Here is a 52,219-nt window from a genome sequence, read left to right as displayed (position 1 = left end):
TAGTCTAAAACGCCCTACCAATGATTAACACACGGAATGGGGGCCCAGAAAAACGGTTGCTTTCAATTCTAAACCCCTTTTTGAATTTAAACCAACCCCCCGACTGGCGCCGCTCCAGCTTTAGAACCCCATGGAGACACATATGAAAGTCTACCTATGTATACTCCGATAGAGTAGAAACAGAAAGACAAAGGCGGAAAAGAGCCAAGGGGTTCTTTAAGAAGCGGAAAGTGTTTATTATATACCATTTTTTTTTAAACCAAGATAAGCTAATGGCTAAATTTCTAAATACATCTTGGTACCCAACAGAGGACATAAAGGGTACTTTAGCTAAATAGAAGGGGTCAATAGTGGGAAAATAAACACCTGGGGGAGAAGGGTCTGGCAGATAAAAGTTTTAGGAGAAATTGCTCAGCTAGGGCTTTTTTTTATGTGTTATGTGTTTGAGTTTATGTTTTTTATGTGAAACGGATTAACATACATGAACCATATGGCCTAAAATACACCCTTTTTGCTTTATGTTGAACCATTAAAAAAAAATAAAAAAAGTAACTGTACATTCTATATCTAATGTTATCAATAATTTTTTTTTTAGGACAAACCAAAATAAAGAACCCCGTAGCAATCAGCTTTTATCTCTAGGGGGAATTTGCGCCAGCCATACATCAGCGGGCCAGATCCTAGAGTCGCCAGTTCTTTGCAGCCCTCTGCCTTGGCTCATGGGGCGGTGAGGGGGTCCTGAGTGCCCCCCTCTATGACAATTATATGCTCCAATAGGGTGTTTAATGTGAATGTACATGCCAATGAAGAAGAAGAATTGCAGACCAAGATCATTTTTTATGTACAGTTTTAGCCAAAGTCAAGTTCTCAGCATCCCAAGACTTGCTGACTGTTATACAATATATTTCACTGGACTTGTAAGAACTGCAGAAAAGGTCGAAAATCCCATGAGATATATTTTTTGCAAAATAACGAAGTTACATAGTTACATAGTTACATAGTTACATAGTTAGTACGGCTGAAAAAAGACACATGTCCATCAAGTTCAACCAAGGGAAGGGAAAAGGGAAGGAAAAATTTCTACACATAGGAGCTAATATTTTTTTGTTCTAGGAAATTATCTAACCCTTTTTTAAAGCCATCTACTGTCCCTGCTGTGACCAGCTCCTGCGGTAGGCTATTCCATAAATTCACAGTTCTCACTGTAAAGAAGCCTTGTCGCCTCTGCAGCTTGAACCTTTTTTTCTCCAGACGGAGGGAGTGCCCCCTTGTTTTTTGAGGGGGTTTTACAAGGAACAGGATTTCACCATATTTTTTGTATGTGCCATTAATATATTTATATAAGTTAATCATGTCCCCCCTTAGTCTTCTTTTTTCAAGGCTAAATAGGTTTAATTCTTTCAATCTTTCCTCATAACTTAAATTCTCCATGCCCCTTATTAGCTTCGTTGCTCTTCTTTGTATTTTTTCCAACTCCAGGGCATCCTTTCTATGAACTGGAGCCCAGAACTGAACTGCATATTCTAGATGAGGCCTCACTAATGCTTTGTAAAGTGGCATTATTACATCCCTGTCCCGCGAGTCCATGCCTCTTTTAATACACGACAATATCCTGCTGGCCTTTGAAGCAGCTGATTGACACTGCATGCTGTTATTGAGTTTATGATTTACAAGTACACCCAGATCCTTCTCAACAAGTGAATCCGCCAGTGTAGCGCCCCCTAGGACATATGATGCATGCAGGTTGTTGGTACCAAGATGCATAACTTTACATTTATCTACATTAAACTTCATTTGCCAAGTGGACGCCCAAACACTTAGTTTGTTTAAATCTGCCTGTAATTCATGAACATCTTCCATAGTCTGAACTATATTACATAGCTTGGTGTCATCTGCAAAAATAGAAATAGTGCTATTAATCCCTTCCTCTATATCATTAATAAATAAGTTGAATAATAGTGGTCCCAGCACTGAACCCTGGGGTACACCACTTATAACCGGGGACCATTCAGAGAAGGAATCATTGACCACAACCCTCTGGATACGGTCCTTGAGCCAATTCTCAATCCAATTACAAACTATATTTTCTAAACCTATAGTCCTTAATTTACCCATTAGGCGTCTATGGGGGACAGTGTCAAATGCCTTTGCAAAGTCTAAAAACACTAAATCCACAGCGGCCCCTCTGTCTAGACTTCTGCTCACCTCTTCATAAAAACAGATTAGGTTAGTTTGACAACTTCTGTCCTTCGTAAAACCGTGCTGGCTGTCACTTATAATGCTATTTATTGTCACATAATCCTGTATATAGTCCCTCAATAGCCCCTCAAACATTTTCCCCACGATGGATGTTAAGCTTACTGGTCTATAATTACCCGGGGAAGACCTAGAGCCCTTTTTGAAAATAGGCACCACATTTGCCCTGCGCCAGTCCCTTGGCACTATACCAGTCACTAGAGATTCTCTGAATATTATGAAAAGGGGGACAGAAATAACTGAACTAAGCTCTTTAAGAATTCTAGGGTGTAACCCATCTGGTCCCGGGGCCTTGTGCACATTTATTTTATTTAATTTAGCTTGGACCATCTCTACATTCATCCAATTCAGTATATCAACTGATATATTAACAGCACTGGCACCGGCTACATCAGCTGCTCTTTCTTCTGTTGTATATACAGAGCTAAAGAACCCATTTAGTAACTCTGCCTTCTCTTGATCCCCTGTGATCAACTCCCCATTACCATTATCTAGGGGTCCTACATGTTCAGACCTGGGCTTTTTTGCATTTATATACTTGAAGAATTTTTTAGGATTTGTTTTACTATCCCTGGCCACCTGCCTTTCATTTTGTATTTTTGCTAATTTTATTACATTTTTACAGATTTTATTAAGCTCTTTATATTTTACAAAGGCTACAGCTGTACCCTCAGATTTGTATTTTTTAAATGCCCTTTTTTTGTCATGTATTGCCCCTTTCACAGAAGGTGTAAGCCATGTGGGGTTTAATTTGAGTCGTTTATACTTATTACCTGTAGGAATAAATTTTGCACTATAATAACTCAAAGTAGATTTGAAAATCTCCCATTTATCATTTGTTCCATTATTTGACATTAGTTCTTCCCAGTCTATATCCTGAATTGCAGCCCTCATCCTGGGGAAATTGGCTTTCTTAAAATTAAATGTTTTTGCCCTCCCAGCCTGCGTTTGTTTTTTACAGTATAGGTAAAATGTAACTATATTATGATCACTGTTACCGAGGTTTTCACGAACATTGACATTCCCAACAAGATCTGCATTATTAGAAATGACCAGATCCAACAGAGCTTCACCTCTAGTCGGGTCTTCCACAAACTGGCCCATAAAATTTTCCTGCAACAGGTTGAGGAAATGTCTCCCCTTTGCAGTTGAAGCCGAACCATGACACCAATTAATATCCCGGAAATTAAAATCTCCCATTATCACTACAGTACCCGCCTGTGCAGCCCGCTCCATCTGTTTATATATCTGACCTTCCATCTCCTCAGTTATATTGGGGGGTCTATAGATTACACCAAAAGTAATTTTTTCAGTGTTTACCTCCCTTTCTAGTTCCACCCACAAGGTTTCAACCTCCTCACAGTCTTCACCCACTATTGTCTCTTTCACACTCGCCTTCATATCACTTTTCACATACAGACATACACCACCACCTTTCCTATTTGTCCTGTCTTTACGAAAAAGTGTAAAACCCTGTAGATTTACAGCCCAGTCATGTGAAGAGTCTAGCCATGTTTCAGCAACACCAACTATATCTATATTTTCTTCCAGTATCAAGGCCTCCAGCTCCCCCATTTTGCTTGCTAGACTTCTGGCATTTGCGAACATACACTTTAACTTGCCTGTCAGTTTTTCACTTTTATTATCAGAAATGTGATTTGACATTAATCGGTCCTTTTTATTTACACTGATGTTTTGCATCGAAAGGATCTCCTTATCTTGTTGTCTAGTCCTCTCCCCACATTCTGTTTCTCCCCCCACCAATATAGTCTGACCCCTCTCTAACCTGGCTACCCCTTTTTTTTTTCTACATTGACCTCCCTCCTCAGCCCTAGTTTAAATACTCCGCCACCCCAGCTAGAATTCTCTCCCCCAGCACAGCGGACCCCCTTCCATTTAGGTGCAAATCATCTGCAGAATACAGTTTGTACCCCAATGAAAAGTCAGCCCAGTGCTCTAGGAACCCAAATCCTTCTCCTCTACACCAAGACTTCAGCCATGCATTTAACTCCCTAAGCTCCCGCTGTCTTTCCTGTGATGCGCATGGCACAGGCAGTATTCCTGAGAATACAACCTTGGAGGTCCTTCCCTTCAGCTTGTAGCCTAGTTCTTTAAAATTATTCTTAAGGCTCCTCCACCTACCATTTATTCTGTCGTTGGTACCGACATGGACCACGACAGCTGGATCATCACCAGCCCCTCCCAGCAATTTGTCCACCCGTTCCACCACATGCCGAACCCTGGCACCAGGGAGACAGCAAACCATTCGGTTGAGGCGGTCTTGGCGACAAATTATTCTATCCGTCTTCCTGATTATAGAATCCCCTACAACTATCAATTGTCTTGGCTTGCCTGCATTACCATCCCGCCGACTACTAGCTGGGCTGTTCTCCCGGCTGTTAGGGAGATCAGTATCCACTAGGGCTGCCTTTTCTGAGACTGACACCCTCGCATCATCACCCAACCTGGCAATTTTGCTTGGAATGCCAGAAACCGGATCGGCCTTCCTTGTCTTTGACCCCTTTCTACTGCCCCTAACTACATTAACCCAGCTACTTACCTGATCCTGCTCACCCATGTCTTCACCCTCCAGTTCTAACCCACTAACTGCATGCTCTGTGAGCAGCAAGCTCCGCTCAAAATTGTCTATCCTCCTCAGTGTTGCATTCTGCTCCTCCAGATCTCTAATACGAGCTTCCAGGTGAACAACATGCTCACATCTGCCACAGAGATATTCACCCTGGAACTCCGGCTCCAGTCGTGTATACATATGACAAACTGTGCACTGAAGAAAACCTCCAATCTTGCTATCCATTATCCAAGTTACACCAAAGCAGCGAACAATTGTCAAAGAAAAAGAAAAGAAGTTATTCTTCATATTCAGAATGGAAAAGTTAAAATCTGTTGTATAACGTGAAAATAAATTGGGGCACAGAAACTGCTGTAATTATGCCAGGTAACTGGTATAATTGCATTAGAAACAATGGTGTTCATTAGAAATGCCATGTTTATAAATGCACCTACACTGGCAATGTTAATTCGTCTTGGCAAAAAGAGGCATGGCCACATTTAATAAGATTTTCCACTAGTTTTCTGCGCAGAAATTTGGCTATTAGCAACTCCAGGTACAATGATGTAGAAATATTGATTCCAGCAATAACATGTTGCCCCTAAATGTAAAAGTACACAGCATATCCTCCCTGGTCGCCACAGGGTATTCTGGTAAAAAAGGTTAAAAAAAAAGCAAAGTTTTTCGATCGGAAGGTCCGCTGCGGAAAACTGCACGTTAAAAAAAAAAGTTTCATACTTACCCGAAGCTATGGCGACGCGTCCCTCTGCCATCCTGCAGCCCAGCCCCCTGGGATTACGTTTGATCCCATGTGACCGCAGCAGCCTGTGATTGGCTGTAGAGGTCACATGGGATAACATCATCCCAGGAGGCCAGCCTGGACGTAGAAGCACAGAATTCTAGAGAAGTATAAGATTTATTTATTTTTGGATTTTTTTTTGTCAGAGTTGCAATTTTTGCGGCGGAATTGCGGCTTTTCTGTCGCAAAAATCACAATATCTATTTGTTGCGGGTTTTAATTCAATGGGGAAAACTTGCAACAAAGAAGGAAATTGACATGTGGATTAAAAAAAAAGGCACCGCAGGTCAATTTGAGCGTTTTTTCCCGCTTATCATTTACGCAGCGTGTGGATGACATTTATTCAAATCTTATCCACTCTGCTGCAGATTTTCCGCAATAAAATACGTTGTAGAAAATCCGCAGTATTTAAGCTACGTGTGAACCCGGCCTAATATTGACAGAAGAGCATAGATTGCTCACTTCTTTCATGTAGGTATGTCACAATATCATCCTCTAAGAGGCCTAAGGAGAACTCATTATGTCAGTGAAAATGCTATAAACCCTGCAGCACCATAATCTGAATAGTGAGTAATCCTGAGCTTTTATTAACCAATTCCTGCTGTAAAGATCACATCTTAAGTCCTCTCGGAAACCCATATCCACGCTGCACCTCCATGGCGGGCCTTTTACTTTCATTGCAACATGTGTTCAACATATGGGCAACATCTTCTGAGCCATCTCTAGGTCAGAGAAGAACAGTTAACATCATAAATTAATGTGATCAGACACTACATCCTCTCCATTCACACTGAATTACACAGCAACACACAGAAGGGAAGACTTTTTACCCGGTGAAGATAAAACAGGACGTCTTTGTAAGGTAGAGATCTGAAGTGTTCACGGTTCTTAACACTTGTCTGATGCCGACACCAAAATGGAAGTAAAATGTGATGGTTTTGTGTTGACAGTTTGGCCTGGATTGGTGGAATATTTAGTTGTCAGAGGTGTATGAGACGCTGCGTTAAATATTCTGTATATTAGGGAGCAACATAAATAAGTAATTCCACAATAGAACTTGAACATTTATTTCGAAATTGCAGGCACTCCTATATGCTATTTTTGGAATTCTCCTGCTTTTAAAGAGTATTTTCAAAACTAACATCAAATTCCAAAATTGCTATTTATAGCATTTTCGAATATGTTCTGCAATGTGGATGTTCACTTTTTAAGGCCCCATGCACACGGGTACCTTCCCGTTTGAATACGGGAAGGTGCTGTAAAGGATCTGCCAGGCACAACTTCTGTGCATACGCCCATTGGTAATCCGTCTGCACCTGAGTATATGTCTCTGAGACTGACTCCATCTTCCACCACTCAGGATGGCAGGCTTAGGAGTGGGAGAGCCTAACGCAGCCTGGCCAGACGGAGCTAGCTCCCGCCCTCTGTCTATTTATACCTGCCTTTCCTGTTCCTCCTTTGCTTGTGATTCTTCTCGTGTGGTTTCCTGGCCTTGCTACAGCTCCTGACTATTTGATCCTGCTCCATACTGACCCTGGCTTACTGACTACTCTCCTGCTCTGCGTTTGGTACCTCGTACACTCCTGGTTTGACTCGGCTCGTTCACCACTCTGTTGCTCACGGTGTTGCCGTGGGCAACTGCCCCAATTCTCTTAGCTTTGTGTACCCTTGTCTGTTTGTCTCGTGCACGTACTGAGCGTAGGGACCGTCGCCCAGTTGTACCCTGTCGCCTAGGGCGGGTCGTTGCAAGTAGGCAAGGACAGAGTGGCGGGTAGATTAGGGCTCACTTGTCCGTTTCCCTACCCCCATCATTACATAATCACAAGCCCATATACCTAGTCTACCCTGGTCCCTGACACTACTATGGACCCCCTTGAGACCCTGGCTCAGCAAATGCAGGGTCTCTCCCTACAGGTCCAGGCCCTGGCTCAGAGGGTCAACCAGCCTGACGCTACCATGGTAGTGCCCCTCACCTCACCTCTTGAACCCCACCTCAAGTTGCCTGACCGGTTCTCAGGGGACCGGAGGACTTTTCTCTCCTTTTGGGAGAGTTGTAGGCTCTAATTTTGCTTAAAGCCTCACTCCTCAGGTTCTGAGAGCCAGCGGGTGGGTATAATTATGTCCCGGCTCCAGGAAGGGCCCCAAGAGTGGGCCTTCTCCTTGGCTCCTGACGCCCCTGAACTTTCCTCCGTTGATCTTTTCTTTTCTGCTCTCGGACTCATTTATGACGAGACTGACAGGACTGCCTTTGCCGAGAGTCAGCTGGTGACCTTACGTCAGGGTAAGAGACCTGTTGAGGAGTATTGTTCTGACTTTAGGAAGTGGTGCGTAGCTTCTCGGTGGAATGACCCTGCCTTAAGGTGCCAGTTTAGGTTGGGTCTGTCGAACGCCCTGAAAGACCTGCTAGTTAGCTATCCCTCTTCGGACTCCCTAGACCAGGTTATGGCTTTAGCGGTACGACTTGACCGACATCTCAGGGAACGACAACTTGAACGTTTTTGTGTTTTCCCCTCTGACTCCCCCATGATGCCTCCCGAGGTCCCGTTGCTTCGCTCTTCCACGGAAGACTCGGAGGTACCTATGCAACTCGGGGCCTCCGTGTCCCCCCGACAACGTAGAGAGTTCTGCAGGAAGAATGGTCTCTGCTTCTATTGTGGGGATGACAAGCATCAAGTGAACACCTGTCCTAGGCGTAAGAATAAGCAGCCGGAAAACTTCCGCGCCTAAGTGATCATCGGGGAGGTCACTTGGGCGCACAGGTATTTCCCGTAAATATGAAACGTAATAAAATCTTGCTTCCCTTTCAGGTCTCTTTTGGTGGTAGGTCTGCTACCGGCAGCGCCTTCGTGGATTCAGGGTCTTCTGCTAATATCATGTCTGTGGAATTTGCTATGTCTCTAGCTATGCCTTTGATTGATTTGCCTAAACCTGTCCCGGTAGTGGGTATCGACTCCACTCCTCTTGCTAATGGTTATTTTACACAGCATACCCCTGTTTTTGAACTCCTTGTTGGCTCCATGCATTTGGAGCAGTGCTCTGTACTGTTGATGCAGGGATTATCGTCCGATTTGGTTTTAGGCCTTCCCTGGTTGCAGTTGTATAATCCCACGTTTGACTGGAATACTGGGGAGCTTACCAAATGGGGTAATGAATACTTGACGTCATGTTTTTCTGTTAATTCTATTTCTCCCCCTGAGGAGGTGAACACGCTACCTGAGTTTGTTCAGGACTTCGCTGATGTTTTCTCTAAGGAGGCCTCCGAAGTGTTACCTCCTCATAGAGAATACGATTGCGCTATCGAATTGGTACCATGAGCTAAGCTCCCTAAGGGTAGGATATTTAATCTTTCTTGTCCAGAACGTGAAGCCATGAGAGAGTATATCCAGGAATGCCTGGCCAAGGGTTACATTAGCCCCTCTACTTCTCCGGTAGGTGCTGGCTTCTTCTTCGTAGGGAAGAAGGATGGTGGTCTTAGGCCATGCATTGACTACCGTAACTTGAATAAGGTCACTGCAAGGAACCAGTATCCCCTTCCTTTGATTCCTGATCTCTTTAATCAGGTTCAGGGGGCCCAATGGTTCTCTAAGTTTTATCTACGGGGGGCGTATAACCTTATCCGCATCAAAGAGGGGGATGAGTGGAAGACTGCGTTCAACACTCCCGAAGGTCATTTCGAATACCTCGTCATGCCCTTTGGGTTGTGTAATGCTCCCGCGGTCTTCCAGAATTTCATAAATGAGATTTTAAGAGATTACCTGGGGGTATTTCTTGTAGTGTACCTTGATGACATACTGGTGTTTTCCAAGGACCTGTCCTCCCACATTGAGCATGTCAGGAAGGTACTCCAGGTCCTTCGGGAAAACAAACTGTTTGCGAAAACCGAAAAATGTGTGTTTGGGGTCCAGGAGATACCGTTTTTGGGTCAAATCCTCACTCCTCATGAATTCCGCATGGACCCCGCCAAGGTCCAGGCTGTGGCGGAATGGGTCCAACCTGCCTCCCTGAAGGCGTTACAGTGTTTCTTGGGGTTCGCTAATTATTACAGGAGATTTATTGCTAACTTCTCGGTCATCGCTAAGCCTCTTACGGACCTCACTCGCAAAGGTGCTGATCTCCTCCACTGGCCTCCTGAGGCTGTCCAGGCTTTTGAGGTCCTTAAGAAGTGCTTTATCTCGGCCCCGATGCTGGTTCAGCCCAACCAAATGGAGCCATTTATCGTGGAGGTTGACGCATCCGAGGTGGGAGTGGGGGCTGTCTTGTCCCAGGATACCAGGTCCCTCACCCATCTCCGTCCCTGTGCCTACTTCTCCAGGAAGTTTTCGCCCACTGAGAGTAACTATGATATTGGCAACCGCGAACTCTTAGCCATTAAATGGGCATTTGAAGAGTGGCGCCACTTCCTGGAGGGGGCTAGGCACCAGGTAACGGTCCTTACCGACCACAAGAATCTGGTTTTCCTAGAATCTTCCCGGAGGCTAAACCCGAGACAAGCTCGATGGGCGCTATTTTTTACCAGATTCAACTTTTTGGTTACCTATAGGGCTGGGTCTAAAAATATTAAGGCCGATGCACTGTCGCGTAGCTTCATGGCCTGCCCTCCTTCGGAGGAAGATCCTGCTTGTATTTTGCCTCCTGGTATAATCGTTTCATCTATTGATTCTGATTTAGTCTCTGAAATTGCGGCTGATCAAGGTTCAGCTCCCGGGAACCTTCCTGAGGACAAGCTGTTTGTTCCCCTGCAATTCCGGCTAAGGGTACTTAGGGAAAATCATGACTCCACACTATCTGGTCATCCAGGCGTCCTGGGTACCAAACACCTCATTGACAGAAACTATTGGTGGCCTGGGTTACCTAAAGACGTTAAGGCCTACGTCGCCGCTTGTGAGGTTTGTGCTAGGTCCAAGACTCCCAGGTCCCGACCAGCGGGCTTGCTGCGTTCTTTGCCCATTCCCCAGAGACCTTGGACCCATATCTCCATGGATTTGATCACCGATTTGCCGCCATCTCAGGGCAAGTCGGTGGTGTGGGTTGTAGTAGACCGCTTCAGTAAGATGTGCCACTTTGTGCCCCTCAAGAAACTACCCAATGCCAAGACGTTAGCTACCTTGTTTGTCAAACACATCCTGCGTCTCCATGGGGTCCCTGTCAATATTGTTTCGGACAGAGGGGTACAATTTGTTTCATTGTTTTGGAGAGCCTTCTGTAAAATGTTGGAGATTGATCTGTCCTTCTCCTCTGCCTTCCATCCTGAAACTAATGGCCAAACTGAGAGGACTAATCAATCTCTAGAACAATATTTAAGGTGTTTTATCTCGGACTGTCAATATGATTGGGTCTCATTCATTCCCCTCGCCGAATTTTCCCTTAATAACCGGGTCAGTAACTCGTCAGGGGTCTCCCCCTTTTTCTGTAATTTTGGGTTTAATCCACGGTTCTCCTCCGTTTCACCTGGTAGTTCCAACAATCCCGAGGTAGAGGTCGTTCATCGGGAACTGTGCACAGTCTGGGCCCAGGTTCAGAAGAACCTAGAGGCATCCCAGAGTGTACAAAAAACTCAGGCTGATAGAAGACGTTCTGCTAATCCCTTGTTTATGGTCGGGGATCTGGTGTGGTTATCGTCTAGGAACTTGCGCCTTAAGGTCCCGTCCAAGAAGTTTGCTCCCCGGTTTATAGGGCCGTATAAGGTCATTGAAGTCCTCAATCCTGTCTCCTTCCGACTGGAGTTGCCCCCATCTTTTCGAATACACGACGTGTTTCATGCCTCCCTCCTTAAACGCTGCTCCCCGTCCTTGGCTCCCTCGAGGAAACCTCCTGTTCCCGTTCTCACCCCTGAGGGGGTGGAATTCGAGGTGGCCAAGATTGTGGACAGCAAGATGGTCCAAGGCTCCCTCCAGTACCTGGTCCATTGGAGAGGATACGGGCCTGAGGAGAGGACTTGGGTACCCGCCCGGGATGTTCACGCTGGGGTATTGGTCAGGAAGTTCCACCTTCGGTTCCCCAATAAACCAGGTCCACTTAGAAAGGGTCCGGTGGCCCCTCATAAAAGGGGGGGTACTGTAAAGGATCTGCCAGGCACAACTTCTGTGCATACGCCCATTGGTAATCAGTCTGCACCTGAGTCTATGTCTCTGAGACTGACTCCATCTTCCACCACTCAGGATGGCAGGCTTAGGAGTGGGAGAGCCTATCGCAGCCTGGCCAGACGGAGCTAGCTCCCGCCCTCTGTCTATTTATACCTGCCTTTCCTGTTCCTCCTTTGCTTGTGATTCTTCTCGTGTGGTTTCCTGGCCTTGCTACAGCTCCTGACTATTTGATCCTGCTCCATACTGACCCTGGCTTACTGACTACTCTCCTGCTCTGCGTATGGTACCTCGTACACTCCTGGTTTGACTCGGCTCGTTCACCACTCTGTTGCTCACGGTGTTGCCGTGGGCAACTGCCCCAATTCCCTTAGCTTTGTGTACCCTTGTCCGTTTGTCTCGTGCACCTACTGAGCGTAGGGACCGTCGCCCAGTTGTTCCCCGTCGCCTAGGGCGGGTCGTTGCAAGTAGGCAGGGACAGAGTGGCGGGTAGATTAGGGCTCACTTGTCCGTTTCCCTACCCCCATCATTACAGGTGCAGGGGCCGTTGAAAAATATAGAACATGTCCTATTTTAGGCCGTAATTATGGCACGGGCAGGCCCATAGAAGTTGATGGGGCTCCCGTAATTACGGGTGGCTACGTGTGTGCACCCATAATTACGGGAGCGTGACGCCAGGGGAGTCCAATTTTTGAATAAAGAGAAGCAGAGAAAATTGTATCTGAGCGATCATGTGACATTTCCAGCCCCATATTTTTATGGGTCCGTAAATACGGGTGGAATACAGGTGACAACGGACCCGTATTTACAGGAGGGAAAAAATACTGTAGTGTGCCTGGGGCCTAACACCTTTCATCAAGTATTAATCTAAGGCCAGGTTCACATTTGTCTGGTGATCGACCGTAGTCTCTGCGACGTGGTAAAAAATGAGTAGAGGGAAACGGATCCCATGCTTTCTTATGGGAGCAGTTCTGGCGTCCGTTGCAATGCTGGATGTCTACCTTCGCCATGACAGAAAAACATTGCATAGTGTTTTACGGTTTGGCTATAGTCCGGCTACGGACGCCGGACTGATGAGGAAAGTACCCCAAAATGTCATCAGTTGTGTCCGACTCACGCTAAAACAACTGGCCGGACGCAACGGATATATGTGAAACCAGCCTAAGAGGACCCGTCACCTCTCCTGACTTGTCTGTTTTAGTCAATACTTGCTTTACCCATTAAATAATTCTGGAACAATTCTTAGAACTCTGTATTGTACTGTTCCCCTGTTATTCCCCTGGTCAATGGGGACTTGTCCCTACACACTGACGCTATCCAATCAGTGCTGACAGTGTATATTTCGCAGAGGAATAACAGAAGAACAGATGTTCTCAGAAAAGAGATATCAAGAGAACCGACATGCCCTCTTTAAATGGTGCCTTTAGAAACTACAACTAAAAAAAGTTATGGCTCTTGGAAAGATGGGGAGTGAAAATCAAAAATGAAAAATAAAAAAATGACAGTCCTTAAGAGGTTAAAACAAGCTGTGTCAGACTCAATGTTGGCTAAAGAATGCAAATTGAGTGGATGTCGGAAGTCTGCAGAATTGTGAATGCAGCTCTGGACTAGAATACAGGCTGTTCCTCAGGATGTGTACAAGATAACTCACCCCTAAATGTTCACATATCAATCAGTGGTGGCATTTTGTCCAATAGAGGCTCATTATTATTATTATTAAACTTCCCATTAATAAGCAGTAGAAGACATGTAGAGTCTCTGTAAGATCATTTATGCAATATGTTTACAAAGTTACTTTTTATATAGTCAACTTTTTATAATTCTATGTATACGGCTATACACTGAAAACGCAGTCACACTACTATTTTATTTATTTTTGTTTTAATTCTCCAGACATTGAAAAAAAATAAAAAATCTCTCATAAGATTAAACATTACAGAGGGTTTGTTTAAACTAATCTTACTTGCTAAATGTCAAATGCCCAAAATACTCTGAAATACTAACATTATATTGATGCTTGATTGCTCGGGGAGATTTTAGCGCTGTCCATTTCCACTCCTGTATGCTTTAATGTAACCATTTTTGATGCCTGAATATAACAGGATTTAAGGCCTTCGCAAAACCTGCCTAAAAAGTTGCTGTTAAACATAACAAATGTCTCCAGATCGGTGTATGGACGGCTGTAATCAATGCAATGACTGGTTACCTCTTTAAAGTGCTGCTTGGATTTGTAATCAAAGCGGTTTGTTTAGTGGATCAATTTACCAAATTTTTGTAACACAAAAGTGACATACAAAATGTTTTTTTGAATATAAACTTTTTGTATATTAAGGTAAAAATCGAGAGTATTTTCCCCTTCTTTTCTTTAAGCCGAGGATCACACACAGAGTTTTGATGCAGTTTTCGGCTCAGTTTTTTTTTAGCCAAAAAAAGAAGTGTACATAAAAGAAAGGAGATCCATCAGTCTTTTCTTTATACGTTTCCTTCTTCTTGAATCAATTTCTGGATTTGGCAGAAAGAAACAGAGCCAAAAACTGCACTCAAAAAGGTGTGCCTGGCCTCAAGGGTTTGTATCATAACGAAGTTTTGTAACCAAAACTATGTGTAATATAAGTGCCCTGATGAGACTTCCAAATAAAAATATGATTCTTACCTTTTTATTTTAGTCCGTATGGTCCACACAAGAGGCCGGAGAACCAATTGTGCTGTAGATTTGAGACAAAATTTGCATCATTTTCAGGCTTTATACTTAAAAAATTTGAATGAAACGACATCTCCCTGGGGACCACGACTACTTTTCTTGTCGAAAAGACGAGAATTTTACTGCAACGTTGACGCACATTGAATTTGCGACATTGTCACAGTTTACTCCAATACCTAGTGTAAACTACATGATAAATGTGAGCCATTGACTCCATAATCCGATACCGCTTAACATCTTTTATAAGGTCACACACAACCAATGCGGAGGACAACCAAAATACCCCTTGAAGGTCATACAAAGTAAATTACTTCAAATAATATATAATATATGGGGGGAAAAGGGCATATAACACAGTGAATACCCATGACTGCTGGTAACATTAGCAATGACTCATATAATGTATAAGAACAACAACCTAAAAGAATTGAGTCAAAGACCAAATTTAAATAAAGAATTATAATTTTTATTATTACACAATACAAGAAATAAATATATTTACTCACAAGTTTAAAAAGACAAGGATGACTACTACAGTGTGGAAAAAGAAGCCAGACACATGTGTATAATGGGGCTACTGTAATAGCATATGCATAACAAGGATATATATGAGAGACCAGACGAAGGCATTCCTCGCCGAAACGTGTGTCGGGTGTGATGCCAGACAACAGTGTGCTATAATATGGGTAAGCTGCTCTCACTCAACTGCATGTGCACTTTATACTAATGATTTATGCATTATCAAATGTTAGGCTACATTAATGAGTATAACCATATACCATCATTTGGGACCTTACACAAGCCTTTTTTTGATAAGTATACCCAGGTGTTAGTAATTAATTAATTTATTAATCTATTTATGTACCTTGGTCTCTCATATATATCCTTGTTATGCATATGCTATTACAGTAGCCCCATTATACACGTGTCTGGCTTCTTTTTCCACACTGTGGTAGTCATCCTTGTCTTTTTAAACTTGTGAGTAAATATATTTATTTCTTGTATTGTGTAATAATAAAAATTATAATTCTTTATTTAAATTTGGTCTTTGACTCAATTCTTTTAGGTTGTTGATCTTTTATAAGTTTTTAGTTTTAGGCTGTTTTTACTCTGTGATGTGTAATAAAATCCTGTTGTTGCCTAGAAAAAAAAAAAAGATGCTGTTGACAGATCTAGTATTTTTAATATGTCTCTATTTAGGTGCATACTGGTTTCAATAGGGTGTGATGGGCATGCCATGAGGACCTGCTCAGAACACATGAATATTCAATGAGTGTTAGGGTATGTACACACACAAAATAAAAAAACGTCTCCTGATTTTCAGACGTTTTGTTAATCAAAGTCGCGTTTTTAACGGCCGTTTTTGGAGCTGTTTTTCTATAGAGTCTATGAAAAACGGCTCCAAAAACGGCTGAAGAAGTGATATGCACTTTTTTCACATACGTTTTCTTACCTCGCCGTTTTGAAAAACGGCCACGTAAAAAACGTCCAGTCTGAAGAGAACGCGGTTTTTCCCTTTGAAATCAATGGGCAGACGTTTGGAGGCGTTCTGTTTCCGACTTTCCAGACGTTTTTCGGGACGTTTACGGCCCGAAAAACGGCTTAAAACACTCTGTGTGAACATACCCTAACGCATTCAGAGTGTTTGGATGCTTGTGATTAAGGCATAATAAGATCTGTCAGCAGCAGTTGATCTTTCTAGGAAGCAACATTTCCTACACATTAATGTAAAGGTAAAGCAAGAAAATGTGAAAACAGCTAAAAGGTAATAAAAATAAAATTACAATACGCTACATTTTAGCTTTACCCAACATTGAGATTTCAGTCTCTTATTGATTCTCCCAAAATTAGGAAAACGAAGGCCCATTTTACATCCATATGGGAGACACGTTCTCCTGTACATCTTTTTATATCAAAAGGAGGATGATAGCGCGGCTTAAATGGAGAAGGGAAACCCTCGGCAGTTTGCAGTTTTCTCTATGTTACATAAGTCCCATGTTATTTCGGCACTGAATTACGGTTTTGAATAAAAGTTACCTTGCACAGATCATTTCTATATGGTGCTCTATATGGGTACCGTATGCACTCCAAAGTATTTTCTACTTCATAACCAGTCCTACTCTGTGTAATCGATAGTTCAGTCTCCATTGATTTCTATAAGGGAAGATAGGCAGCCATGTGGCATGTGACGGACCACGGCATAATCTTCTGTCATATGGCAGCACCTGGAGCGTGTATAGAAGACACCTCCGTGCAAACAAACATTACTCTGAGGTATAGAAGTCCGTATATAACATTATGACACTGGTACAGAGCTGTAACACGGTTGCGTGCATGAGCCCTTAGTCCTCACAAATCACCAGGCTGCATTCAGAAACGTTGTTAGGATTTACCATGGGAAAAAAGACGAACAAGCTATTTATTAACTAAATGTTAGTATATGGATCTTTTTGTGCTGAACCTAAGTTAGTCCCCATGCACACGACCGTAATTTTGGTCTGCAGTTACGGACCGTAATTGCAACTAAAAATACAGTTCCATTCAATTCTATGGCCCACGGACAACTTCCCGTATACGGGAAAGCGTCCGGGCTGTAGAAAGCTTCTGTAAAAAAATAGGACATGTCATATTTTTGGATTTTACGGACTGTGCTTTGTAATACTTTATGATGGGAGCACAGCCCGCAAATGCGGGTGACTGATTACGGGCACGGTAGTGTGCATGGGGCCTTACAGGCACGGCTGGCCACAGACAGTCACCCTCATTTGCGGGCCATGGTCACATCATAAAGTATGGGAGCACAGGCCGTAAAATTAAAAAAATAGGACGTGTCCGTGCACCATAGAAATGTATGGAACTGTATTTTGATCCGCAATTATTGACCGTAATTGCGGACCAAAATTACGGTTGTGTGCATCGGGCCTTAGAGAAAGACCTTCCACAATGTAAAAAAACACGTCCTTGTGTATAGCGAGTTGACCACGATGAGTGGAGACCCATTAATACTGGACTACCATTATGCCATTACAGGTCCTACTGGGGTTGTCATCCAGTTTTCCAAGAAACACACACAACCAAGGCAGGTGATGTCACAAATAGAAAACGTACACTGTGGATTTGTTCTGTTGTATAGTCATGTGCAATGCAATGGTTTCCACGCCGCTGATGGGAGACATGGCAATGCGGTTTCCAAACTCTCCTCCATTTATTAAGGATCTATGTACCCAGACATGTCTAAGATACTCGAAAATTGTAAACTAGGACCACATTTCTTACACAATTTACAAAAAGGAAGGAACATATTTCAAACTTGAAACCACCAAAATAATTCATCTTAGTATTTTCAATTTATACTAACCCAACAAAGTGTTTTTGCTCCAGGCACTTAGGTTGAATGCCTAACAATATTTGTCACATTTTCCTTCTGTTTAGCTTTTGCAGAACAACATTTTTTTAAATTCGGTTTATACAAGTAATACACTGAACATATCTTCTGTCCTTTTCTTTCTTAAGCAAAATTACTGAATGCTGTAAAACGCGGTTACCAAAAACATTTCCAAAATAACCAACATAGATCTATATATCCAACCTGTAAAGAGTAATTCGGCTGGACGTCCGTCCAGGCATAAATACAGCATTAGGGCAATTTTAGTAACTTATTTTTTTTTTAGATGAATTTGATGCTTTCTGGCATGACATAAAATGTACATTTCCCTCAAGACTAGAAGAGTGCTAAGAATGTCAACTGAGGCCCGTGACCCTCACTACTGGTAAGAGACATCACAGGTATAGACCACCATACACAATAGGCCTCCTTTTGATGACAATCTAATGCATTTGGTGGGCTGCCTAGTACCCCAGGGCATCTGGAAATGGTTTGGGTCAAAAATCTTGAGGATTTACGAAAAAAAGCATTTTATATTATGTTTTTTTTAAATGATTGCACATAAGAAAAAATGATTGAGGAATGTTAAATATAAAAATCTGTTCTGCTTATGCAGTTAATTATTACACTGATGTGTACTAGGTCTTTAGGTTAGGGCTATATAACATTTTGGAACAGGGAGGGACTTTGGCTGAATTTATATGGGTAATTGTTTTTCAAATGCCCTCAACTTGGTTCATGGGCACGTTCTTTACCTTTCTTTTACACTAGTTTTAAAAAACCTTTTCCATATTTTTTTTCTATTGAAGCTAATGGGGAAAAATGACAACAAAAACATTACTGCAACAACGAACCCTAAATGGGAGCCGCCCGCAAATCGCGGGACATGCATATGGCCGTGGCCATTATTTTCAATGAGCCAGGACCGCAGAACACGGCTGTAATAAGACTTGCCCGTTCTTTCTGGAGTCCAGGCTCCCGGGCCATGCACGGACCGTGAAAACCACGGTCGTGTGCATGGCCCCATAGAAATGAATGGGGCCGCAATTCTCCCGTGGATTTTCGGGGGAATTGCTGCCGCAAAAGCACGTTCGTGTGCATGGGGCCTTACATAAATGCCAGCTAGCATTTTGCATGCACTTCTGATGCATTATTTTTATGAAAGAATTCAACGCAGACAACTCGCCATATCGTAACTATGGTTTTCTGATGGAGATTTCTGCATTTGTGGCTGACAGACAGCTTTTGCAGTGACTATAGTAGAGAATGGTATTATCACATGTGACTCATTATTTCCTGCAGAAAATGGTGTTTGCGTTTATGAAAACTTGTCAAAATGTGATAACCGGTGACCGGCACAATCTGTTTATCTATATGAACAGATGAATTAGGCAAATGTGTTTATAAAAAGAACGTATACGACTTCTACTACTTCCCCTCAACTCCTATCTATAAACTGGTGTCCCGCAGGGTTTAATCACATACTGTACGTTCTACTAATGCAATGTATTATTAAGCAATAGTCTCTAGTGCCCATTATGCTCTGTGTACGTTACAATGATTTGCTTTCCGTCCCAGTATTTTTTTTTTTACAAGAAATGGATCATATCCAATGTTATTCTTGCCGGCAAGAATACAGGAAACCCGAAGGAAACCTTATGAAGACAAATTTTAAGTCAATGGGATCCATCAATAAATGAACGGAAGTCACGACCCAAAGTATTTTTTAAATCCAATGGGTTTTCTGTATTAAATCCGTGCCCAAGCCTCAGTACACAGATTAAATATATATCTTTTCATGGTCGCTCACCTTTTCCTTTGGTTTTGGTTGATCTTGAAGCTGCAATATTTCCGGTGCGATCTTACGCTTCCTGCTGCATGAGTGAGAGGGTCCTACATAAGAGCGTACCATAGAGCTGCAATGTATAGCTATAGCATATAGACCATCATTCAATCATGTATTTACATCTAGCTACATGTACTGAAGTGGTGGTCACCCAGACAGAAACTCAAATGTCTATCCAACTACTTTAGAGATTTGACTTTACTAAAACATTCCGTCATATACTACCAATATTTTACTATAAACCGAAAAAGAACGATGTCCATTATCAAAAACTACTTAAAGGGATCCTGTCATCAACATCTTACCTGTTAAACTAGCCTGACCCCTCAATGGCCGCAGCTGTCCAGAGTTCGTTCCTGTTCTCTTCTTTCCTGAAGTCCTCCTCTGTCTGTAAATATCGTCATTTAAACTCTTCCCGCCTTTTATGGTAATTATTTTTCCCTCTGGGATGCAGCTTCTTAACCCCGCCCACCGTTGCCACCTGTCTGGCACTGACTGGCCCTGACTGGCTAAGGAGCTGTCAATCAAAAAGAAGGAGGTGGAGTCCACTCTAAGATGCTGGAGGAATGAAAATCTGACTCTTTTCTGCTCATTTGCATATGGCGTGGGACCACTGAAAAACGGAATACTAAAGCTACAGAGCTTACTTAGAACATATTTATAGCTTAGATGACCATGATTTTTCACCCACTTTCACCAGGTATTGCTGGCTTTATAGCTAAAATGCTGGTGACAGGTTCCCTTTAAGTAGTTTTCTGAAAGTGTGTAAATAAAGAATAAATAGTAGTTTAACCCCTTAACACTCCATGATGTACATGTACTTCATTGAATGCCTTAAGTGAAGGCTCCATGCCATACATGTTAGTCATGGTGATGGCATGGGCACATGTATCTATGAATTCCAAAGAATTATGTAATCAATCAAAAGATCGCTGCTTCAAGCTTCCTAGTGCGATAAAAACGAACATATTTGGTATCGCCGCAATCGTAATGACCCATAGATTAAAGTCAACTTACTTCTTATACCAAACGGTGCATGGTGTGAAAAAAAACAAAAAAAAAACTGGTGCATTTGCAGGTTTTTTTCACATTCCCCTCCTTAAATTATTTTTAAAAAATTAGTAAAACCGAAGCAAATTATAAAAATGTCACCAATAAAAACTGAAAATTGTCCTGCAAAAAAACAAGCCCCTATACAGCTACTTCGACAGAAAAATACGAAAATTATGGCTCTCTGAATGCGGCAATACAAAAAAGACCTTTTTCCAAAAACCAATTTTTATTGCACAAAAGTTCTAAAACAGAAAAAAAACCTAGGTATTTGGTATCTCCATATTCGTACCAACTCGTGGAATAAAGTTAACTTGTTATTTTCACCACACACTTAACAGCAAAAAGCTGTGTTTTTTTGCCCCCCCCCCCCACCTAGGAAAAAAATAAATTGAAACGCGTAACGTATATTATGCGCTTTTATTAATTTTTACTTACCATTTTCAAGATCTGTTTACATCAAGAGGCAGAAAAGCTGTGCCATCTTACGTGAATCAGGGACAGTTGCGATTAACAGCACCATTTACATAGTCTCCATGTATACATAAATTATTGAGATTATATATACACACACACATCCATCTCGATCTATATATATATATATATATATATATATATATATATATAATACAGTGCCCACCAAAAGTTCCGTAACACCCTCATAACTTTTGAATGGCTCGAGGTAGAGGGTTGAAATTTGGTGGGATTTAATGGTGTCATAAAATCTACCAGTTAATGCCCAAAAAATGTAGGATTTTACCTGCGCGGTACATTTTGGGTAATGCGAACACCGGCGGTAGCCGATAATGAAGATGATAACTTTAACATTAAATATCTCAGTGAAAGAAAATCCTATCGCAAAATCGTTTGCATCATCGTTTTTGTATTGAAAAGATCTTTCAAATGTGCCCCCACTCGACCCCCCTGTGCTATTTAAGATTTTGCTGCCCCCAAGGGAGTGGGGGTGGATTTTTTTGGCGTTAACTGATAGAGTTTATGACCACATTAAATCCCACCAAATTTCAACCCTCTACCTCGAGCCGTTCAAAAAAGTTATGAGGGTGTTCTGGTGGGCACTGTAGATCTATATATATATACACATATACACACACACACACACACATACATATACACACACACATACACACATTTAACAGGAATCACATACAATGGATAGGGGGATGAAATCTTTATTGCAGTGATTACTAATTTACAGTACTAGTTCAAGAAAGTAGTGGGTGATCTTTGCAGCTGGACAGGAGATGGGGGTCTTACTGGTAACTACATATCTTAACACTGACAGTATTTGGCAGCAAGCAATTGGTTAAACTTCCTCTCTAAGCATCACAAAAAATGCACAAGAAAAAGATACCGTTCCTCTAATTTAACAGAAAGCAGAAGTCTATATTTTTTATTACCTATGACAACATAATGTTATAAATCCAGCTGTTTCCCATTCACAGGTCTATAAATAATAAACATGCTGCCAGTCAGTGGGGCTCTGGAGCGGCAGATAGGACGCCGAGCCGGATCACAGCAAAGACGGCTCACTCATTTGGTTTTACTTATTCCTCTTCTTCACCAGAGAAATGCGGAACAGACTTCTTGGCTACAACATTGTCCAGCCTCTGTCCCTGTAGGTATGGATTCACCATCTGTAAGAGGAAAAGGTGGGTGTGGAGAGGGAAGAAGTAGACAAGTGTGTGTCATGGTCACTAGATAGATGTATAGTAAGGATACATGCATTAAGTTAACTAGTGAATTATACTCCGTTCACATTATGTTCATGGTACACATTCAGAGTGTATGCTTGGAAAATATCCTAAAGTATATGCTGCACATAGAGCCCCGGAATGGATCCATCAACTTCCATTGTGAAGATATTTATACTGAATGTTATACTTTATTTTGTAGGATCCCATTGAATTAAAAAGCGTAATCAATTATGCTTTTCAATACGGGGAAAAAGAAAAAAAAACAAAAAAAAAACACATGTGGCACATACCTTTTTGGTATACATATGCCAAAAGGACACTATTTTGCGTATACATCAGGATCATATGCTGTGTATACACACTTACTGATGCCCCTTCTAGGTTATTTTGATGAATTTCAAACCCCAATTTATGTCTTATGGACTTTGTACATTTTGATATACTTTATTTAAAAGTGGCAGTAGGATATTTGAATCACCAGCAAGCTATATACTGTAAATAGGACACACAAGCTGTAGACTGCAATTGAAATCTAAAACTAAAAGCGGTCACAGTTATACAGTAGGACACAGACTATAAATAGTATCGTCATAGAGTCTTTAGCCTATTGATGAGCCTGACAGATATAAACCAGCAGTAGCTGCTTGCCCCTACGCTCACGATTGTTAATCACGGTATACAAATCATAATTGTTTTAATAAAAATCTGACACCATTTGTTTTTTTCTGAAATAAAACTTTATTAAATGGGTCCTCTGCAGAGATGAGCAAATTTACTGAAACGTCTTTCCCATTCGATTCGAATAAATTTGCTGCGAATCAAAAGATCCCCAATTGACCCGAAAACTTGTGTCAGACTGTTGTGTTCTAAGCCATATTGGTGAAGGGGGGGGGGATAGCTGCAGTGCATTCTGGGAAGCCTGCCTGCAAGGCATTGTGGGGAAGCCCATCCAAGGTCATGTAATCTTTTTTTCTAATCTGTAAAATGGCGGCCGTTGCTCACTAACGGCCGTCATTTTGCCGTGATGCGTGCGCCATGAACCCCAAAAGTTTTGTAATTTGCCAAATCCAAAACTTTTGGAAAATATGGACTGAATTTGATTTGTGTAGAATCGATTCACTCATGTCTGGTCTTATGCCCTTAGGGCTTATTCACACTACCGTAGTATGTGTCTGTGTGACGGCCGTTAAAACATCGACCGTCACATGGACGCATGTATTTCAATGTGGCCGTGCACACTTCCGTTATTTTAACGGACCATGTGAAGGGTTTGTTGAAAGAGTAGTACACGTCCTATTTTCTTCCGTTTTCACGGATCCCTCAGACTCAAGTCTATGAGGGATCCGTGAATACGTGTCCAGCACGGGTGCAACTCGGACGTGAAAAATGGCCGTTTTTCATGTCCGAATTTGCAGTCGGTCGTGTGAATCTAGCCTTAGGAGTGCAGGGCAATGGAGCATATCTTGAGGTAGATAACAATTTGTTATCCGAGGACTTATTAAAATATATATCTCGTTAAATATCCGGGTAGTATTTTGGATAGTGTGAAAATATTCATCCATACAACATATGGACCACTAAACGTTGGCTATAAGGGAATTTCTTTTTTTATTATTTTTTTTTTTACAGACCAGCCTTTTTGGAAATTTTTATTCTGAATACACTCAATTTAAGAGCTGGGGCAAAAGCAGATATGTCCCTAAGAATGAGAGTGAAATAAAAAAAGAAGGACACACTTTGCGCTTGTTCACACACGGGAGCTCATCCTCAAGATCACCAACATTGTTTGATCATGTAATATGAGCCCCTAAAGCAATCAAAATCGGAGGCAAAAGTGGTGTGAAGGGGCAAAACATCCCTACCCCAACTGCGGAATCAACACTTGTAGTGGGGGTGAGTTAACACTGCCCCCTTCACATTCTTCATACCAATGGTTTGGCTGATCACTGTGGTAGTTACACAACTGTATTGTCCCTACTCCTAACCCATAAAGTGTGCACAATTCCCTTTACCTTGTAGCTTTCATGCCTCATTTCCAAGTTTTGACCTTTTATTCAAACAAAACTGGGGCTGTCCGAGAACAAGATGTGAACACAACCATACAAACAGAGAAACACAAGCTTATTCATGTCAAATTCAAGTAGCAAAACTCTTACCCTTTTTTTCCTCTGGGAGGCGCCTTTCATCTTCTCATAAAGTAGTTTTTTATTCTGCCAAAGTGATAAAAACAGAGATCACAATGCAGACAATCATAATATTTTATGAACAGTTAGGCCTTGTTCACACAGTGCAGATTTTGCATGGCTTTTTTTATTCATTTTTCATTTGCTAACATTGCTACAGCTATAAGGAAAGTCCTAGACAGCACTCAGGTCTTAATTAAAAAAAAAGTGAACTTTTCAATCCGGTTATGCAATATTTTGGCTAACAGCCCTGCTCAAGCCCCTTCCCGACATTCGCCGTATACATACGGAACACGTCGGGTGGAGTATGGAGTGATCCGTAGCCCACTCCATAGAGCGAGCGTGTCGGCTGTATCATACAGCTGACATTTCAGTGTAACGAGCAGTATCCCGCTCATTTAACCCTTTAAATGCCACGATCAATAGCGACCACAGCATTTAAATAGTTAGAAATGGGGGGGCCCCTGTAACACTGTAACCCCCCCCCCCACGATCACAGGGTGCCAATAGTTGGCGTGGCAGCCTGGGGGCCTGATGAAAGCCCCCAGGTCTGCCATCTTTGTACTCCTATGAAGCCTTGCATCCGGGAGGGCTTCATAGGAGGCTGACACTATAACGATATACTACAGGACGTTAGTATTGCAGTAGATCATGGTTGAAGTCCACTAGGGGGAATAAAAGTTAAATTACGTTTTTTTCGTGTGTGTGTGTGTGTGTGTGTGTGTGTGTGTGTGTGTGTGTGTGTGTGTATATATATATATATATATATATATATATATATATATACACACACACACATACATACTAGTCCTTCTCAGTGAGTTAGGTCATCAAAGGAGTTATTTCAGTAATTCAATTCAAAAAGTGAAACTCCTATATTATATAAAATGTAGGCCTACTGAAAAGCATGTCCAGTATATGCACTCAATACTTGGTCGGGCTCCTTTTGCATGAATTACTGCATGAATGCGGCGTGGCATGGAGGCGATCAGCCTGTGGCACTGCTGAGGTGTTATGAAAGCCCAGGTTGCTTTGATATCGGCCTTCAGCTTGTCTGCATTGTTGGGTCTGGTGTCTCTCAACTTCCTCTTGACAATACCCTATGGATTCTCTATGGGGTTTAGGTCAGGTGAGTTTGCTGGCCAATCAAGCGCAGTGATACTGTGGTTATTAAACCAGGTATTGGTACTTTTGGCAGTGTGGGCAGGTGCCAAGTCCTGCTGGAAAATGAAATCTGCATCTCCATAAAGCTGGTCAGCCGAGGGAAGCATGAAGTGCTCTTAAATTTCCTGGTAGACGCTGAGCTGACTCTGGACTTGATATAACACAGTGGACCAACACCAGCAGATGACATAGCTCCCCAAACCATCACTGACTGTGGAAACTTCACACTGGACCGCAAGCAACTTGGATTGATGCCTCTCCACTCTTCCTCCAGACTCTGGGATCTTGATTTCCAAATGAAATGCAAAATTTACTTTCGTCGGAAAACAGGACTTTGGACCACTGAGCAGCAGTGTTGGTCCACTGTGTTATATCAAGTCCAGAGTCCGCGCAGCCATCTATCCGGAAATTTTAGAGCTTCCCTCTGCTGACAAGCTTTATGGAGATGCGGATTTCATTTTCTATCAGGACTTGGCACCTGCCCACACTGCCAAAAGTACCAATACCTGGTTTAGTTAAAAAATAAAATAAAATGAGCATAACTGGTATCGCCCCTTCCGTAAAAGTCCGAGCTATTACAATATATCATTATTTAACCCGCACGGTGAACGGCGTAAAAAATATTAAAAAACCGCCATAATCACTGTTTTTGGGTCACTTCATCTCCCACAAAAAAATATAAAAAGAAGTGATAAAAAAAAGTCTCATGTACTCCAAAATAGCACCAATAGAAACTACAGCTCACCGCGCAAAAAATAAGCCCCCCCATACCGCACAATCATCAGAAAAATAAAAAAGTTATGGCTTTCAGAATAAGGCAACAAAACACAAATTTTATTTTTAACAATCAATTTTTTCCTTGTAATAGTAGTAAAATATTAAAAAACCTATATTAATTTGGTATCGCCATAGTTGTATTGACCCGCAGAATAAAAGATAACATGCCGTTCCTACCACACACTGAACGCTGTAAAAACGAAACCCCCCAAAAGATTGAGGAATCGCTGTTTTTTTCCTATTCCACCCCACAAATAATATTTTTCCAGTTTCCCACTACATTATATGGTACAATAAATGGTGCTGTGAAAATCTACAACTTGTCCTGCAACAAAAAAGCCCTCATATGGATATATCGATGGAAAAAAAAAAAAAAAGTAATGGCTTTTGGAAGGTGGGGAGGAAAAAGTCAAAATCCAAAAAATATCTGTGGCGGGAAGGGGTTAGAGGAAAAATTGTTGTGAGCAATTTAGAATGATCCCAAATGATGGAAAGTATCCCAGATCTTAGAATAGATCCAGATTAGTAAAAGCAAATCAATAAGATCAGGGATACTGGCTCCAGATTATGTAGTCTAGTGGGATATGATAAGAAAATGCTATTCTCCACACCCCATCAATTCATATCTGCCCTTTATTCTCTCGGTTAAATAGCATATTACACTCTTTTAATAATTGTATATACTTAATTTTTTGGGGTACTTTCGGCAAATGTTTAGGAGAAAAAAAGGCATTTAATTCTAAGAATATTTGGATTTATTCATGTACGCTGTAGATAGACAGTGGATAAGAGATTTAAGCCATATACAGTTCATACAAAGGTTTGTTATATTTCCTATGTTTTTTTTTTTTTTAGTGTCGAGCAAAAAATACGTAAATACCGTCCTTACAGAACAAAGTTCTAATCACATTTAATAGAGTCTTAAAGAAAAACAGTATAAAACCAGAACAGGCAGGCAGAAACTATGCCAAACCTATCAAAGTGGCGCACACAGTATGATAAATTTATACTTTTCATACATTTTTTCATCAAATATAGCGCATGCCATTAACAAATCTGGTGCAATTTATGACTCAAGACTTGCCAATATTGCTGCGATTCTGGAGAGAAGAAACCTGTGCAGGTTCACATATCTGAAAAGAAAAGTGTGCGCCCATTCCATGGGCCCTATATCAATTGTATGGACTGCCTCTATGGTACGTACACCCTTGAGGGCAAAAAGTGGGGTTGCCCATAGTGACAAGTCGTATGTATATCACTTTTTCTACAGAAGGTAGGAGATGACTAGTAACTGGAGGCCTACTTCTAAAGGAGACACAAGGGGGAGATTTACTAAGAACATGGTGTCATAATTCTGGCACAATTTGTGCTAAAAGTGTGGCGTATGCCAAATTTATTACGTGTTTTAGACACTTTTTGCAACTTCCTAGTTTTAAAAAGTGTCTAGAAAAATTGGCGTGGCTGAGAGTAGTTGCAAAAAACAGAAAATTTGTAAACGGCGTGCCATTTTTGTGCTGCAAGATAAAGATACTGCATGCGCCACTGTGATAAATTTGGCACATTTTCTACTCGTTCTATACGGTCTATCTTTAAGACACTTCATAAATCTCCCCCAAGGTGTGTAAAATAAAGGGGCAAGCATTACATTTACGCTTTATGCTACATACGATACTTTAGGCCCCCAAACCTTTGTGACTATTCTTATACGTTTGGCACAGGAATAATCATAATATAAATTAAATGTGATTATAATTGTATTTTGTGAGGGCGGTACAGATGTATTTTTTGCTGAACACAAAAATATACATAGAAAACATTTAAATAAAAAAAAAGTGGCAAAGTGTTAGATTAACAAACCTATGTATGAACCGTATATGACTGAAAAGCCTTAAATGGCCTATGATTCCTATCCACCATCTATCCGCAGCGTACATGAATAAATACAAATATTCTTGGAATGAAATGTCTTTTTCTCCTTCACAAAATACCCTAAAAAAAATCAAAGTATATACAATTAATAGTTTAAGGCTGGGTTCACACGACCAATTTTCAGACGTAAACGAGGCGTATTATGCCTCGTTTTACGTCTGAAAATAAGGCTCCAATACGTCGGCAAACATCTGCCCATTCATTTGAATGGGTTTGCCGACGTACTGTGCAGACGACCTGTCATTTACGTGTCGTCGTTTGACAGCTGTCAAACGACGACGCGTAAAAATACAGCCTCGTCAAAAGAAGTGCAGGACACTTCTTTGGACGTTTTTGGAGCTGTTTTCCCATAGACTTCAATGAAAACAGCTCCAAAAACGGACGTAAAAAACGCTGCGAGAACGCCGCGAAAAATGCAGCGAAAAACGCGAGTTGCTCAAAAAACGTCTGAAAAGCAGGGGCTGTTTTCCCTTGAAAACAGCTCTGTATTTTCAGACGTTTTTGTTCACTACGTGTGCACATACCCTAATAGCGCCATTTAACCGAGAAAATAAATGGCAGATATGAATTGATTGAACGTGATGGACAGGTGTCTTTTTTTCAACCGTACTTGCCATGTAATTGATGGGGTGTAGAGGACAGCATTTTCTCTCATCATATCCCACTAGACTGATTGATCTGGAGCCAGTATCCCTGATCTTATGGATTTGCGCTTTCTATTCTGGATCTAGTCTAAGATCTGGGGATGCTTTCCATAATTTGGGATCATTATAAAACGCTCAACAATTTTCCCTTTAAGGACAGAGGGGTTTTTGGCCTTGGGGATTCACATCTGTGTAATTCTTGCAGTCATGTCTGGACTCAAAGATTATACTAGAGAAATAGGGGTTTTCCAGACATACAAAAACTAGGACAATGAATAGTGGTTTTTCCAATAAGTGACAACAGACCTTTCTTTTTTACATTCACAGAGGAGATAGGACGTTTGTACAACTATACTCCTTAAATACACGTAGACCGTGTTAGTCAACTAGGGCATTATGAAAGGGTTTCTCACAGGACTAATAAAATAAATTGCTTTAATTTTGTTCTAAGTAGAAAATTATTTTATGACGATCGGTTTCTTTATAAAAAAAAAGCCTAGGCATGGTAGATGAGCAGTTGCTCAGTAGTTTGCGCTGTTGTCTTGAAAAACTACGATACCGAGTTCGTATGCGACTAAGGTAACGTCTACTTGGAGTTTGTATGTTCCATCCTGGCATATGTGGGTGTCCTCCAGGTATACTCCAATACATACGGAGTCATCATCTGACTTCCTATGAAATTTGCCCTAACATGTTTATGTATGTGCCAAACCTACTGTATCAAAATTGTCCTCGTTGCCCATAAGAAACAAATTTCTCTTAAAAATGTTTTAATTTTTTAAACTGGGTTAGCTAAATGAAAACTAGACTCAGACTACAGAGTTCTCCCATTCAACACTATACTCTATTAGCCAAAGCCCAGAGGACAGCCCATTGATTTGAATAAGAACCGTGTAATGCTTAATTTCACCTGAAGTGGTGCTGTATGGAATCTAAACACTTGCTGACAGATTACAGTTGAGCGCTGGGAGTCCCTGTGATTGGCTTGACAAGGGACCCAACGAAAAGGGATGAGCCAAAGTGTGCAGCCCCGTTAAGAGCCACAAGAACAGCTTTTCTCAGAGATCTGATAGGAGGACCTCTGCATACAGCACTGCAAAATATGGTAGCACCACAGAAATAACAAAAAATAAAAATGTGGCCATCATATATATATATATATATATATATATATATAATTTTTTTTTTACGAAATGGCAATTGTAGAGGTTGTAAATTACCCATCCATCGTCAAAACATGATTTTTTTTTTTTTTTAAGGCAACAATTACAAATCACATCATAGTAGTAGCGAAGGTAAATATACAGCTCACTTTATGTATTTGAGCTGATCTAGTACAAAAACTCTTATTAGTTACTAAGAGGATAGCTGCAGTTCTTCTTGTGCCCACCGGTGCAAATGGAACCGGTTAGTACTGGTCCTCCCTAAACATGGATTCGAACCATAAGAATGGAGACGTACAAAAACAAAGATCAAGTAATAGTATAGAAGGATTACAGGTTTTGTAGTCAAGCAGACTTCTTCCTCAGGTCAATGACATTTATATGTGTAAGTAAGGACCAATCTCTACTATGAATGGTCATTCATATACTTTTCCCACACAAACCATCTGCTAAACATTCCTTGGATAAAACTTGTATGGTGTAGGCACAGCTTAAGGTAATAAATTCACATCCACGGCCTATGCTTAGAGATGTGAGGTATGTCAATATAAGGCGATAATTAATAAACAAGCCTAAAACGAAAAAAAAATAAAAAATCTGAGTTTTCATTAATTATTAGTAAGATTATGAGAACGTTTGACAAACAGTCGCAAAAGAGTGCATTTAAGGTCAACGGAAAGGCATTAGAGAGTATAGGTAGTATGAGATAACTATAGACTTACCCACTTGTTTAGACCCGGGTAGTTGTGCTCTGGGTCGTACAGGTTTTGGTGAAGCTGGTACTCTTTGCTGAACTCGGCTGTGTCTGGTGTATCCGCCAAGCAGCCATCACCTATTTTCAAAAGACGACTATAGTATAAGAACGATCTGGGAATGTAGCCTGCATTTATAAATTGCTTAGAGGTGACGCCTGCATTCATGGTCATGGCCATCCGAAAAGCTGTGCCCCTTCGGCTCCTATCAGCTTCCCTTGTCTTGAATGACCTTGCAAGGCTATTACAATCAACGAAAGAACTCCTGCAACATAGGCAATAATTGTAGTACTAGCCGGGATTATTTATTCCTAGCGGAGGCACCAGAGTTTCGGAACCATGTAAAAGTACGACAACACAAACTCTTATCAGTCTGAATCTCAATGTGAAAATGATCCTCAAAGGTAATGTAAAGGCATCCTCGATGCTCCTCAAAAGCTGTTTTCATACAAGAGTATTATGGCTCCATGCAGAAGCCGCATGTCCAAAACAAGATCCCATCAGGACAAAGCAGGGATATCTTTCCCATAGGTTTGTTTTTTTGTCTGAAAGGTTTCCCTGCTTTATCTTGATGGGATCCAGACCTGTTGTTGGCACTGTATATACAGAGCCATATTTTGTCCATCTGAATGCAGGCTGGCCATTAGACTTGTCAGCATACTCCTCTGAAGCTAGTGTGCTTTTTGGGGCATGGCAAAGATAAACAGGATTTTTGAAGTGTGTCTTATATGAAGGTTAGGCCTTATTCACACGAACATGTTTTACGTCCGTGATACGCGCGTGAAAATCACGCGCGTCGCACAGACCTATGTTAGTCAAAGGGGTTGTTCAGACAGTCCGTGATTTTCACGCAGCATGTGTCCGCTGCATAAAACTCACGACACGTCCTATACTTGGCCGTTTTTCGTGCATCACGCACCCATTGAAGTCAATGGGTGCATGAAAATCGCGCACGGCACACGGAAGCACTTCCGTGTGTCGCGCGTGATTCGCGCAACAGTAGATAAAGAAATGAAGGAAAAAATAAAAGCACTTCCTTAATTTATTTTTCCAAACATCAAAACCGCGTGTCATAAGCATGGCATATGCATGAAAATCACACAGCCAACACTGATGACACACCGAAGTGCAACGCGTGCAAAACGCACACGCTCGTGTGAATCCGGCCTTACACTGTACTGCACTAAACTATCCCAAGTCAGTAATAAAGCCAATTTAATATATTGCACAAGTTTCAATTTCTAGCTAAGAAAGTTAAAATGATCCTGATATTCATGTGTGTCTTTCAGACTTTAAAGGCTATGTAAACCTTTGGTAACTTTTTTTTTTTTTAATTGTAATGTATGTATATGAGGTTTATAAGCACATTTGTAATACAGATTTATTAAAAATGTTGTACCGTTTCAGCACGGCAACTTCCATTTATACACTTTACATAGAAGTTGCAGAACACCACTGTAAGCCGAATACTTCAGTTTAGCTGTTGATCAACTTAGATTTGATCAGTATCAGGGTTAAATCACGTGTCAGAGGCACACAGGAGCCGGTGTCAGCCGTGCCGTTAGTCCAGCTCACTGATGGATTCGCTCACAGCGGCGTTCTGCAGCTTCTATTTAAAGTGGATACCTAGAAGCTACGGAGCTGAAACGGTACAACATTTTCACTGTATACATACATTACAATACGGAGAAAAAAAAAAAGTTACCAAAAGGTTTACATCGTCTTTAAGGTACTTGTTTTGTATAGCGAAGGGTCCCTGCACATGGCATTGCCGCGTGGAAGACCCTCAGTGCGGACGGCACATAAAGTCCCCATGGGTCGATATTACGGACTTGTATGCTCTCTATGTCCCACCGTATTCTCCCCTAGAAGCCATGATTTTAGGGGAGACTACCTCCCTAATACAGAATATGTTGGAGAACGTCATAACCATGCCAAAATTATACAAAATCTGCGAGGCAAAAAAGTAATGGCATGCTGCAATGTATATACAGAGGTTATACAACCATGTTCTTGTGCCCTACTACTAATCGTCATAAAATGTTCAGCAGTACAAGTGACATCATACGCTCCTTGTATAAAGTATATTAGGGGAGTGACACCGCTACTGACATCACAACAAACAAAATATAGGATAAATGTAATGTTAGAGAGTTAAATTGCACTGAAAAAATAGGCAGTTGGGGAGAAATGGAGACAAAAAGTGGGAAACTTGTTCAATGTAGAAATATTTTCATGGTGTAATATTCATTATACCCATATTACAGAGGTCACCAATGTTAACATACAGCAGCTTTCAATATATACGGTCATATTTTACCCACCACCACCCTCATTGGCCAATACATTGCTATACAGTGATTTTATAGATACGGCAGTATTTTAGTCAGTATTGGGAAGACCAAAAAGACTAGTGGAACAGAACAGAGGAAAAAAAAAAAAAAGAGGTACAAATGGAAAGATCTGTATGCAATGCTGGTTTTGGCTTACAAATACTGAAGCAAAATACTGCCATGTGAAAGTGGCCATAGTCCACATGCGAGGGGAGGTTCTGTGACCTTGTCTCAGGACTTATGTCTGTGGTGGTAACTTATTTACCAAGAACACTTTTACTATGTGCCTTTGGCTAAATGTTAATGGCTACAGGTCCGTTTAACGACTTGTTCATTTACTCACAGACAACCACCACTGAGCAAATACAGGAGGAGGTGGAGAGCGAGAACTATGGTCAGACCGAGTAAATCATTTTTAAGATAAAAGCAGCTATATTTGATAAATCCATAAAGAGATCTTTCCAAATGGTGAAATGTATAATTCCTCTTATTTCTAATTCTTTAACATTATAAAGACGGGAGGAGATTTATGTCCAAAACCTGTATGTATCTGATATTCGGTACATACAGATGTTTTTACACGCTGCTTTTTTTTTTCCAATGTGCAGCACTTTCCATCAGATTCCATATAACACATCATTTTAGTGCAGTGTAGTATACAGCAAACATACAGAACAGAATGGACTGTAATCCGGATCCGGCTTGCGCACCAATGATTATACACTGAACCACTGATCTTGTGGTACACCGCAGAAATAGCGTTTATAGAGAGAATAGGGTAGATCATGATACCACTTCATGGTGGTCCCAAAGTAGTCATGGCCACGAAGGATCAAACTAAATTCTTTATAAAATGTTATTGGACATATGGACTCTTTCTAGAAAACGGTGGTCATTTCAGCTCATGGACCCTCACCAATGAAGTCTTGGACACATATTAAAAGTTTCACTACAATGTGGTACACCGGTACAATATATTTTTTATACTACATAACCTAGCAGTTCGGGCAGGATGACTGGCTACATCCAAAATGCACCCAGTACCCTAAAGCCACATTACTAAGTAAATCCTATTTATTTTGAATGTCTCTACTTATGCCAATAGCTTTGCATCATAGTATAAATAGGAACACTTTATAGGTGTCTAAGCCTTTGGTTTATTATAATGACATATTAAGATCATTGCACCCTAAAAAAATAAAAAATAAATCGAAAGTAACAATAAATCAACTTTACCAGTTTTTCCAACAGGACATGGGTTAGGAGGGTTTGGATATCCTTGATCTTCCTGGAAGTCTTTAGGAATGTTGTCCCCGGTTAGTTCTGCAACAATATTTGGTATGTTACCATATGGTCCCAGGTGCTGCAATCCCTCATGGGCACCACCTATAGGGAAAAACAAAATGTAATTTGCACAATAAGAGAGGACAAAAAATAAAATAAAATACAATAATACAGGAATATTTTACCTCCCGCACATTTTGCAGAAGGCAGTTGTTTTTTTTCTATTGCCTAGGCCATTTTATGTCATTTGTTATATCCCATTCCTGATATTTTAGCTTTCAGTGTGGTTAGTAAGATTCCTATACAGCTTTGGTACATCTCCTCTCCCACTAGATGACTATAAATACTTCATAAGATTATGACTTTTTATATTGTTCTCGGTTTTAGCATTTGAAGGGTTTTATTTGTTTGTATCAATACGATTATCAGATTACATTCACCACAATTTGCAAAGTTAAAGATTTTAGAAAACAAAAGCTTGTACATAGTAGAGAAACTACATCAATTCTGGACTTTATTAGGTGCTGAAGACTAGTGAATTGGCGAGTCAACCAGCTGTTTCCCATCCTATGTGAGGACAAAAATGAATTGCATTGAAGAGGAGGTGTCATGGTATGGACCCACAGTATTCGTATTGTAATACTTGCATTAAGTAGTACAATCAAATTATGAGTAATATGGCATATTTGCTTAGCTTGTAGCAGGTGTATGACCAGCGCAGTTCAGCATAAGATTGGCCATACATTTCAGATAGCTGTCGACCGATAGCTATTCCTCCCGACTTTCCCATGCACACTCGGGACTACGTGCATGTGTTCTTAGGGAGAAAGCCGCTGCTAGACTAGTCTGGAAGTGACCTCTAATAAATGAACAAAAGGATCCATTTGAATTCAACATGCCTAACCATTCTCACACATTAGATTGTTGGCCGATCCTGCTAAAATCTGCGGGTTTGGCTGACACACTTCTAATGGGTATGCCCAGCTTTAGAGTTGTTGAATAAAAAAAAATGAATCTAATTCCTAGCAATCTTTTTTAGAATACATAACCCCCCCCCCCTCCCCCTCCATTTGCCTCCTCCTCATCCTCTCCACACTTGTGCAGTTTGACTTTAGGGCCTGCTGGCAATCCTAGGAAATATCTGTGATAGGATTTGCCAGCTCCTACAATTCCTCTTTCAGCCCCATCCTTCACCTTATTTTATATGTTATATATAGCAGCTCAGACAATGTGCCCAACGAATTATACAAAGAAATTTCAAGTAAGGGTTTTGGGTTTTTTAAAACCCATTAAGTGCACTCTCTATTTTTGGAGCCCTAGAGCACTGCCTACTCTGCCTTCCCCTTGTCCTAGCCTTGGCTTACATACAATGGTTGTAGACGCATATAATCAAAAACGAGATACCTCTGAAAACCGTATTGAAAAGCAACATACTACGTATACAACTATAGTGTCCTAAACAGAAGAAACTGCAACATTTCTAAGGGTATGTTCACACGAGGTCATTACGTCCGTAATTGACGGACGTATTTCGGCCGCAAGTCCCGGACCGAACACAGTGCAGGGAGCCGGGCTCCTAGCATCATAGTTATGTACGACGCTAGGAGTCCCTGCCTCGCTGCCGGACAACTGTCTCGTACTGAAAACATGATTACCAGATTCACAATTCTAATTTTGACTGTAAAATCTACTGGGTAGCAGCTTATAGGTCATAATTCATGTTCTGAATACAAGGCAACACCTGGCAGTAAAGGGAGACTCTATGGCTGTACAAGTAACTTGGAAGTCAGGATGAAGTGTCACAATTCCATAAATAGAAAAAGCAACAGTCTCCTTGCATGAGCGATGCTTGCTGATCAATATTCAGCGCGCCACTTGTAAGCAGTTTGTTTTACAATGTGTCATTTCTGATACTTGGATCCCCCTCATGCTCACATCACAGACCCCGTGGCACCGTGAGCTGCCCATAAAGAAAACAGAGGTACTTAGCAGGCTCCAGGGTGCTAACACATATCTAGTTAAAGTTTAACCAAGTGACAGCATTCCTTCCACTGAGAAAACACATCTCTCCTAATGCACTTGGAAATAGAAGACAGCGGGGCTTAGATGAGCCTGGTCTCTATGCTGTAGCTAAGGAACCATTGCCATGTCAATCCTTCTTTCTATTAACGGTCTGCAAATAGGAAATCTCCCAGCAGTAGTTCACACAATGATGGGGTTTGTTTGCGCTCCGCGTTTTTGGAGCACATCTATAGAAAATGCAGTGTCAGTAAATTAGTTAATTGTCACATTTCTTCTCTCGCTCTCATTCATATATATTGTAATGATTGTTCTATAGCAGTCGAGGTCAAGCAGACACATTACGGGGAACACCGATGCAATCCTCGACCCCATCAAAAGTCCATACATCACATTCAGTCAGGTTGGAACAGGTTAAGGCCTAGGTACACACACCTGACTCACTCATGCCGTTCTAATCTATGGAGCAGTGATGCCTCCTCCTAGGTCATCACCTCTCTATGATGTCAATGTATTTGGTTCATTACCCAATATGAAGAACATTACGTTTTCCAGCTTCGACATGAACCGTAAAGGGGTTTTCCCACAGACACATGTATCCCCTCTATCCACAGAAAAACTCCTGTACGTTGACAGCTTTAACAGTTGCATCCATCACCATAGAGTTCAATGGCGTACGTTCGTGACTTATACGTTAAATAGATACCATTTTAGTCTGTGGGCAACAGATGCCATTGTTAGGCATTCGTTTAGCGCATATGTCGCCAATAGACTATACAGGTGTACATTCAACGTATAGGCCATAAAAGGCTATTGAATAGCCCATGATGTAGGAGTCACCCATAGGCTCCCATGTTTATAAAATATTTTTTTTTTATTATTTTTTTTTAATACCGTGTGTTATTCGTGTTGTTTTTTTTTGCAGTATCCAGCAGAATGGAAAAGTGTAAACTATTCCATCCTCCAAAACAAAAGGTATATCAAAGTTTACCAGCCTGAAGGTGTCCAAAAGGACACTCTTTTGGCCGCCATCGAGCTAATGGAGCCCTATGGACACATTAGGCGTGTATGTCAGGAGCTTTCCCAACGTACGTGCTAAACACAGGGTTAAAATGTGATGTGCACTTATTCTGATTTCATGGGAACCCACATATAGGACTTTGCCTGCCGGGATTATATGGGCTATATCAGGGGTCTCAAGCACGCGGCCCCTGGGGCTGTCATCTGCGGCCCGCGGGACACAGAGCCGCTAGTACAGACTCTCTGCTCCGGGACTCTGGAATTCCCTGACATCGCAGTCCACATATGAACAGCCATGTCTGGGGTTTCCCCAGAGCCCCGTACAGAACGCTAGTACAGGCTCTGCTCCGGGACTCTGTGGAATCCCCCGACATGGCAGTCCACGTATGGACAGTGTTTCAGGGACTGTGGCATTATCCGCAGAGGGCACAGTGGCAGCATCCACAGAGGGCACAGCGGCAGCATCCACAGAGGGCACTGCGGCAGCATCCACAGAGGGCACAGCGGCAGCATCCACAGAGGGCACAGCGGCAGCATCCACAGAGGGCACAGCGGCAGCATCCACAGAGGGCACAGCGGCAGCATCCACAGAGGGCACAGCGGCAGCATCCACAGAGGGCACAGCGGCAGCATCCACAGAGGGCTCTGCGGCAGCATCCACAGAGGGCTCTGCGGCAGCATCCACAGAGGGCACTGCGGCACGATCTAAAAAGGGGCTGCCCAAACCTAGCGGTATTATAGTAATGTAGTATTGTTATTGTTATAGTAGATCAAATAACTAATTGATTGAAGCTCACAAATACTGCTCATTAAGCACCCAATAGCTCCACATCTTTACGAATGTTAATTTTCTTTTTCACAACTCATATTACATCAGTTCTACAGATAATTCTGCAGATAACCAACAAAACATTTTTAGTCAAATCGGGAAAAAAGGATGAAATCGGTGTTAACCGATTAAAAATGGATCAAAAACGGATGTAAACTGTTCATCAGTGGATCAAACCATTATTCATTGATCTAATCATAAATAAAACGGACCACCACATACTATGACAAACCGTTTTATGCATGAGTCATGCTGTAGGTTTTTTTCTTTGGGGGGTGGGGGGGGGCTTTTATGTTTGACTGAGTAATAACGGTTACAGCCAGTTGAGTGAGTAAGAAATAGCCACAGAAGACACGACCCGACACATACGAGTGCTGATGAAAAAGCGCCTTGGCATATGAGAACAATGATAAAGCAATGGTTTAGCTATAGCACATCGGGAAACTGGCAAAGGAGTAGCCTGGCACAGACAAGCTGGAGAAAAAGTCATCTGCCATGGGAGGACTGGGGACGGGGTGATCTGCTATATAAGGAGAATGGGTGGTCTGGCGTAGGAGTGAGTTGTCACTTCGCACATATTCACTAATACTATACGTACTACTGTATATGTGCTACAAATTGCAGAAGTCCTGGAGAAAAACTATTTGTGGCCGACACCAAGAGCCTAGTAGACTCAATGTGTGACATAAAATACGTGTATTTTATTAGGGCACAGTTAACCGTCCTATATAGCAATGAACGCAGGGTCTACCAATTGCTTTTACTACTATTGCAAAAGTGACGTTATGTAAACTACAGGTTCTATTGAACACATGTTGACCCACCAAGTTTAAGAAATTTACACCAATAACTTGACACTTTGTTGTATAATGCCTGCAAAAGTAACACTGATGTTATATTATACCCTACAAACCACAGTGTGTTTTAGGGTAAGGGATATCCATGTCTGTGGGTTGTTTTGGCTCTTATTAATCCTTCACTGACAAAAGTATCTCTAGGATTTAAGGCTCCAGGCTAAAAAAACAAAAAATATATAAAAAAATAAAAACAAATTGGCAACATCTGTTACCCTAGTTATTCAGATTATGGATTCCATCACTATAAAGTCAGCAGCTCCACCTTGTGTTAAAAAATAGGTACTACAACTTTACTATGCATATGATAACAGTTAATGAGATATCTTTGTTGATCATATGCAAATGCCTTTCCTGCGTGATGGCGAATAATACAAAGCAGACGGGTTCCCATTCCTACGCATTTCATCAAAACACTATGTCATGTAAGGAGTGGGGGCTTGTGTATATAAACCTTTCCCTCCCATGTCTGCAATGATTTGCAGACCCCAGGAGATAAGAAGGGATCAGAGGGTCCCTCACGCACAGGATTTTTTTTTAGAGTAGAGTCAAGGTCGCCTGGTTTCCAGGAATCCTATTCATCAGGTCCTCTTGATTTCATCCCTTAGATCATAGCATAGGAAAGCTCATTAATGCTAACATTTAGAATATATATATCTCATAGTTAAACATTCAAGACTTTCAAAGGCAGTTAAATTGACTTCGGTGCCTTCAGCCTATAAAAGTTATACAACTACACAGTACTGAACTGCTAGGTAAGCGCCAAATTTATTTTAATTCATGAATAAACTCCTCAGTTACCCGATAGTTGGTCTAATTTGAAATATACATGCACAAGGAGTCATGTACACAAAGAAAGGCAAGTCAAAAATGCTCAGACGTACATAAGGTAAAACACCTGACTGAGATTTTTAGGGTAATGTTTCAAGGCCAGGATCACGCACACACATTTGATGGGTTTTTTTAGCGGTCGTTTGGTTACCTCGTACATTTCCTGTTGTGTCATAGCGCAGGGGGTCACTTCCCTCTCCATATCAGCCCGTACACCTCTGAATTTTTTGGCCAGCCTGCCCACTTCACCACCCTTTGCCCGCCCACTTCACCCTCATGTGCAAACCTATTACACCTCACTGCTTCAGTCGTGCCATTTTTGATGACATCTGGCGCTGGTGAAATGGGCACGCTGAACTGAGCGTATGTCTGGCAGGCCGATTGGCGCATGCTCAGTACAATATGTAGAAAGGACGGCCCACTGTGGCTATATTTAGCGATGACGTACCCATACACAGTAGCGAACAGGATTATGGGGGATGTGTACGAGATCATATGTGGAACCAGAGGATTTTTGGGAAGCGGCATCACGCAACCAACGGATCAAACTGGGTAACTGTGCATTAAAAAGATAGGCACTAAGTAAGTAAACTGATTAACTACATTAGAATAGAAGATTGAGGGGTGATTTGAGTCACCGGAGACCCTTTTACAGTTTGCTGACAAATAAGATAAAGATTACTATAAATTTGGGGATATAAATCTGCTTGCTTTAATTAAGTGTAATCTCTCACCCTCCAACATCTTATTCACCTTGTGTGATGTGGAGACGATGAGGGTTCCACTGACCCATCTCTATAATATCACACCCCAATGCCACCGCCATGTGATGCTGCATCTCCTATATAAAGAAATACTTCCGCTGCTCGGGACTCTGATCTAGCTACAGGCGGAGATTAATCACACTTTACATTGGAAACAAACACTAGAAGCCCGGATTCAAAATTAAAATGTCATCTTTACAAAATTAAGAAACAGAGAAAGTGAAGATAGACATTTTAACATTGGCTACATGGTCCGCAAATATAACATTTAGTAACTTTCTCATAAATCATTTTTTTTTTGCGGTTTTCAACCTTAAAACTGTTGACAAGCTGCTGGTGACAGATCTTATTATGGTTTGAATAAATAACCAAGAAAGCTGGACTCATTAACACATGAACATCTGAAGAGCTTTATTATCATATGAATAGCTTATACTTGCATTAAAACGTCATTGATCGTGGCTTCAGTGGGTATTGTAGGAATATTCCCAATTCAGAATGAAGCTCTACCTGATCACTCATTTCCCCTGCAGGAGCCACAATGCAGTATTACATAGCACCCATGGTAGTACATGGTAGCACAAGTCTGGCAGAACAGAAACCACCTCTGTGGATAAATGGGAAAAAAGGGCAGGGGTTTGCCAGATGGGATAACCCCTTTAGGGCCTATTCACACAAGTGTTTAGATCCGTGTGTCGAGTGTAGAATAGACCGCACACGGATGAAACACTGATGAGCCAGTTCTCATGGCTGATTTTACAGACAGACAGACTGTTGGTCTGTGCAGAGAAAAAAAAAAAAAAAAAAAAAAAAAAAAACAGAACCTGGATGCCAGCCAAGTGAGAATAAGCAGAAAGTGCTGCCAGAGCAGTCAGGTTTTTTTTTACGTACGTGAAAAACGGATGATCACTGATGCCATACAGACATTAAAAAAACAGACACACGGAACGCAGTCTGACAAGACCGATTCAAGACCGATGGAAAATAGTTTGTTTTTTTCCTGATGAAACAGACAACTTTTACAATGCTAGTCTGAATAAGCCCCTGCAGCATATCCCAACAACATCTCATTCACAACAGGACACGTTCAAAGTTTTAAATAGAGAATCATATTAAGACTAAAGCTGGCCATACACATTAAACGTTCTGGCTCCGGCCAACCATCTAATGTGTATGGCGGTGTCCCAACTCTCCGCTGATAGCAGATGTCGGGGAGGGGGGGGGGGGGGGGAGAAGGATCGGACTGTTGAATTTTAACATGCTCGATCCTTTTGTTCGCTATTAGATAATCCGCAGCCTGAGGAGTCTAGCGGCTTTCTCCCTACTGAAAACGAGGGCGTTGGGAGGAATACCTGTCGGCCGTACGATTGTTTGGCCGACAGCTATCTAGTGTGTGTGTGTGTGGCCGGCTTAACGCTGTATTCATACGAACATTGTAAAACACGTCTGTTTCATCAGGGAAATACGGACGGCTTTACATCAGAGGTTAATCATTATTGTGTGAGGGTGCGTTATGTGTGTGGTTCTTAACGTTCGTGTAGCACCAGTGAACGTCAGTTTTCCACGTCTGTCAAAAAAGGTCAAGCCTTTTTTAGCGTTGCCTAGCAATCTGTGAAAAACGGACCGCCTTCAGATGTCGTCCGTGTGCGGTCCAACGTTTGACTTGAATGGGTGAGTTGCGAGAATTGGACCACAGTGCATTCTGCGATTTCCTCTGCAGAACCAGCAGTCTGTGCGGAATATCGGACATGTGAATGAGCTCATTGACTTTAATGTGTCAGTGTTCAGTCCGTGTACCGTCTGTTCTACACAGGGACGTGAACAGCACTCATCTAAAAATGCCCTTAAAATCAGTCAACAGCCTCAAGTCCACATGAAAACATATTAAAAATAAATATTATTTTTTTTAAAAAGGTAGATTTTACATTTGCCGATATAGAGCCAATGTTAAGTTGGAGATTCATTTTGTGAAGATTAAATTTTTTTCACCCAATATGGTCACAGATGAAGTAATAAATCAGAATAGTAAATTAAATGAATCAATTATTAAACGGTAAGCAAGATAAAGAGCACATAAGAAGTTGTAAGATAGAGGAAAGAAGAAAAGAACTTTAGCGCTTTGTAGTGTAAGCAGTACTTTAATGGAACCTTCCAGTACTTGTAATGTATATTTAATTGTATCATTGAATCTTAAAAAGGAGTTGTCCGGTTTCATCAAATTTAATGTTATTTTTTTGCATAATTCAAAAGTATGCCATTTTCCAATATACTTTGTGGTAGTTCGTCGTGGTTTTTAAGATCTCTGCTTGTTATTCAGGAAGATCATTCATGGTTTACTTCCAGTGGATACATTTCTGTCCATGATCATGTGATGGACACACAGGTGCGCGGCTCGTTACAGTATGTGTATCAGAGCTGTGTCTTCCAACCATCCCAGCACCTCCGAGGCTAAATTTTCTCTTGACAAAACTACCACGTAAGACCATGTGGCACGCTCCTAGAAGCATTGCGTGTAGTGAATAATATCTCCAGACACTACAGCACCCGACAGAGAATGTACAGCAGCACATGGAGTCTGTACAGCTCCATAATTGTGCAACATTGCAAGTGGCGAGCTCATGCTGGGTCTCTTCGTGAGCTCCACTTTTCAGATGCATTACATCTTCATTTGTTGTCAACTGGAATAGGCAGCTGGGAGTTATAGGTTGTAAATATAGCTTTCCCAGACTTCAAAGTGTCGACTGTAGCATAAAGCTGAATGTTGAATATTTTTGGGCAAGAAAAATATACAGGATTTAGAAAAAAAAACAAAAAAAAAAAACCTACCCCACATAAATGTTGGGTTTTTGCATATGGTGACTATTAGAATAAACCATGAAAAACCAAAGTCCTTTTTTTTTTTTCATGTGATGTACACACGAGTGCAGTGCTCATTTCAAGAGAGGTCTAATACACTTTATTAGGCCCCATGCACACAACCGTGCCTGTAATGCTGACGGCCGCCCGCATTTTCAGGCCGTGCTCCCATACAAAGTATGGGAGCACGGCCCGTAAAACACGAAAAAAAACCGGACATGCTCCATAATTCCCGGCACAGTGCTATGGCACGGACACCCATCCGCAGCGATACGGAAAGGTGTCCGCGGCCAATAGAACTGAATGGATCCGTAAAACTGTTTTTACGGTCGTGTGCATGGGGCCTAAGTAAGAGTATGGTTTGTGCTTGCTACACCTATAACAAGCTGTGCACCTGTGTGACCATCACATGACCAAGACAGATTATTATCTCCTAGAAGTAAACAGTAAAAGTTCCTATTCAATGACTACAAGCAGAGATCTTGATGACCAGGAGGAATTAACCCCTTTGCAACCAGCCTATTTTAGCCTTGAATGACCAAGCATCATCTCCGCATTCTAAGAGCCATAACTTTATTTTTCCGTCGACATAGCTGTATGAGGGCCTGTTTTTATTTGCCACTATATTCGGGTAGATATAACTTCATTCTGTAGATCAATATAATTATGGCGATACCAAATTCATATAGTTTTACAGTTTTACTACTTTTGCACAATAAAAACACTTGGAAAAACAAAAAAACAAAAAAATTAGTTTGTGTGTCGCTGTATTCCACGACCTACAACATTTTTATTTTTCAGTCAGCGTAACTGTATGAGGGATTATTTTTTGCGAGAAGACTTGTAGTTTTTATTCGTACCAATTTGGAATACATATGACCTTTGTACTTGGGATTTTTTTTCTACAAAATGTATTCATCTTTTTTTTTTTACATTTTAGAATGGTCCCACTATGGGACTACACTATGCGATCTTGCAGTGTATCATGTCTGTCAGTGTAGACAGGGACTAATAGTATTACAAAGCCCCAGGAAGCCATGGAAACTCCCCAGCATCCCCCAACTGAGTTGCAGGGGCCCTATGGGCTTAACGAGGGTGCCCCCTCTCTGAGACACTTACATGCTGTGGTCACCATTGACTGCAACCTCTAAGGGGGTTAAACTGGCAGTCCCTACAGAAAATATATTGGAAAATGTATTATTCAATAAATAAGCCTTATTATGGAATACCCTTTAAAATATGTAAAGTTAACATTTGAAGACAAACTTCTGTGCCTTCTTGCACTTAGAAGATGGGTTTGTCATCAACACTTTCTATCCTGTCATTCTTTACACACAATAGCATCAGATCGGATGATGGACATACGGTATATACAACACAATACGAAAGCTACCATCATGTTATAATGAGGCAGATTCCCCTATTATGCGCTAGCAGCGGACATTCGTACAATTGTAGTTGGGAACACTAATGGCTGATAATTCCAAGTAATTAGAGTACTCATACTAAGCCAGCAGTGACTGACACTTCACATACATCCCTGGGCTACATCTCTTTTCTGTAAGTGGAATTGATGGTTGATTTATCATGAAGTTCATCCATGAATGCCCTGTAGATGGGAAATTACCATTTCCTCAAAGTGCCCAAATTGGTACTCAAGACATCTCTCCTTTGTAGAAAGGGCCAACTCTTTATTGCTGGAAAAGACGACTCAGACTGTTATATAAGCCTTTGTTTGGAGTGTCCTGACGTAACTGACTCCTGGCCCTCGAAAGAGATGAAAAGAAAATCAAAAAACTAAGTCTGAGTCAAAATCAGCAATAATCAATTAACATAATAATAGGGACCCCAAATAAAGATTTATTGGATATAATGGTTGAAACACTCAAGAATGGTCCCAGAAACTAGAAGTCAACTCTCCAAATCTATACCAGTTACATAAAACAGCCATAGAGTAGAACTAAAATAGGGCTACACAGTGTAAAGCTCCATACACTACAACGTTAACAGCGCCATGCAGTACACAGGTAAGTAATGTATGCAGTGCACTAACAAGAACCACAGATAGTGGATATAGTGTACAGTACATACAGTTCCCAGATAAATTGGGCAGTGTAATACCCATATAAATCATTTACATATACCAGTGACCTGACTAATAGTATACTACTGTGCCTGGATAGAGCCACATGGTGCCCAGGTGCATGCTGGAGGTATTTCAGGGGTTAATATCAGAAACACGGCAGACGAACATTTTCACTGTGCGCGGTCATGACTGCTAGTCTTCCTGGAACCAATATAAGAAGTAATTTTCATAGTGCATTAAGAGGGTTTGTTACATGAGAACACAACCCATAGAAGTAACCCATGCGTCTGCTATGAAGCACATGAAAAAGGAAGGCCCTAGCCTCATATTAGTTCCTGGTGGGTAGAGGGAATTAAAGCAGTCACTACAACATTTCTGACCAATGGGGAAGATTACGAGGCACTTCTCTCTCAGGATATGTTCACACGCAGTAGCAAAATATGTCTGAAATTACAGAGCTATTTTCGCCTGAAAACTGCTCCTGATTTTCAGACATTTTTGTAACTACTCGCGTTTTTCGCTGCGATTTTTACAGATGTTATTGGAGCGTTTTTTTCAATGGAGTCAATGAAAAACGGCTCCAAAAAGTCCCAAGAAGTGACATGCACTTCTTTGACGCAGGCGTCTTTTTATGCGCCATCTTTTGACAGCGAAGCGTAAAATTACACCTCGTCTGCACAGAACATCGTAAAACCCATTGAAAGCAATGGGCAGATGTTTGTAGGCGTATTAGAGCAGTTTTTTCAGGCGTAATGCGAGGCGTAAACGCCAGAATTACGTCTGAAAACAGTGCGCGTGAACATACCCTATACCGTAACATAGCCTATGCGTATTCTTAGGCCTTCAGCACACTGGACGGAAATGCTGCGGAATCCCAATAAATTTACATGCTGCACATTGAGATACATTTTTTTTTGCACGTGTTTTCAGCTGATTTTTTTTCTGCAGCGTGTGCATGAGATTTGGTCAAATTTTATCCACTTTACAGCGAATGTAATATGCTGCAGAATATCTGCAAGAAAATTCTGCAGCGTTTTCATCCCATGTGCAAGAGGCTGATAGGTAGGCCAAGAGGCTGATCGGTAGGCCAAGAGGATGATCGGTAGGCCAAGAGGATGATCGGTAGGCCAAGAGGATGATCGGTAGGCCAAGAGGATGATCGGTAGGCCAAGTGGGTCTTCCCCTCCCTTCCCCCTCTTCTCTGCCTTGGTTAACTTTAAAAGGCCACATGCACACTGCTTTTTACAAGCAAATTTGCCACAGACTTTCCTGTGGCAAATCTGCAGTCCAATAATAGTATCCGCAAAATAAATTAGATTTCAAAGTGTCATCTACACATTGCAGAAATTTTTCCGCACGTAGATTGACTTGCTGCGTGGATATTAAAATTTGCAGCATGTTAATTTATCTTCGATTTCAGTCTCAGAATTGTATCTGCCAACTTTCTAAAAAAAAAAAAAAAGCAACAAAATCCGCAGCAGATAATGCGCACTGGTTTCTACATCAAAATTTTAAATCCGCATCTAAAAACGCAATATTAAGTGCAGCTTTTACCAGCATTTGTCTGTGGTTTTGATGCGGGTTTTCCGCATCAAATTCCGCAACGTGTGAATGCAGCCTAAAGGCTTTCCTGCTGTAGATATGAGTCAATGCAAAGTAGATCCATAGAAAGAGTTATAAAAACATGAACACCTAAATCAGCCATATCCTAGCCTCGATTACTCCTGGAAAAGAAAAGTCTCTAATATCGCAGGTTGTTAGTTACCTTCAATATTCTGTGGTCCAACAATATTCACTGCTTGGTGCGCAGGGTACTCCACTCTTGGCCTTGCAATGCCCAGCTCTTCCATCACCCCATGAAGCAGCCGCTGGATGTCCGCCTCCGACACACTATCTGGACTTCGCACATTATGACCAAAAGCAGGATTCAGCCCACAGAGCATGAACGCCAGCATGGGATAAGCCAAGATGAATACGTTGGTCTCCATCATAACCTGAATTTAAACACAAAAGGTCTTGTTATGCCACCATCACTGTTCATACATAGTAAAATACTTTACATTTGACCATATGTAACTTTCATATATCGTAATAAGAGATCAATTGTAAACATGTAGCATGGTGTGATGTGCCTCAAGTAGGACGATAGATTAACTAACCCTTATAAAGTTTGCCCACTTTGCGCAATACCTTTTTGTTAAAGGGTCCTCCGAAAATAAGTGATCAGCTGTAATCTGCAGCAAGTATTCAATACCCCTGCAGTGCCATCACAGGTGAAATAAAGTATTGCATGGTGCACTTTTAAATGAATGGTATGTCTGTGTAACGCATGGATAGGTCAGGTCCTCCAGAGAGAAACATCCCTTGTAGCGGTCCTCTGCTTTAGCGAATGTATTGTGGTCCCGAATGAATGACTCCCCCCTTATTAAATTTAGAAAACTCTAAGAGTATCAGTTTTCAAAACCATACAACCACTTAAATATACTAGTTTGGTAAAGGTGCGCCAACGTATTTCCGCGCTCTCTCACTGGGTGAGGGTAGTGCGATTCTTTTTTTTTTAGACAGGCTTTCCTTATATCACAGGCTGGCAGTGCAAGGAAAATGCAGTATTTCCTCAGTATATCTAAAAAGTATTAAGCAAAAAAAGCCCGTGCCATTGTGTAGTATATAGGTCGTAAAGCTGCAGGAGCTCCTTGTTTTATTTAACCAGTCTTTTGACTAAAACAATTTAAATTAAAAAAATAAAAAGTAAATAAGAATTTACTTTTTGACCCAATATGGAGGCCAGGTCTGTTATTTTTTCACAGACCTACAAAGCCGAACTGATCTATACGATGACTCCACCAGCACGAGCTATGATAGATCAGGACTACTGGAAGACTATTTACAAACCAGACGGGGAGAACAATCCTAGGTCCAACAATGGAGGATCACATTTTACCTCATGTGAGTACAGCATTTCTACACTGCACCTTTACAACCTATATACTACACAATGGCATGGGCTCTTTTTGCTTAAAGAGGCTCTGTCACACATTATAAGTGTCCTATCTTGTACATAATGTGATCAGCCCTGTAATATAGATTATAGCAGTGTTTTTTTATTTAGAAAAACAATCATTTTTGTTATGACCTATTTTTGATTTATGCAAATGATTTTCTTAATGCCCAACTGGGCGTGTTTTACTTTTTGACCAACTGGGCGTTGTGGAGAGAAGTGTATTCCGCTGACCAATCAGCGTCATACACTTCTCTCCATTCATTCACACAGCACAGTGATACACACACACACACAAACGTTACTCAAGTGTCCTGACAGTGAATAGACATCGCAACCGGCCAGGACGTTAGGTCTATTCAGAATCCTGACACTTCGCTAACGTTTATGGTTAATTTACAGCACAGCAAGCATAATCTCGCGAGATTACACTGTAAACTGTCATTTACAGCGAGATTACGCTTGCTGTGCTGTAAATCAACAACAAACGTTAGTGAAGTGTCAGGATTCTGAATAGACATCACGTCGTGGCTGGTAGTGATGTCTATTCACTGTCAGGGCACTTGAGTAACGAACGTGTGTGTGTTCTAGTAACATCACTATGTGCTGTGTAAATGAATGGCGAGAAGTGTATGACGCTGATTGGTCAGTGTCATACACTTCTCTCTACAACGCCCACTTGGTCAAAAAGTAAAAACACGCCCAGTTTGTCATTAAGAAAGTCATTAGCATAAAGCTAAAATAAGTCATAACTCCGTCAAAAATGATTGTTTTTCTAAATAAAAAAACACTGCTGTGATCTACATTACAGCGCCAATCACATTATGTAGAAGATAGGCCACTTATAATGTGGTGACAGAGCCTCTTTAATACTTAAATATACTAAAACCATTAAATAGATTACAACCACAATTTTTTTCTTTTCATTATATGCTAGGATTGTGTTATAACGAAGGACTTGGATACACGGAGGAAATCGAATAGAACAGTAAGTGTAAGGATTGCACTTGTAGGAATTTATACTCCAAGTCGGCGCAGCAATTGCACCCAAATTTGCAATACAAACACAATTGGATGTTCGAAACAAAGCCTAATTAAAGGGAATGCATGGAATTAAAAGAATACATTGCCGCTTTCTTCCAAAAACAGCGCCACATTTGTCCACAGACTGCATGTGGTATTGAAACTGAACCCCACTCACATCATTGGAGAGGAGCTGCAATACCAGACACAACCCAGACAGGTCCGGCGCGGTTTCAGAAAGAAGGCAGCCATTATTTTCTAAAACTGTAAAACCCCTTTGGCTATCAAAAAGATACTAATTGTTGGAGATTTTCGGAGATTTGCTGGTGCTACTAGAAAAAGCTAGTGTAGTTTAGATCTAAAGGGTATCCTTTCTGGTTGGTCGGAGGTTCATACACAATAATATCAAGTTTAACTCTACAGGTAGAGAACACCAAATATAACTGTAATCTGAAATATGCTACCGTATTTTATTTGGTGTCCAGATCTTCTATTTCTTTGAGGGAAAGACTATCAGAATTTCTGGGACTATTGGATGAGGGATTAAAAGGAAATTAATTGTAATTAACTTTTCGAAAAAATAAAATAAAAAAAATTCACCTCTCTTCTTCCTTTCCCTCCCAGTGTTGTTAAAATGTAGACATACATCTAGGCAGGAACAAGTATTATGTACTAGTCATTTCTCTCGCTCTCCACTGGAGAGCAGACCTTGCATGACATATAAGCTGCAAATATATGTATTATGGTAGGCCAGATGCATATATATATATATATATATATATACACACACGTAAACTGGAGGGCATACTGCGTATACATGTAAACTAGCGGGCATACTGCATATACATGTAAGCTGGCGGGCATACTGCATATACATGTAAGCTGGCGGGCATACTGCATATACATGTAAGCTGGCGGGCATACTGCATATACATGTAAGCTGGCGGGCATACTGCATATACATGTAAGCTGGCGGGCATACTGCATATACATGTAAGCTGGCGGGCATACTGCATATACATGTAAGCTGGCAGGCATACTGCATATACATGTAAACTGGCGGGCATACATATAGGAGATGAGCAATGATAAAATACAAAATAGATTAGGATGTTTTTAGATATAACATTTTTGTATGCAAGAGGCAAAATGTTTATTACTATTCTTATCAGATGCATTACGTGCAAAAAAATAACCAGTTATTCTCCTACCGACTAACAACGTCTGTAAATAACCTTGTAATTATAACCCACTGTTATTGAGCAAAGGGTTAAAAGCAGACGATCATTTTCCAGCTTTTAAATACAATGAAATCTGAACAATACGGGACCCCTGAAATACATAAAAACATGTCTGACCACCCAAATTCACAAACAGCTTTCCACGTGAGGAATCGACATTCAGAAATCTAACCAGAAAAAAAACAAAAGACACCATGTCATGCATTGAGAAAAGAACCAGACGACTTACAAAAATGGAGGCCGACAGCTGGGAGATGCAGGATCTGAAATGAGAAGAGGAGGCAGCGGGGAGGGGGAGCGAGGATGGATGCAGATGGAGCATTGATGTGGGCGGGAAGCTACAGTAACAGGTGAGGGGGAAGGAGGACAGTGGTAGACAGAACCTCTAGTCCTGGAGCTTTATGGCATCTCCTATATACTGTAAAGACTACAAGATATATACACACACACACACACATATATATATGGTTCAGGAATTCTCCTGTGCATATGTAAATATGGATGCGTGCCCAGGGACAAATCTATAGCAAAATGAAATGAGTAAATGCTCTTTACCAGTCAACCATAGAGGTACTATGTGAGTGCATTAATATGGTAAACTTTGGGAGTGCTTATAAACCATAAGCACTGGGTTCACTATTGTATGTAAAACATAGATGCAATAATGGCAACGTCGAGCCTCTAAGAATACAGCCTAGTGGTGCCAAAACAGTGGAAACCCCCCAAAAGTGACCCTATTTTGGAAACTAGACCCCTTGAGGAATTAATTGTAGTTTTCATGGGGTGCATGTGACTTTTTGATCAGTTTTTATTCTATTTTTAAGAGGCGTGGTGACTAAAACAGCAATTCTACTATTGTTTCTTTTTTTCAGCGTTCACTATAAATGACATTCACTTTATTCTGCGCGTGGCGATACGATTATAGCGATACCCTATGTTTAGAGTTTTTTTTATGTCTTATGGTGTTTGCATGCTAAAATACTTTTTGTAAAAAATCATTCACTTTTTGTGTTGCCTTATTCGAAGTGCCATAATTTTTTTTTATTTTCCCATGAAGAAAGCCGTGCG

General features: G+C 41.2%; 1 protein-coding gene across 1 annotated transcript; it reads right to left on the bottom strand.

The window, feature by feature from the left end:
* Positions 1–21,860: 21,860 nt before the first annotated feature.
* SCG5 (secretogranin V) lies at positions 21,861–51,488 on the bottom strand. The gene is made up of 6 exons (XM_075844428.1): positions 51,381–51,488; positions 47,655–47,883; positions 34,583–34,732; positions 30,984–31,093; positions 24,558–24,611; positions 21,861–22,341 (listed from the first exon to the last, which is right to left on the bottom strand). The coding sequence occupies exons 1-6, from the start codon at positions 51,471–51,473 to the stop codon at positions 22,252–22,254; spliced, it is 726 nt and encodes a 241-aa protein (XP_075700543.1). The 5' UTR covers positions 51,474–51,488; the 3' UTR covers positions 21,861–22,251.
* Between the last annotated feature and the right edge of the window lie 731 nt (positions 51,489–52,219).

Source organism: Rhinoderma darwinii, chromosome 12, assembly GCF_050947455.1.
Source record: "Rhinoderma darwinii isolate aRhiDar2 chromosome 12, aRhiDar2.hap1, whole genome shotgun sequence".
Taxonomy (NCBI): domain Eukaryota; kingdom Metazoa; phylum Chordata; class Amphibia; order Anura; family Rhinodermatidae; genus Rhinoderma; species Rhinoderma darwinii.
This window is presented reverse-complemented; position numbering and strand designations above follow the sequence as displayed.

Coding starts and splice junctions, on each gene's coding strand:
- SCG5 (XM_075844428.1), bottom strand. CDS start 51,473: ATGCTCCATCTGCATCCATCCTCGCTCCCCCTCCCCGCTGCCTCCTCT. Junction 47,884..51,380: donor AGCTGTCGGCCTCCATTTTT/GTAAGTCGTCTG, acceptor GTTTAAATTCAG/GTTATGATGGAGACCAACGT. Junction 34,733..47,654: donor TGGACCACAGAATATTGAAG/GTAACTAACAAC, acceptor TTTTCCCTATAG/GTGGTGCCCATGAGGGATTG.